The following is a 72089-nucleotide window of genomic DNA, read 5'->3' on the forward strand; positions in this document are numbered from 1 at the left end:
TCAGTTCGCTTTTTGAGTCTTTGATTGTCCTTTTGGGTTTTTAGCATTGTGTGCTTATTCATGCTGCTTTGACAAGATCTCATTTTTTTTAAACCAAGGAGACCAGATGGTGTTCCATGAACTGGTGTTTAGCGTGGCAGGAAGAGGGGTTTGGGGTGAGAGTAATGCTTAGTTACAATTCACTGAAGGATTAGTGTGTGTGTGTGTGTGTTAGAGAGAGAGAGAGAGAGAGAGAGAGAGAGAGAGAGAGAGAGTGTGCATGTTTGATGAGGGCACATCTATGTGTCGGTGTGGCTTGGCAACCCATTCATTAGGACCTAAATCACCAACTAATACCCTGTGAATTCCCTAAATGGGTTGGGTCCTCAAAGCACAAGCACACAATCTGTGGTGACTTTAGTCTGATGTTGTTAAAAGCCAGCGGACATTCACACCGAGCACACACACACACACACACACACACACACACAAGCTTCGGTATACCAAATATACCAGTATATCAAAAGTATAGTTACAAAAAGCTGGAGTTACACCTGCTGTACCACAGCCTTCTGAGGCCATTTCCACACTAAGGAGGTTCAGTCAATCAAGACACTGTTTACATGTGAAAAAAACTTCCCTCCAAGCCAATATTTTCAGAACTATATCTGGTAAGACCTTTGGCATCATTTTAGAAAAGATTTCAAACTCATACACCAGCCTATATCTATACCTATATTTTGTACAGTTGCAGTTGCTCCAGAGCATTACCAATAACTCATGTAGGATCTGGCAATAAGCTAAATTAAACACGACCAGTTCAAAGAACCTCCAATAAATGAAGTGACGCCAGACAGTCAACTCGAGTCCGCCACCACATTCACATGGTGTACTTCTCTCACTGCTACATACAGGTACATCCAGTGCACCCTTTTGATTATGCCACAGTACTTAAGCTGTCAGTGCTCTGCTTGCGTTTTCGCTGCCACTCCTGCTGCTGCACTGCTAACCTGAAAGCTGTGCCAACACTGGCTGCTGCTTCTGGTGCTCATGTAAAGTTTCAAAAGCCAGCATCCACCTGTAGGGAAAATATTATGATCTCTCCACGCTCCCTGCTGTGCAGAGCTTGGTGCCTCTTTGTGGAGAGTGAGGAGGTCAAAGCGTAGACGGCAAACATCTGTCCTGTACATATTCTACATTTACACGGTAATCTGTTCTGTTTTAGCCACTACTTACAAAAAGTGACCACTACTGTTCTGGCTAAAGAATTCCTTCCAAGCAGAAGTTATTATCATCCTGTGCAACAAAGATTGACAGCAGTGAGAATGCACACTTCTTCAAAAGCAACTAATCTGTCTCACAATAGTCGTGAAAAAAACACTGGAAGAAATTGAATAGAAATAACGACCAGGATCAAACCAAAAAACAACATTTCAGCCATCTCAGAGAGAATAGAAGACAAAAAAAATCTTTCATATAGCACTGTATTAAACCAGCAGCAATCTGTCACTGCCGGCTTGTGTAAATGGGGAAGCTCCTAAAATCTTCAGACTGGTAGTTGTCATGGAAAAAAAAAACCTCACAATTTTCTGTAGCCTTGAAGAATCCTTGACTGACACTCAATAGTTTACTTAAGAGCAGCCAGAACATTAGCTTTTGTCTGTGGCAGAAATGAGGGCAATTACCTGTGCCTCTTTATGCCCACTGCTGTCTGTAATCTTGCTTTGGAGAGGCTGAAAGGAAAATATGAAGGGTTACGTACATCTACACTCCATCAAGATATGAAGCACAAAGTTTTTTTTTTTAGTTTGGTCAAGACAGAATAATAGAAGTCTTTGTAGGAAAACTTTCCACAATCTTGAACTGTCTGAAGGAAATCTATAGGACAAGGGTGCGTGCGTTACCAGCAGCACAACAGTAAACTGATGTTTTGACATCTGTTGAAACTGTAGCATCTCTGTGTGAAAAGTTGCTTAGCTTCATTTTCAACAGTGAATTTCTGTATTGTGATTTGTTTCTAAGACTTAGCATAATAGTATCAGAGTAGTAAAAAAGTAACAGAATTGAACACAGTAATTTGGACAATGTTATTGGGCTAATGTGCACCCCGGTTGCTAAAGAATATCGTAAACAAGACCTTGGTGCAATAAAGATCATGCCACATCATCTTGTTCAAGATAACACCAGTACATAAATGTGTTATATCACAATATTGATGATGTTGCAACATGTTGATTCATGGCACTTGTATATAGAGCAGCAACACGCGCTGCCAGTCAACAGCCAGGCTGAAGGTAGTTTTATAAGCATGTTTTATCCAGTTTGACCTGCGGTGAGTTATAATTAAGAACTGATATTAATCTGGTAACTAATATCACTATTGATAGGCGTTTTCGGTTAGTTCTTAGAGCAGCTGGAGGATCCCGCCTCTTTTTACTTTTTATGTCCACACTGCAAGAACTGGGAATGATTGTGTTTGTAGAACACCATTTATCTAAGAGGAACCTTGTGTGATAGAAGTGTAACGTGATTGGTCGCACACATGAGCCAATGCAGCACCAGCGACTGCCATTTTGAGAAAATTGGTGTAAAACTTAAGTCGTGTCGTCAACAGACAGCACAGAACACAAACATCAGCTAATAAAGGAAAAATATGGAAGGAAACAGTGAAGTCCTGGCTTTAATGAGCATATATGCAATGGGGGAAATCCAACGTGATTTAGACTCATCAAAGTGTGATGTTGCCATACCAACCGCAGGCCAGCTTATGACACTTCAGCAGCCCTATTGGTGGTGCGAGTGCCAACAGAAACAAATGCCCTGGAGGGTTCTTAGTTCTCAAGAGAGCTCCCAAGAATTGTCCGAACCGAAAACGCGTAATGACTGTAATCAGAATTTTAATATCAGTATGGAGCCACAGTTGTGCCTCTGTTTGCCTCCGTCTCCAAAACATCCTGGAGCCAGTTTTCCTGCAATAACACAATATTAATTTAAGGGCATGTTGTGCAGCACAATAAGGAGAATCCAGTAGAAATGACAAAGTATCGCTTTATTTGTGTGACTAAATTCTAGTAGCATAATTATTCTTAATCAAGAATATTTTTTCACCGCATAGGAAACCTGAACAGTTCTCAGTGTGTGTGTGTGTGATCATCGTGCTCTCAGAGTGTGAATCGCTGTTGTAATACCAGAAGCACAAAACCATTAAAACATCTCAGTTTGTTGCTATTTCTGATGCTGCCTCTTAATTAGAGCTGAGTGGCAGATTTGAATTAATTTGCATTTTGAGTGAAGGAAACGAGGCTCAGAGATAAATACATGTTGACATGAGATGACATTCAGCAGAGACTCTTAAACATCACGCACAATTTACTGTCAAATGTAATTCAAGTCACATTGTGATTTTACTATATACATACACACGCGTTCATTACCGACATACATGCATGTACCCACACACATACACACTTAGAAACACCTCTGCACTGAAAGTAAGTACTGTCAGTGCTTAATGCTACAGTATTGCTCCATTAAAGCCAAACACAACATTATTGACTGTATGTAAAAGAAAATCAGTTTTAATGCAACTGTTTGTTGTTATTGCAACAATGTCTGTGGATGGATTTAAAGAGGATGTTTTATTTACATATGTTGTAAATTGCAAGTCATCGCACTACAAGCAGAGCTTCAACAGCCTCAGTAAGCATTGATTTACCAAAGTAAATGATGCCTGGACATCTATGTTAAAACCACAAAATGTGTAACCAAAATAGGTTACCCATCACCAAGGATACAGTCTCAGGGTTACATGTAGCCAAGCTTATCTCACTAGTTGACTGTAGTGTCCAATGAGTAGTTTTAATCTCTCATCACATCTCATCCAAGTTCTTCTCTGTAAATCCAAGCAAACCTGAAAATTAAGCTTTTCTCCATGTTTCTCCTCTGATCTCAGATCTGCCTTTTGCAGCACAGCAGTCAGCTCAATGATGGGTCTATGCACACGCTCAGAAAGATGCTGAGGTTTGTCTTCTGTCCAAATACGTATGTACCACAGCTCAGTCCACAATACACAAAGTGCAGCATGTTGGCTGCGTTTCAGCTATGACAAAACTGCCTATATGTGTTTAATAGCAATTTTCTAATAACTAATTACTGGATTTACTATTTTATCTGTTACACTATCTGGTATACTTTTCATGGTCTTGGTCAAATCTTAATGTTACAGCATATAAAATTTACATTTTTGGGAAAACCTCTTCCTTTCTTCACATGACACACACTTTCTGCACAAAGCCAGGTGTACAATGCTGTGAATATCCTAAAAGTCCACTTACTGAGTATAAATGAGAGGAGATCTTAGCTGCTGTCCCTGTGCTCTCTGGCATCTGATGTAAATCTACTTACTCCTTCCTGGTTGATGACTTTGACCCCATCCCATTACCCCCTGTTATCATGTGACCGACAGCAAACTAGACCTTATCAGTACCCGACCTCTCTTCTGCTCTAGCAGCTGAACGGGACAGAGTCCCTGCAGTCTTACTCCAAAATCTTGTGGAAAGCCTGAAACCAGAGGAGTGGAGTCTGTCACAGCAGCAGATTAATACCCACTGTTGTGGTGTCCACATACTTTTGGCCACATAGTGTTGTGATTTGTGAATTATCACTGCTAGGCTGGGAAGCGTCTGGACGGCAGAAAGGCTGTGTCTCATTAAAAAGTCAATTATTTGATTCATAGTCGTGGAATTGATAGATAAACGGTTTGGAGGGGGGGTGTTCAGAGTTGTGTGAAGTGATTTGTGTGTGTGTTGAGTATTTGAGTGGTAAACTACCCCAACCCCCAAACACAGGCACACATACATGATCACTGCATGTCTTTCTTTGCTGTCACCTACTACACACACACATGCACACACACTCACACACAAAGTGCTTTCTCACGCTTTTCTTTTCTCTCTGACACACACAAACACACAAAACCTTTTGCACTCTTCCCGAGGACAATAGCTGTGCAGTGAGGTGAGACTGCAAGAGGAAAAGCATTTATCCTTGCGGAGTAGTGCTGATGACCCTCCCTGCTGGCTCCCCCTTGCTCTCTCTTGCTCTCTTTCTCCCTCAGGGCGAACACAGGAAGCTTTTGTGTCGGCTGGACGGAGTCGGTGGGGGGGGGGGTGCAGGGTTAGCAGCAGGCGGACCGCTGTCACACCACACACAGCTTTTTCAGGACACAGGCTGTACTTTTGACATGTGTCTACTGACATTACCCATGATGCCACCCCTCCTCCCCCTCTCCCCTGGCTAGGGTTGTCTCCTCGCCTCACAGGGGTAATGGTGTGTGAGACAGGTCGAGAGAGGGAGAGGGAATGTGTGTGTGTGTGTGTGTGTGTGTGTGTGTGTGTGTGTGTGACAGAGAGAGAAACAGGGGAGACACAGAGAGAGAGGAAGAGCTTTTTCCTTCTGCTATTCTAGAAATTGCCAGTTTGCTATGTCAGGTTTTCTCACAAGCAGAGCAGAGATAGAATTTGTTTTACTGTTTCTATTTGTGTTTAGAATCAGTATGTCTGTATGTGTGACTTATGTTTTCTCATGTAAGCCTTATTTCTTTTCTCATCTCCTCAACATCTCTTTGATTTTCTTATTTTAAGAATTAAAGGGAAGTAATGTTCACGACTGCTTGCTAGCTGATTCTCTGGGGTTCTTGCCATGAGGTTTTTTTGTTTAGTTTAGAGCTGTTTCTACGCTTCCTGAACGGATGATTAAGACGGGAAAGATTAACATTCCTTACAACTCGAGAGCGTTCACCTTATCGCACAGCTCAAAACAGATTTATGACAGCAGGGTTGATGGTGTGATGGTTAAACTTACTGGACATGTTCAACGTAACACTACATCCAAACTTAAGTTTAATTGTACTGAACATGGACTGGAGGGCATCCATATTTGTTTTTGCTTTCAGAAAAATCTGATCATTCTGGTTGTAATTGCAGTAACTCTCACTCAAGCACTTTCATGGTGTGTGTTGGCCTCTGCTCAGGCTGTGCCTTGTCATTGACTAACTGACTATCTGACTATCACAGGCAGTAACAGCTGAGTAGTGGAGTGTCCAAATTGTCAGTATCAGTAGAATATCACATCTCTCCATTTTGCCAGTGTGTCTGCTGGGCAATTTGACTGTAGTCATATAAGATTTAGTGGTTTATAGCTCAGTGTTACACAAACGGGATGAAGGTCAACAGCTCCAAGGATGAAGGTTGATGATGGTTCTCTGCTGGAAAACAGTTGATTGGCCATATTTGGTATCAGCAGAGATCAAGGCGTTTTTCTGGACTGTTGTGGTGAAGATTTATCTGACCCCGAAGGCAAAACTCTTGATTTACTAGTTGACCAACATCTCAACCTTCACTTATGGTCTTATGTCCATGGTCACTTTTCCCTCATGTGGTATCTAGTGGGGAGTTCAGACAGGACGAAGCCCGCTGAGGTTGTTCAGGCATCTGATATTGTCAGTGTGTAACCGAGCAAGCAGCAATATGCTGAGATGAAGATATTTTCAATCATACATAACATGTATTCCTGGATAGTTCTTGTGCATAATTGTTTTTGTTACTGATTGGAAAAAAAGAAAACTGAATATACATGCCAGTTTTTTTTTTTTACAAAGCAAACCAGCGTTAATCATCAGTGACAGACTTGGCTGATTATTTGATTAGTCTCACTGACTTAATCCAGTTTTCAGAGCAGTATTATATTCAGTCCGGTGTTTTGACCGCTGCTTTGAATTCCTGTTGGTCGGAGTGTCCCTCCGCCACACTGACTGCCACACTGAATGGGCAGTTTCCCCTCGCGCCTCTCGCTTTGCATAAAGCCCATAGAAATCCCAGGAACAGGCTCACACTCATTTGCCTGTCACATTAACTTGGCACCTCACTTTCCTCCGGCCCTTTAACTACTGTGACCCACCCAAACAAATGACCTTACAAACAGCACAAAGCCCCCTGCTTCTCTGTCGGCCTTCCGGCTTCATTTCTCTTCTGCCTCTCTACGATGACCTCATCTAACGTTCACTTCCTCTTCCTTTATCTTTGTTTTTCTTAGTTAGATTCCTTCTTTACTTAACTGAAAAATAACTACTTATGTTGTATGACTAAGTTTCATTAATAGGAAGTTGCTTCAGAAACATGCCATGATAGATCCTCTATTGCCATGTCCACTTCACTGAAGGACTGGGACTCTTTGAAAGCGCCATCAGGCAGAGCCGAGTCTGTCAGCTTGACTTCAGTTGATGTTTGTTATGTAACTGCTGCTGAGTCAGGTTACAGTTGAGCTGCAAGATACATAACAACTACAAGGAAAGATGTATTTACCAACTTCTTAGTAATACTGGCTGTGATGGGTCTAATGTGTGACTGACTGACACATGTTTACAGCCCCTTTCAATCTTCCCTGACCACAAATATACAACAAATTAAACTGCCTGTGAAACCTGACATGAAATGTGATCTTCCTGGTATTCTTTATTTGTTGAACCTTATGATAGTATTTTCTTGAAATAATTTGTTAGGTTCATGAAAGATTTTTCTTGCCAACCAAAATAACCCAGTTTTTAGTGTGTGAGTTCTTTTGACATGAAAATGTTCAGTTATTGTACAACTACTTAACAAATCAATAACTGCTGGCAGTATTTATTTAAACATCATTAAACAAGTGGCTATCAAAAACTTAGACGTTAATAGACTTTGAGTGGCAGAATGTAATAGTATATTTGTATAGTGGAGCAACAACTATTGAGCTACATATATATATATGTATATATATATGTGTGTGTGTGTGTATTTACATTTTATTCTGCAGTTCTGCATTGTAGAATGATAAATAGTTGAACCTTGATCTTAATTAATCACAATTTCTTTATGATTAGTAAATAAATACCTTTGGGTTTTTGGACTGCTGGTTGGCCAAAACAAGCATCTGAAAATGTCACCGCGGGTTTTGGAATATTATGGTTTCTCCTATTTTCTGACCTTTTACAGGCCAAGCGATTAATAAAGACAACAACAATCAGCAGATCAATCAATAATGAAAATAGTCTTAAATTGCATTCGTAGTGTAGATCATCATTCTGAATATGTTTTTATAATTAATTAAATTTCTGATGAGAAATTTAGACAAGTATTCTGACCAAATACCTGATGAATGTGTTGTGCCTTGCCTTATGGCCATGTAAAAGAGCGGCCTACATGTACCTGGAAAAGCCTAACAAAGGAACAGACTGTGATATTGCCAATGTGATATTGCCAATAACTAAACTTGCTCCATCCAGTGCACAACAAATGTAAGTCCTAAGCACTGTTTAGTTCTGTTTTGGTCTCCACCAGCTCCTGTGAAACATGCCTGGCTCTTCAACTGCTAAATTCTTGACTTTGTCTTCACCAGACACCGGTTTACGTCATGTCTTTGTGATTTCGTGCCAGCAGGCACCTTAACATCCTTGTTTGCTGTAAAGAGCAGCAAATTAAATGGTGGCGCTGATGAGAGCGATGAGACTCAATCGTACCGTCTGAATAGCTGGAAAACTGCAGATTTGCAATGGATTAGTGTGTTAATATGGAAAATACTACTTCATGGAGCCTTGTCTAAGTTGCAGGGGGATAATATGGAAACCATCACATGATTATTAACGATTATTCCTCAGTATTTTTGATAACCTTTTCCTGCTGTGTTTCACCCTACTGAACAGTCTCCTTCAGAGCTTCTCTGAAGTGGCACTCTTGCCCTGTGATCCTAATTATCTCTGAGGACATCCTCGTTACAGCTCCAATTGATGGAGGAGGAAGGAAGGAAGTTTATAATCATGTTCAATTAGTGCTCCCTCACATTTTATCTGAGCCCTTCCACTGTGCTAATTACTTATTTGTACCAATTATTTGCTTTGCTGAGCTTGTTAACCCCCGTGTTCACCTTGGCAGTTAAAGCAATTGCTGTGAGAAGTGTTTCACAGTTTCCCTTTTACAGGTCCCATAAAATGAAAAAGTGTTTTTGTTTTTTCTGTTCTGTTACTTCATGTCTGTGAGCCAACCGCTCTGCTGTCTGTTTCTGTATATCACTTACTTTGTGTCACAAATTGCATTTTAACTATATCTGTGGGCTCATTACTCGACATCCTGTCTCAGTGTGATTTCAGTTTGAGCTCACCCCTCCCTCATTTCTCTCATCAAAGATGAACCTCTTTGTCCTGATATAAACATCCAAAACCTTCCCAATGACACAGACCTGTATTTGTGGTCTTATGGTCTCCACCATCGTGAGCTCTTCTCTCTGCTTCAAAACACAACATTATAAAACAACAAATAAAACGTGTTCCTCCTCTTTGTTTTTTCTGCCTCCTCAGTGAGAGTGGGTGATAGAGGAGTCGATTGACCCTCCAGTCTGAAGTCAGGATTTGTTTTGTGTGCTTTATGCATCCTGCTTTTGAACTCTAAAGGGATAGTTCACCACAAAGGGACTTCTACAGATTCAACAAAAAAGATGAACGTGTTATGAGCTCTAGAGGTGCTGGTAGGTGGATTTCGTTACCCATGGACAGAGCCAGGCCAGATGTCTTCCAGTCTGATTTGGCTGGAAGCAAATGATCAACAATTAATCGATATTGACCAGGATCAATTGACTGATAAAGTGATCAATTGAAATCTAAAGCTTCAGTCAAAGATCCTCAGTTTCTAATGGAGATGCTGAATTCCACTGTGTAGTGTGAAACAGGCCAGGAGCCAGGTCTAAATCTCACGATGTTTTCTGCTACTTTTTTTCTCCACTATTATTTCTTGTTAGTTTATACTGTGGGTCATCACAAGGTCATCACGAGCACCACCAACTAGGGGCCGTTTGGTCTCAGGGGGCCCAAAACCTCTTTTTTGGGATATGTTCATTGCGAATGACGTAAATTGAAATTTGCAAATAAGTACTACAATTGCATAAATAGTCAATTGCATCATAGTCATGAAATTTGGAGTATCCTGAAGTGAAGGGGAAAAGTAGCAAAATGTATATCAAAATATATCTTTTATATACAGTCAGTGCTGACATACCTGCTTTTCGGTGTACAGTCATGTGACTGTTTAACACAGGAAGCCTCTCCCTCTGTTTTTTACCTGAATCCTTTCAAATCCCCCTCCACTCCCTCCTGGACAAATAATTTAGGAAATTCAGTTTAAGCATTGTTCTCATCAGTCTGTGATCAAAGACCAAGGGAAAGGCTTTTACAGTAAAAGCATTGAATAATGCATAACAATATGAAAACTCAACTCACACACACACACCGTGACACACAAAGCCCTTCTCTAATTTGAGCCCCTGATCCCCTGAGTGGGCCCTTGTGTCTGGCAGAGACTGATGAAAGCTTCTCATCTTAAGGACAGGTCAGAAGATGAAGCGAGGACTGAATGCTATCAAAGGGACCTAAATGACCTCTGGGTGCTGAAGCACCAGCGCTCTCTGCCTCTACACAAGCTCCCTTTAATCTCCCACTGCTCTCCCAAAGCACTTGGTTAACCAGTGAGTGACAAAGAAAAGAGAGAGCTTCTCATTTTATATCTGCACTCTATCTTTTTTTTTTTTTTTTTAAAGAATATTGCACCCTCAAACACTCAGTTTGTCTTCAGGCTACTTGGTTCAGCCCAATCGATATGCTTATAGGAGCTGGAGGGGATACACGCAGAAGACAGATGTGGAGGGGTGTAACTGCTGACAATAAGATGGAGAAAAGGAGACATGGAAGAAGAAGATGAAACCATAAAAGTCTGTCTTGTGAGAAAAGAGAGAAAAGGCTCATCATTTTGCCCTCCATTTTGCCTCACGGCGCTATAAAAGAGAAATGAAATCAGAAGGCTGGCGGGTAGAGGAGGCCAAAACCTTTGCCTTCCCGCTGAAATGGACTGAGGAGAGAAATGGAGAGGAGAGAGGCAGAGCGCCCTGCATCACTTCCCCTTCACACCAAAACCTCTCGACTGTCAAGAGAACAAAAACACCTTGCATCAGGATGTTACAGGCCGAGCCTTTCAGAGTGGTTAGACGGCTTCACTGGAGCACAGGCAGCTTTTAGAGGAGATCAGGGGGAAATGTTTGTGGATTGAAATGTTTGTGACATGGTGAGACGTCTCACCATGTTCATCCATACACCCCATTTCCACCCAGTATTAAAGGATTTCTTCACATTGTCTTAGTCTTAGAAAAGCACTTACATGCCCATATGTGCACATGTACATATGACACGGCATGTTTATACTGGCTGTGAGGAGATCCCCTCTCAAGTTAGATCCATGGTGGTTTCAGTCGTCCACAAACTAATCCCAACATTATACCAAAAGTAATCTGAGGCCTCAGCAGTTGTCAAATTAAGTTGGTATCTTCCAAAGTTTTTAGTTCACCCATTTTGTTACTGTGCTGCTCAATGAGAAAACAGGAAAAACGGGTCATTTTGCAATAAAACGACCAAAACTCTGTGTATTCGATTTGACTGAATCCGATCATTGAAGCCTCAAACTTGAATTTCTACCCAGAATGAGGACTGCATCACCTACTCCACATTGAAATCAGTTCAGGAACGGATCTCTTCACATTCAGAGAGCACCTGTGATGTACTGTAAATTGTGTTAAGATAGACTTGAAAGAAATGCAAACCCATGCTTTAACACGTCTACCTGTAGATAAGTAATCTGGATAATGACATCTTATAATGGGCCTTTGCATTTATATTTGGTATCAGTTGTCATGAAGTGTTCAGTGAAATTGATTTGGCAAACATTTCTGATTGTGGTGCATGCTCAGTGGCAGCTGTAGTGATGCTGCAGTAGGGCTCTTATCTTTCCTACGCTGACCACCTGTGCACATGGTGGGAATCAAGGGTTACAGACGGTGAGCATCTTTTATCTCCGCTACAACTAATAGAAACGTTCCTCTCTGTGCTAGTTCAGTATCAGGTTACTTCTGGTATTTTCTGTTTTATTGACTGAGGCTATTGTTCAATCCATCCCCCTCATACATGCAGGTTCAAAGGCGTCTTTCTGGCTCAATCATTTTAATGGAATTTGATTTTGTACTTACTCTTAAATTACCTCTTCACCATCTGTCACCTAAAAGTGTTTTGAAAGAAACATAATTCTGGCAGGACTGCATAATAAGAAAACATTTTTAATGAACGTATTTGCAGATCGCTCTCTGTAATTATTGGTTTATGGCAGCCAAAGTTCTGTTCATGCGTAGTTTGGGTCAAAGCACTTGGTTACAGTCAGAGTACACAGAGAACACTGAAAAATCGACGGAGACACAGGACAGGACATGTTTACTTACTCAATATTTAATCCAAACCACTATCTTTACTTAGCCTGAACCTGCGTGTTGTAGTTTCCTAGATCAATCCTGTGATACGCAGGACGCCGTCCCTGGTAAAAAAAAGCATCACCAGTGAACATTATCGACACAGAAATTAAGTTTTCTCCAAAACAAATTTGGCAAAATCATTCAGTGATGTATAAACATAATGTCAGACATGATCACACAAGGACATCTGCATGTCCTCGAGCTGGTTCGGTTCATTTGAATGTATTTGAGGAGAGTATGTAGATGTCTGCACGCACAGCTCAGCCATATGTACAGAGCCTTTTGCCCACACAGTTAGGTGAAATGCATGGCAAAGAAATCGCCCCATATTGCATCCCTAACCACCCGCTCTCCCCCCCTCTCTCACATACACAGTCAGAAATCGCAGCCTTACAGCCAGCACCCCCACAAAAGTGAAAATGAATGCTCTCACCACCTGTGGTGGGAGCAGAACAAGAGAGTGGGAAAGGACGTGGGAGGGGAAGAAAGAGAGAAGGAAAAGACACGGGCAACTGTTCAGGGCGATGAGTCAGTAGAGCAGCATTCACAGACACTGACATTAATAGTATATATCATGAGTAATCTTATGGAAGCCTGTGCTTGACAAAATACATCACAGTAAATGCCAAAAGTTGCAATTCATGATCATATTGTGGTCACTCTTGGCGTGACATTTTATCCTCCAAACCGGTTTCACAATCATCACTGACATCAGCAAAGCCACAAATTCCCAAAGTAGTTTTTGTCTTTTTCTCAGGTGTGTGTGGGAGTGTGTGAAATCTGAGTGCGACTGAATGTGTCTCTGCTGGTTCTGTGATTCAAGTGAGGCAACAAAGTAGTCACTCTGTGTGTGTATGTGTGTGTGTGTGTGTGTGTGTGTGTGTGTGAGAGAGAGAGAGAGAGAGAGAGAGGGGTTTGGCAAACCACACAGATCTTGCGTTGTGTGTCTCATCCCTCCCACCATTACTCCTGTCAGCAGGCCTGAAACCACAAACCATCCCGTCTGGAAACAAAGCCATTAACTCACAACAACCGTCTCTGTCTCCCTCACACATTTTCCTTCAGTTCAGAGCTCCTCTCTCTGTCACACTTCACTTGGTCCCTATCAGTGTGTGTGCTGACAAATATATTAGATATCTGTGTGTCACAGCCATGACATTTAACTGTTCCCATTACTGAAATTACACCTACAGTAACGACTTGCTTTCTCCGTCAACACCTCCATTTGGTCCCTCTTTTCAAAGCTCTGAGAGTTTTTGTGAATTTACAAGATGAACATCAGACTGGATTGTTCATGAATCCAGAGACGACGACAAATGTTTACACATAAACGGGGAGTCTCTACATGGGTCTGCTACGACCTCCAGCGAGGGTCATCAGCAGGATCCTTTTTGGCAGCCTGAGAGGTGTCATCAGAAACAACACATCTCTGAGAAATGTACAGCGCAGTGAATCAGCTGCATTTCTTCACTCTTATACCTTTTCTGTAGGTTTAACAACTTACTTTGATTCAAATGTAATCGATACAAACGTTTACAACTGGAAGTTGTACTTCAACGATACAACTTCAAGGATCCCTTACATGTGTTACTTTCCTATTTCTGTATTACAGTTGTATCAGCGCTGACTTTTCACTATCTGTGTGTAAATACTACTTAAGACAGCAAATATCATTTAAATAACCAATTCCTACTTATGTTTGTCCCCACTTTAACATTTATATTTTAACCCATAAAACATTATAATAAAAGCCAATAGCTCCGCCCATGACAATCACCCGTCAGGTTGAATCCGTCCTCAGCGTCTTGACTCATAAACAGCTCAGGATGTAACAACTAAACACTGACGTCTTTAATGCTGTGTGTTTTCTTCTGTCAACAGAGATCAACATGAAATTCAGGAACACGCCCAACAACATTTGGCCTCCAACGCTGCATTGTGAACCTCACACGGAGACGAGCCAAGCGGACAAAATGAGTCCGTGGTCACACTGAGGTGAGCCAGAACGTAGCATTCAGACACACACCAGCAGCAGTAGTCTTTTAAGGCCCTCAGATATTGGTTTACTCTCTAACTCGTCTGACATGCAATAATGTTGGGAGTTTTTAAACTTCCTCTTCCTGTTTTAGTGATATGATACGTTACATAAAAACCAAGTGTTAGAGGTTCAAAGGTCACACCTCCCCATTAACCTCACAAAAACTTGACCAGATTTATAACATTATTTGAATGTGTCTTTTCTTATGCATTCGGTCAACTGCTCACTTTTCGGTGAATTATACTGTGTGAACATGAAGGACAAATGCTTATGTTTCTATTTTGTTGATAACTTTCAATATATCGGGTTTGAAACTACAGTAATCAATTTATAAAGCACACACTTTACAAATGCTTTTAAAGGAATAGCTCAACAAATTTTGTTTTATTGCACCAGACTATTTCTTGGCCGGGAGCATTGACTGACTTTCATGTTTCCAGTTGTTGCGATGTTGTTGACAGGCACCAACATCTTTTTTACTACAGAATAAACACAGGAGATAAAACTTTTTAATTAATGAGCTTTACCTTTGGACAGAGCCAGCCTAGCTTCCTCCCCTCAGTAACACTAAGATCAATACCTCCTGACATATTTAGTATATAAACATGAGTGGAATTAATCTACTCATCTAATTCGCTGCAAGAAATCAAGTTGCGCATTTCCCAAAATGTTGAACTATTCCTTTAAATGTTGTACGTGAAGTTCCCCATTAGTTGCTGAAGAATTTGAGGGTCAGTCACAAGGAAATGGGCCATTCTACAAAAACTGTTTTATTGATTTATTAACAACTGTACATTTCTTTTCAGTGCTGACAGCATTTGCTACATACTTTGGTGTGATTCGGAGGGACAGGCGCATTTCGCCCCTTTTATTTTCTTGTGGGAAATGCTGACAGGATCAGGAGCACAGTGTACAAACCAGAATTATTCACTGTTGTCTTAACGTCAACAAGAGAGACATTTGATTTACTAATTGTTGTATTTCTGTTGCCGTTCCCTCCTTCCTTATGGGCGATTACGTCTCTCTGCCTCGCCGTCATGGCCAGCCAAACATATTCCAGGAATATTGATAAGATACAAAAGGGCAGAAGGGGTCCAATAGCACTGATTGGACTGTTTGAGTTTAGTCTGTAGCCGAGAAATCAATGGTGCAATTCAACATCCATATTACGTCACGTTAGCAAAAAGCACATTGTCATCCAGTTTGTGCTTGCTGCAGTGCTTCTGTTGCCAACTGAGGTCCAAGGGTCAGGCTGAACGCTAAACATTCCCCATCTCACTTCATCTAACAAGGTAAAACAAACGGGGAGAAAGGTAGCACAGACAGAAATGTACACTTTAAAAAGGTCTTTTTATATATACGAATTAAATTTACATCCATCTCTCTTCCTGAATCATAGCGTCCCGCTCAGCCCCAAAGTGGTCCAAACCAGCCGAGGCTCCGCCTGAGTCAGCGCACTCCACATTTCCATCGTCCGGTAAGAGCAGTGTGACAAAAGGCCATTTTAAAATCTCCACAAAAAGTCCTACTTACAAGTTTTGTGTTCTTCTGATTTCTGAAAAGGTCAACCTGGAGAGTGTGCTTTAAGAAAAATCAATGAGTAAAACTGTTAAAAAGTTCTAATCTATGCTCTCCCACTCAAATATCATGGCATAAGACAGAGTGGGCCAAAAAAAAAAAATCATCACAAGTACACCCAGGACATGAAAATATATATATTTTTATAATATATATAAAATGTCTTTTATTTAATCCGATATGTACACTTTTCACAAGACGTCTGGGGAACGAGGTTCTCAGAAATGAAGCGCCGCTTCGTGGGGTTAAACCCAAATACTCTCAAAGAAAAAAAAGTAATCAGAAGTCACAAAAAAAGTGTAACCCAAAAATAAACCCTCCAAAATAAAAAGGACAGAAAAAAGTTAACTTCTTTCCAGGCCAACAACTCCATCGATTTCCACCATTTAAGTTTCCCAAATCTGTAGTTTGCGTCAGCTCGCTGTAGTCCACAGATAGATGGTCGGGGAGGCACACGTAAAAGTCATCCGATCGGGAGCCTCCCGTCTCTCTAGTAGATGACCTCGTAGACAGTGGCCTTCTTGTCTCCGGATCCTGTCACGATGTATTTGTCGTCTGCTGAGATGTCACAGCTCAGGACGGAGGACGACTCCTTCGACTGTAGAGGTTTAAAAAATTTAGTTAACAGTTTTCATTTCTTTGTGATTATCACATTGTTGTTCCAGTTGTTTGTCTTATGCAGCATGTTTAACAATGAATATAAGAAAGGTACAGATGGTTACTGTTGAATTAGCTTAAGTTCTACAGAGGCTTCACTCTTTGGATGTGGTCCAGTTGTTGTCTTACTAGATGCTTGTCACATTAGCTTGTATCGCTGACGTGAACCAGAGCTGGTGGAGCCTCTGGTGTCACTCAGAAAACATTCTGGTTTTCCATTAAGCGACAGTAACACTGTAACCCCTGACTGAGCTTAACGTTAAGAATAAACTTCTGAATCATGCATCAAAAAACTGCTGTGCTGGCCCTGATGGATTGACTTAAGTTAATTACAAAAATGCTGCACTTATCTTAATGGACTTTTACTTTACTTTATATTTAACAATAGAGCTGCAATCAAGTTATTTTCATTCATCATATTTTCAACCTCTCAGTGACATCCCAAGCAGCCAGGAGACTTTGAGGTGCGATAATAAACATAGTTAAATGAAAAAATGATGCATGATAGAAAGGATACTATCTTGTGAAATCACCTCCTTGTCTCGATTTAAGACCACTAAGGTTGTGTTGTAAACTTCACAGCGTTAAGTTGAGTTGTGTGTCTGTGTTTATTTTAGCTACCTGGAATATGCTGGCACCATAAGGAGTCCTCCATGCATTCAGCAGATTGTCCTTCCCTGTGCTCACAAACCATTTACCTGCAAACACAGAACAGACATCTTGAGAATATAACCTGAAGGTGTGTGTGTGTGTGTGTGTGTGTGTGTGTGTGTGTGTGTGTGTGTGTGTGTGTGTGTGTGTGCGCTTAGACACACACAGTCGTGTTTGTCATCTCCGTCTTTTTAGGCTTTTGATAGAGAGCATAATTACAGCATTACATCATCAGATAACACACGACTCTGCAATAACCTTATCAATGGCCCTAAAAGCCTTATTGAGGAAAATACCATTACATTAACAATCATAAAATGCACATAATAAGGAGCCTCGCACCATTTCCACTCTGATAATTATTTAAATCACCCTCTGATTAATTACCCAACTGACTAGTTGGGTAATGATTTAATTAGTGACAGCAAGAGCTCTGAAGCAGTCAGCGGCATCTGAATTAACCCGTTGTGTGTCGGCGGCGGCGGCGGTGATATGAGACTGTGCTCCAGGGGTCTTGTGAGGGGCAATTAATACTGACAGTTCAGGCAAAAAAAGAATGTGAGGCGATAGTAAAACCTAATTTGTCTGCGCCTTAAACTTGAGAGCAGCTGGTCTGCCCAACAGGCAGAATGATCTGCACTGAATGATGAGCCTAATTGTAAAATAACAGCTTCCTTGTTAATACAGCTACAAGCCTTTGTTATGCACAGTACAGAGAGACGGGAGCAACACTATTTACCACTCAAAACAAATTCTCCCAAATAAACAGCGCTCATTAAAAGTTCAGATTTAAAAAAAAAAAATGTTCTACAGCAAAAATAAACAGCGTTTTAATCTCACTGACACTCGGCAAGTGACTCAGTCACAGTATGTTTGAATCATTTCAGCATCTACAGACACTGTTTCTGTGTTCGCTGGTGCACAGAAGATGTCCCCAGCTGTAACAGCTCAGTCCAGCTGAACACTGACAGTAAAGATCTGCCCATCAGACGGGGTTCACAGATGTGTTTCTAGCAGAGCGACTGTCAAGACGATCCTGAAGTGATTGTCTGTCTCAAAATGATTTTGGCAAGATGAGAGTAACAGAAGTGGAGAGATAAGCCGCAGGACCGTAGCTACAATTTCAGAGAATCCCATCCACTTAAGAAATTACAGACTCCTCCAACTTTAAATATTCTACATTTTATACATTCATGCAACTGTTCAGTTATATTTTCTGTAAATTCGCCCTCTCGACTTTATCTACATGTTGTTTCAAAGCCTTCTCTCCATGGCCAGATTTGTATTTCCAGTGGAGAACACTAAATTCCTTTTATATTTGTCTAAAGCCTGTAAGATATTTAGTGTCACTGATACCAAAATGACACTTAAATATCTCAACAGAAGTAAGTAAGCCCATAAATAGGACATCTCTTGCCTGATGTGACCCCATCAAAATCTTAACAAATCATCCATTGACAAACATGAATATCAACAACAACTTTAATGGCTGTCTGGCGAGAAGTAGACCAAACCATCTCGAAGCCCATATTAAGGAGCCTCTTTGCTTGTTACTTACCACAGTAGGCGAACTTAAGTGAGAGGACGCAGCTTTCGTGCAGGTGCAGCTGGTACTTGTCAGGCTTGGTGTGGTGAAGCACCTCCACGTTGCTGCTCTCCATGCCCACAGCCAGCCATTCTCCAGTGGGACAGTAGCCCAGAGAGAAGATCTGCATCAAGGACACAACAACGCGGCTGGATTAGCAACGAGTGTTCATCAGTGTGTCCTCTGCGTGTGGTTGCTACATCAGGAATGTTAGTAGACGCTGTACTGCATGCATTTGAGTTATACTAGAGGTGCAACGAACCATTGATCTGGATTCATTCAACGTTAAATCTAATACCATTGATTATTTATTACAAATATATTATGTAACCTTACATTTCTTAATACCTGCATTTTATTTAAAAACTGAATGGGGGCAGCTTCCCTGAAAATAATGGCAGGTGAAACACTGTTTGCTCTTTGTGAGTTGATATAAATGTAACTGATTGTATTAAATATGACGTATGATATTGTCCCTAATCGATTGCAGGTCGATGCAGAATTGAATCAAATATCAAATCGTTGTCCAAAGACGCTAAATAATATGTATGAAATTTAGATTTTTATTCCTATTTTACACAGGTTTCTCTGTACCTGTGAGGTAAAGTCGTGTTGCTGGAGCTGCCGTCCCTCCCTCAAATCCCAGGAGCGGACAGTGTTGTCGAGCCCTCCGGTCCACAGTTTGGTCCCGTCGTGGGAGATGTCGATACAGCTGGCTCCATCTGTGTGGCCCTGGAACTGTCTGGAACACCACAAGACACCAAACATGAAGTCAGGAGCAGAGAGGGAAGCCCTCCCAACTCTAACAATGACGTTGTTGGTCAATTGTTTTATTCTTCAAACACAGGGAGCTGTGTATTCAAAGTGAGTGAGTTCACTATTTGTTGTGTGTCGATAAAAAACAGATATCCCCTCAGCCAAAGCACTGACCTAACGAGGGTCTGGTTATGGAGGTCCCACACGGCGATGTTTCCATCTGAGCAGCAGGAGAAGCAGACCTTGGCGTCGGGACTTATGGCCAGTGCGTAGCAGGCTGGAGCAGAGGAAGTGAGCTCGGCCTTTATGCGGGGTGTCTGTGAGGCCAGGTCCCAGATGGTCAGCGTGCTGGCCTCGCCACCCACTATCAGGGTGCGGCCATCAGGCAGCAGCTTGCAGGAGCGGATGTAATTGTCCCTGTTCTGGAACAGAAACAAGCATCGTCACGATCTTGATAACTGGATGTAATTTATCTGGAAATCTTTCAATATGTGAAAGATCTATGTGAATGGGATGACATGAAGTTAAGAACAAACTCATTTACAATTCTGTTGAGCAAAAGAGATCAGCTGCATACATAAGTGTATTCACATCAAGACGGTCTCTTCTTAAAACTTCACTCGTCAAAGCAAAGCTCCTCTTGAGTTTAAGACTGCTGCTGCCTCCAGTTCGTGTTATAGTGAAGATGTGGATGTCAGCTTTAACGATAGAAGTAGCAAGAGAGAGGGGGGGGGGGCTACAGCTGTTGGCCAGGCTCCAGGAGAAGGGAAGACAGAGATCAATAGGACTGTGGAAGCTCTTGGTCGAATTAAAATAGCACCCTGATGGCTTTATAAGACCCAATTGCACTCTGGACGCACCTTAAGGGTGTTGGAGGCCATATGAGTTGAACAGCATGAAGCCGCAGTATCAAAATGAGAAATGGGAGGCAGTTGGGAGGAAGTAATGAGCTGGGTAATGGCAGACAGGGTTGGCCAATCAGAACATCATTACTCAGCAGGCTTTTTTTTCTCACCAAGGATTATTTCAGCGCAGTAGTGAGACACTTTGCTGAATTATTCACATCTCTGTCTGCTGGGATCTGGGAGAAAGCTGCGGTGGGATGTGGAGTCAGGCTACATTTGATGCTCAAGACAGTCTTAATGAAGGAGACCGTTTGCAGAGAACTCATTAAACACGAGTATGTTATGTCTCCATTCTGCTTGGCTGCCTTGTTACCACTTTGAAACATCTTCAGTACGAAGACAGATCTGAAGCTCTGGAACAAACATTTCACATTTTGTTGTGCCGTGACTTGTAAAAACAGAATAATAGTTACCAGGCAGTCGAGTTGCGACACTGGACTCTTGCTGCCTGGTTGGCTGATGTCCCAGATCTTGACACAACCCTTGCCACCGGTGTAGACGTGACGTGTTGGGTTGCTGATGGTAACAGCGCACACCACTTCGCCATGGCTCAGTGTGTTGATCTGGCGAGCGTGGCGCGGGATGCCCGGGCCTATCAGTGCGTCTGGAGGGAAAGGAACGGGCTGCATCTGACCATCCGCACTAACGTGAAAAGAATAAGCTCTGCAGAGGACAGACGACGGGAAAGATGGTCAGGGTGAGCAAAGACATATTAGCTATCTGTTAATAATAAAACCCAAAACTCCAGATACTCACGGTTTTCCTCCAGAAATGGACGTGAGGCTGGCTGGTAGGCCTGGAGCTCTCATGTGAGGATGAGGATCAAACCCTGCCTGCATGATCAAAAAGAGCCACGAGTTAAGAAACAACCAGTAACCTGCAAAGATAAATTACACTAAGCTAATATTCAAATTGGAAACCACGCTCCACTTCATCTGCTGACGCCCTGAGGAACTCTTGTACCACCTTTCCAGGCAAATCCCTTTAAAAAGGCGCAGATTCAGCTTCATTGCATACAGAGAAGCTTTACACAAGGCTACATGTTGTAGCCTTGTGTAAAGCCACTTGCTAATGCTAATGAAAGCCTGGAAGATTTTCAAACACGAAGATGTGTTTGGGGGGGTGCGCCTTTTTTTTTAGCCTTTAGAATGCTAACTAACTAACATCAAAGTAAAGGAGCTGGGCCCTCTCTGTACTTTCTCATTATGTACACACAACAAGCTGCAGCCAGCCAAGCAGAAATATTCACAATGAGTTGTGGAAATATAGGATGAATGCTTAAGTTTCTCAAAGTCATTCGGCAAGTAGACTTTGCAGCCTACAGTCTTGGAGGATAATTCATACAGAGACTGGTGAGGGCTTGTTGTGTCAGACTGATGGAGGAGGAATATATGAATGAGTATATATGAAGAAGAGGAGCTACATTCATTCACTTGTGCGCAATAAGCAAACATTTGATTCATAAATTTTATACGGAAGCTAGAATAGTTACAATTGGTGAGCGTCCATAAGCGGCGGCAGCTGCAGCACTCATCTGTGGTGAAATGAGACCCGGATAGACGCCTGGGCTGGTCAGGGATCCGTTCATCTCGTGATGACCCATCATAGCAAACGGGGTGCCGTAGGAACCAGCAATGGACAGAGGAGTACGCAGGGCAGGAGCAGCTAGAGGAGGGGAAAGACCATTTTAATTCAGTTATAGGAACTGTGCAGAAGGGAGAGACAATGATTGACATTTGGAAACACTAAACTACTGTTCAGTACAATGAGTGAAGGGCTGCAACCAAAGATTATTTCAATTTTATTCTATTCCATGACAACTGGACAAGCACCTGCTAGTTTTCTCAACTATTGTTTCCCAGGTCAACTATCTCAGGATTATGTCATCATGAATCAATCTGCAGATCATATTCTTGGTGGATTGTTTGGTCTATAAAATCTTCAAAGATTTTTGCTTGAATACATTTGTGTGACTTTTATATTTGTGTCTGTATTAGGCATATGATTGTTTTCATTTCCGTTTCATCAACCAATCAACTCGTTTGACGTGCAGGTCCGCACTGTTCGTTGAGATTTCAGTAGTTCTCAGACACATTTATCTTAAGTACTTTTCTAGTGAAAACATTGAGTAGTATAATATCTTTTTGTTTGTCAATAAATGAACTGCTTCAGATTTAAATGAGTGTGACAGTGATGGTCCCTGCGTACCTAAAGCCTCCATGCCGGGTGGTTTGCCCATCGTCATAGGCCGTAGTCCTGGAGTGGTGCTGGTTCCTGGTGTTGGGGCCTCATTTCTTGGTGTAGGTGTGTTGGACTTCAGGCTCGGTGTGGACGACTTGTCGTTCTAAAAACAGAGATACTTTTTAACACTGAGTGTAACCTTGTTTTGTGCCCACTCAGTGAAAGTTCACTTACTCTCACTCTCAGCCACACACACACAAACATGAAACAGCGTCTATGCCAGAGTAAAAAAATCCCCCAGTGAGTCAAAAAAAATCCCACTGGCAGAGAAATCCAGAGTGACAATCCAAGTGGACGGCTCAAGGTAATCCAATCTAACACTGACACTTCATTACAGCCATGGTGTGTGTGTGTGCATGTGTGTGTGGGGTGGGGGCATAAACCTTCGCTTAGAAGTCAAGCTTGTTAAGAGTGGCTAGACAAGCAAGATGGTGGCTCAAACACTTCTCTCATAATTAATCCATCTTTCTTCCTTTCCAGATCGAGTTGGAGCAGTAGGGGTTTAGCCTGGTGACACACACTAATGAGCGTCAGAAAGAAGCTGGGTGTCATGGGAGGTGGAGGGAGGCAATGTGGGCTATAAATCTATCCTAATCCTCAGTGAAATGGTTTATGTAAAACTGATGCATGAGGATTGTTTTAGCCTGGTTAGTGGGAGCTTCAGTATCAGAGAACATGGGGGGTGGAGGGGGAGAAGATGAGTCGAAGCAAGAAAAGAGGGAGACAGCAGTTCCCTTGCTGCCGTGTCTCTGGGTTATTTACAGCCTCAGGCCCAGGAAGAAATGACCATTTATTGAGTAAGCCATAAAGGAGATTGAGAAGAGTGAGCCACAGGGTTTGATTTCCTGAGAGTGCATCCACCCTCTGCCCCTTCAAGCCCCTCACAGCAGCCCACTGCTAAGCCTCCTGCGTATTAGTCCTTCACACAGACACCCACTTCACTTGACAAATGCCCTTTAGTCTGTCAGCTCACCCTTCACCCCCTTCACTGTAACCTCCTTATTTCATCTCCTCTCTAGTCTTTCGGCGTGTCCTTCACACTCACGTGGGCGTGGTCCTTCGCTTTGGAGGACGGCGTGCTGCCTGAGGAGGCGACAGAGGCGGGGCTGTTGGGGGCAGCATCCTTCTTCAGGACTCTTGATTTATCCAGGCCGTTTTCCGGAGGAGAGTGAGCGGGGCTGGCTCGAGGGGTAGCTGGATCCTACGGAGTTAAATGAGACAGACAGAGAGCGAGACTGAGCAAACAGACCGGAGGAAAGCCACTGGCATGTACATGTAGGTCAAACAAACTGGGGCCTCATGTGCAAACACAGATAAATATACTCGTGCGTGCTCGTACTCTCCCTCACACACATACACACACTTTTCATTCACCTGTCACTCCCTTTTCTCTTTGTGTTCTTTGTCTTACTTTCTGCATGAATGGCAAAAGAAACACAGCAAGTAAGCACACGCTCACGGCGCACACACCCGCACACACAACCAATATTATGACAGACTTTTTTTGTAACGCTGTGAAAGGTGTTGAGGCTTCAACAGACAAATGACAAAAGAGCTGTGTTTAGTTTGTGTGCAGCGTTCACACTGTGGAATGTAGCCGAGCAGCTCAGTTCAAACGCAGTCTTACCTCATTGGAAACATCCACCACCAGGTCGTCGCTTTTGTCCCCATCACTGTCCTGAAATGAAGGAGTGACAGGCTCATTTTAGACCAGTGACCAGTACAGTACAGTTTTTTGACTTTGAGATCAAAATAAAAGCTCTCAACAGACTTTGTAACTACTTTTTACTTAAATACAGAGTCAAATATAGCATGTGTTAATTATTGGCCCTCCTTCTCTGACTTTGGAGTAATTACAGGGAAAATTGATACACAGTTCTGTTATTCAGTCAATAGATATTCAGGGGGTATCAATAAATTACAATAATTGTAAGAAACATTTCTCTTCATGTATGCTGAATTGTACTAACTGAACGCTCTCACTAACAGACTGAAGGATGCATTAGCTTAGCATTTAATTAGAACTAATTAATTGGAGGTGGAACAATTAAACACAGTTAAATTACATACTCCTTTCCAGGACAACAGGGAAATTATATTATGTAAGTGTTGGTAATGCATCATTTTATGGGTGTTTGAATTTGTTTTGCTTATACATTTTTTAGGAGTGGCCTAATATAGTAAAACTACATCTATTAGGACAGTTAGTTGATCAAAGTTAAAATACAAGCAGAAACAAGCCCAGAACCCCACTAACATCTAGAGTAGGAGGGCTGCAAACACTCACATATCTGCACACGCTGTCTTTGTCGTCCACTTTGCGTTTCTTGGAGTCGAGGCCGTAATCTGAAGAGCCGCGGTGCTTCTCACTCGATGCCCGCAGGCTGTCTGATGGCGACACTGAGTTATTCTGCCAACAACAACACGCAGCCAGACCACATCAGTCTCCAGTTCCATCTGAGTGTGCTATACCTCCGACTCTTAGCAATGCTCATTAGAGCTGACATATGGTTACTGAGAGTTTTTTGAGGATGCTGTGTGCTGCATCATGTAGAATTGCAGCGTCATCAAGTAGTATGTGAGGAAGTGAGCTTGGCTAATAGCGTAAACGTGTAAATAGTGTAGTCTTTCTCCATCTTGACATGTTATGAAGAAATAAACTGTGGCTCAAATAAATAAGCTTCTCTGTTGGTTTAAGGTGACAGAAAAAAAGAGCCGTCAGTCAAGTGAATGTTTTGGGGCTTAAACACAGCATACGACAAACCCTCAGAAACCAGAAACAACTAAATGGTGCGTTTAAGTCCAGACCTGGATCTGGAGCCTTTTCATTTGACAGAGCAGTGACAATATTGACTGTAAAGCTAGACGCACAATGCTCTTGGACTGATTTGGGATTGAAGGTGCAGAAGAGGATTCTGGGACAGCTTAGCCCTGCTGCTGCCAAGGCAATGGAGCAAGGAGGAAACAGACGGGCAGCTGAGCAAACCCAAAAACACACAAAAACGCCTCCGGAAGACAAAAGCATTAAGTGGCAAGCTAGAGTAGGCTCGACTAGAGGTGTGGAGAGCAGACTGAAGCTGGTGTGTTCATATATTTTAGATTTTAATACACACACATACACACACACACACACACACACACACACACACACACACACACACACAGTCATCCAATCCTCTTGTAGACCTTCACAGTGACCTGGTCAGAAACACGCTTGAAGCAACATTAACAATTCAAACCAAACAAAGCTTGTATTCCTGACTACTTTTACTGCCTGTGACATGCAAGTACATGCAAATAAAAACAAAAGTGACCAGGGTCTAAGCACTGTGTAACTGTAAAAACCCACATGAATGAGTACTGGAGAGTCCCTGAGTGTGTGTGTGAGCTGCAGCAGGTCAGTGACAAAACAGGAGAAAATGACGGCAAAGTTCATGAAAATCAACCAGAATAAAAAAATAAAAAAAAGAGGAAGGAAAGAAAGAGGCCATTGAGGGAACCTGGACAAGAGTGCAATGTGAAGACACAAAGAGGGTGTTGCCAGCAGAGAAAAGAGCCATGAAAGAGGCAGAGTGAGAAAATGAGAAAAAAGAGGAAGAAAGACAAGAGAGCAAAACAGGAAAGGAACTTGGCAAGCAATGAGAGCGTAGCAGTGTGGCAATGAGTTCTCCCCACTAGTGGGAATGCCCGGACAGGCTGGCACTCTCTCAGAAGCTGCAAACGGGGTTTTTGTAGTCTGGGCACTGGTGTGGTGGGGTAGCACTGCCAAACAGGCCGACAGGCAGAGAGAGAGAGAGGAGGAGGAGTGAAGGCGAGCAAACCCTGAGGCCAGCCCACACTGTCAGGCAGCTCAACAAATCCCCGCTTTCATCAGAAACAGAAAGATATGGTGAAACACGGAGAAGGAAGATGTCTGCCTTCTTTGCAGCAAATGACGGAAAGACAAAGAAGAGCAGCAGAGCAAGAAACAGCCTGAGTGACATTAAAAAAGACCTCCTGAGCTGAGGAGGGTGATGATAAAAACACTGTGGTCAGGCATTTAATGGATGCACACATCCCTGCTTCTCAGGTCAAAATATGGAAATGTGTTCGGCTACTGTTGTGGAAAAGAAAGTCACAAAGAGAGTTTTAGTCTGGCTTGGTGTGAAGATGCTGTCTGACAGACAAAAATCTCCTACAGCATTACAGCCTTTCTGTGTCTGTGACCTTTAAAGGATTGCTTAGACTCAATAACCCTGCACTTGCCTCCAACTGTGGTATCAGATGACCTGAGACAACAGGACAGGAAGGCTCTGAGTGTGAGAGTGTGTGTGTGTGTGTGTGTGTGTGTGTGTGTGTGTGTGTGTGTGTACTCTTGAAAAGAGAGGGAGGAAAGGATGGCGGGGAGATCAGGTAAGGTAGTATTGGCAGCCGCTTGTCACCATACGAGATGGGGGAAGAGTTTGGGTTCCCTTCAGACATGAGTGGGCCCATTCAGGATGGCCAGTCAATGGGAACTCAATCTGGCCGAGCAGATCCAACAGAGCGTTACGCTCCAGCTAACTGAGAGCTTTAAGCCAGTCCAATAAACAAGGACTTTAACATGAGAAGGAGGAGAGAGATAGAGACGGCAAGAGAGGAAGTAGTGGAAAGGAGTAAATGAGTAGGATAAGAAGAAGGGACGGGCAGAAAATAAAGGTGTATGAAAAAGAAAAGGAGAAAGGTAGATAAAAGGAGATGAAAAGGAGTCGGTATTGGACACATGCAACAGTGAATCCTCTGAAGTGGCGAGGGAAGAAGAGAAGGAGAGTCAAAGTCGCTTTTAATTGTGCTGAAATTAAAGGAGGTAGCTGACTACTAATCCTCGTCCAGTGATTGGAGTCATTTTCCACCTGGATTAGATGGCACTGGCTTACTTGGCCAGACTTCATTATTTGATTTCAGTCATCCCCCTGAGTACAAAAATGTGTGTGTTCTTACCACAGAGAGCATGAATTTCTATTGAACAGTGGGCTTAAGTCTATGTAAAGTACACCTAATCACCAAACACAGTGAGCCAGACACCGGCAAAGTCACAGAGGAGATGAAGAGTCAACGTACCGTGCTCGACTCGCGTTCTTTCAGAGGAATGGCCAGGGGCGAGTGAAAAGATGAGGGACCAGGAGAAAGAGAAGCAAAACACAAATTAGTACAGGTGTCGCCACCACTCAGCACTCCAATTACAATAACACAACATATTATTCAGCTAAAACACTTCTCCTAAGTATGCAACTCAATGCAATTTTGATTTCTGATTGATTTTGGAGACACTTTCTAATAAGACACTTTTTATAGAGGGTTTATAAGTTGTAACAAATGACTGTTACTGCTTAATAAATCATGTACTGATGCTTCATATATCAAGTTTAAACCACTGATCATTGAGGGGAACTTTAGGTTTCCAGGTTGAGAGAAGCTCACTCGATGTTTGTCCTCCAACAGGAGACTTTTAACTCTGTTTAACATCTTTAGATCATCACGTAGACTCTCCAACTAACTGAAAATGACTGTGAGGCATCTGAACCAAACCCTTAAATTAATTATTACTGAAGTTGTAGAAAACTCCTTTATCAATGATTTAACATTTATAATTACAGATGACTCATTAGACAGTGATCCTTAATTACTGGCATGTATCAACTGCAGAATTAATGGTTTGTTGCCTTTATTGATTAATTATCAACATATAAAACAGCAGCCTTGAATGTGAAATATTCAAACTGACCAGTAAGAGATATTTTTGACATCTTAGCAACCCAAAAGTAATTCATAGTAATGGCTTTTAACAGATCTACAAAGCATTAGTCAGTGACAGCTTTAAGAGCATAGAATGACATGTTTCTATTATAAATGTGTCTGGCTGGTAAAACCAGCTCTTGGCGGGTAAAACCACCCATCAGTACTAAAAGGCTGCAGGCAGTGTGTGCGGCAGGCTGTGCTCCTCACCTCTGTGCTCCAGGTCGTGGTGGTTCTTCTCGTCTTTTACAGGCAGGTGGGCCTGGCTGCCAAGAGCACCCAGAGCCAGCAGACCGGAGCCAGCGCCTGTCACAGGGGGGATGCCGGGCGGCTGCAGGCCTGAGGGGTGTGGGGGCAGCTGGACGGGGGGTCCGTGGGCTGCGTGAGAGAGGTGCTGAGCCTGAAGCTGCTGCTGCTGCAAACAAAACGCAGAGAGACAAGAGACAAGACAGAGGACAAGTGGGTCGGGCTGGGAAGTGAATCCATGAATGACCACATTCTACTCGTGCATTAGAGCTGGCTTTGACAACATTTAGTTCAACGCCAATCCGTTTATGCATAATAGCAGACTGACAGACTGCCAACATGCTGATCCAGCTCATTCACTGTCTGAGGGGGAAAAACAGATTCTGGTCATGGCTGTAGATGTAATGTATGAATATCATCTGGTTCACAGTGTTAGACAGCAGAACACATTCATTTCCAAAACGTGTGTCTTTTTGCTTTTATCTCCCACTCTCAAGCACTTTAGCATTGGCTATCCATTATATAAAGAACATATTGTGTCACGAGGCAAAAAAAAACAACCCTTTCTATTGTGTCACTGCTAGCTTCTAACTGACGCAGTTGTCATTTTCACACCCAGCGGTGTTGTGCACCCACAGATATGTTGATCTTAAAAAGAGGTGTGGTCACACACATTGTTATCTTGGAGAACATTGAGCCATTAACCAACAAACACCTGGGCTAAAGTCAATGGCACATTGTTTTCCTGCTATTTAAAGGGCAAATTTATTCAGGTACTAAGATGTGCCAACATAGGTTCACAACACGTGTACACACACACACACACACACACACACACACACACACACACACACACACACACACACACACACACACACACACACACACACACACACACACACACACACACACACACACACACACACACACACACACACACACACACACACACACACACACACACACACACACACACACACACTTTAAATAGCAATGCACCAGGTGCTGGAGCACCTAGCGTGTAAAGGAAATAGGAGACGACACTGACTAATTTAATTCATGTTACGCCCAGAACATACCTATGATTAATGAACAGACTAAATACAACCCCTCTGCATCTAGTGCCTTACTTTGCGCCCAGACAATGAGCTGTTTAACTTAAAAAAGCAGAGTTGGACCAAGCTCTATTCATCACTTAAACAGGGCCCTACATCTTTTTTCATGTGATGCTCCTCTCTTATAACACTGCTACACTCATTACTGTTACTTTACAAAGTGTTTATGGTTTCTTATTTATGGTATGAGACCGTTATGTGACATCTACGTTCGACTCAACATCTCCTCTGGTCGTCAAAATTGTTTTTGCTCACGCTCAAACCACTGTGCTTCAATCATAGCTGCCTAGGAAAGTTGAAAATCAATAGGTCTACACTTGAAAACCTCAAAACCTTTCAACACTTTCAAAAACCAGGCAAGCACACCCACTCCTCCAGCACAATGCTGTTAAGCACAGACACAGCGGAGAACACACATACACCTCCCAAGAGGCCATGGACGTTTGTATGAGAGAGGCAGCCAGAGAGGAGCGCGTAGATAGACAGGAGTTAAATAGCCACTCAGGCAAGAGGGAAGCAAGTGCTTTAAAACAAGGTTAAATAACACTTAGCACATCCATCAACTGCCTCTCCAAAAAAGAAAAAAACATGACTGCTATTCTGCTTCCTAGATAAAACTTCAATAACCTCATCCATACATTCATTACATGATCTAGATGGGGATATATATCTAGTGGCTTACCACATTTAAAGGTTTATTTAGCAGCTGGCCATTATTCAGTCAGCTCATTATGCCGAGCTGGACCCAATATTGCACAATGGATAGACGCAACTGAGGGGCGGCATTGTTAATCGATATTGTACCGGTGTACCGAGCAGCCTATTTGTTGTGAAAAAGGAAAAGCGAGCAAAAAGAGAGAAGGGGGCAGCCAGAACAAGAAAAGGAGGGAGAGGCAGAATCACAAAATAACAAGAGAATGAAAGAGAGAGAGGACTGAGGCAAGGACGTCCCTATTGAGTGTGCCTAATGAGGAAAAGCGTGCAGGGATCATTATCAAGAAGCCTCATTAACGAGCTATAGCTCAGGAGAGGAACGAGGAGAGACGAGGGAAGGGAGTGGTGGAGGGGGAGGGGGAAGAGGGGAAATTCAGAAAATAAATTGCTTCCAATTCAATATTCATGGATAAAGAGCTGGCTTCCTTTCACACTTATCTTTTTTCATTATGTGTAAATGCCGCCACAGCTCAGGCAACTTCCACAGGAAACGGACAATTAAAGTTAACTAGGCGAAGCTGGCTCCCTGCAGAACAGTACTGTCAGGTGGAACAAGCATCAACAGCAGCAGCACAAACCAGCTGGCAGACTGGCTTAATAAGTCTGGCAATGGTAGCCACCGTTACCTACTTATCCTGTGCTTTACAACAGCCTCTGTGGCTCATCAAGTTTTTTTTAGTTGTCGTGACAAAAACGGGCAAACACCCTCTGCTGAAGACAAACCTGACTGAGCTCAGTGTTGGAGCAGGATTGAGACATGGTAAATGTTTTTGAGGTGAGAAAATATCCAAATACACCCACATCATGCTTTGTCTCCAAAAGGCATCATCAAATCCCCTCAAGAAGACACATATCACACTGCCAGCAAGTAGTTCAAAGCACTTTGGGGGGAAAAAAAACAGGTTGTTTCTCTGTGTTGAGTAACTTCCCATAACACTGACCATGAAGGCTGGGTAGACACTATGAGGCGGCTGCTGCTGCGGGATCAAAGGAGAGAGGAAGGAGAGAATCAGCCAGAAATTATATCAGCAACAAGCAAGAAAACTGAAGAGGAAAATCAAAACTTCGATATTGATTAATCCTTTTGTTCTATCAAAAACTATAAATCCATCCCAATGTTCCGGAGTTCAAGACAATGTCTTCATATCCACAGTCCAAAACCCCAAAATATTCAGTTTACCATCAAAGGAAGCAAAGAAAACTATCTAATAGTCACATTTAGGCAGGAACACAGGGATTTCGGAGCATTGTTGCTTAAAAAAAAAAAAACTTTTAATGATCAAAATATAAATTTTCTGTCAACTACTTGACTCAACTGTAAAAAGTAATTGAAAACAACACTAAGCGTGAATAATTGTGAAGTGCCTCGTGCTGAAGAACATAAAAACACATTGAACATAATAATCATCATCCTGAAACATAACAAAACAGACATTAACTGCCTGTAGCAAACCTGTAGATGCTCACTTCATAAAAAGACCTACACATTCAAACCAGATGGAAATATAAAGTCAATATGCACACCCAAATAAAGCATTCACATTTTTACACAGACAAGACCACTGTTAGAAAATGGACCAGAGTGAGAACAACATTTACATAAGGGTTGGCGATAAGCAGCACACCACCTGTAACTGACTTGTTAAACATTATCTAAGTACAATCTTGCTGTGGATGGAAATCATGGAAATGAGGGTAGGAACATGGCAAAGAGACTCTGGCGCTTGTAAAATCAATCTCAATCGTGTCACCTCTGGCCGTAACTTATGCAAAACATCATGTTGGACAGAGGAGACTAGTTTGCATCTTTGTTTCTCATCTTTCCAGTCCCCTTAACACCATTCGGCTCAGCTGGGTTGTAGGTAACTAATTTAATGTAAACAAGACGTTATTTTAAAAAAGCATCATGATATTTTGTTTCTCAACATTTTCACCTCTAACTGTAGTTAGTTTTATAGATTTTTATAGAAATTATGATGCGTTTTAAACCCTTGTAATATATATTTTAATGAAAAAAACAGGGCTGCAACACATTTTTTTCATTTATAATTTTCAACTACTCATCAAGTCTACTTACCATCTTAAAGAAAGCTCATCCTGGTGTCTGACAGTCCACGGTGATGTCTTTATTCGACCATCAGCTAAAACTAAAGATGTTTGTGTTTTTCCTGATACGCTTTTAAGCCTTTTTGCATTAAAAATGACTTACAAGGTCATATCGATCGTTATCCAGGTCATTATCCAAATAGTTGGCAAATAATTTTCTGTAGATCAAAGTTAATAAATTAATAATTTCAGTCTCATATAAAATAGCAATATCTTATCTTAAAAGTCTCGTGTTTGAATGTTATGTGGCAACAAATCAGGTCCTGATCCCAAAGTTGAACATTATATGCTGTTTGGCATCAGATGCCTCCAGCAGGGAGGAGAGGTCGAGGAGGATGGGTGTTTGTGGGAATTTTTTTTTTTAAACCTGTTCTATCTTTACATGTTTTGTGTTCAAAGAGACTGGTAGGTACAAAATCTTTTGGAATTGGAACAGAAAAACACCGCTTCAGGCAGCATACAAGCTACAATGGCTGTAATGTTATCCTTCGAGGCTACTTCACCAGGTCAAAGTGTGTCCACTTTAAGTGCTTCTTTTTGTCACTGACAGGCTCAGATTGTTATGTGAAGTGTCTGACAGCAGGAATAGACCTGTCCAGATCTATCTCTGTTGGAAGGCTCCTTTTTGTTCAACCAGAAATAGATGCTATTGCTATTCTATCGCTGTCTCAATCTGCTAGTTTGTTTGCGTTATTGTGTGATTTTGTTTTAAAGGTTAAAGGATCCAACACAATATTTGTGTGACACACATTAACACAAACAGCTCGAGGCAGAAGTAGAACAGCCACTTCCGTGCTCTGTGAGGTAAAATCACTGTTTTTGTCAATGGAGTCTGGTAGCTTTGAATAGTGAGATACAACAGCTGGTTGTGGTTAAATAAAAAGTCAAAAATAAAAATATCAGAGTTATCCTTTAATATACTGTACATATTGCATCGCATACCAACACACAGCCCCATCTTGTGTGTGTGTCTGTGACTCAAATCTATTTTCTGATCTAACTACTGTGGGAAGCTGCCAGAGCCTGATGCTCTCTGAATATCACTCAGACTTTAATGACACCACAGCACCGCCTCACTCACACTGCAGGGACATGGAGATTGATGATCACCTGCCATGTCTTTGCCCCAATAATTAAACTCCGTTTTCCTGTGTGTGTGTGTGTGTGTGTGTGTGTGTGTGTGTGTGTGTATATGTGTGTGCTGTCTGGCCCTGCCCACCCTTAATGAGGGAAGGTCACTCCTGTTGTGGACAGTCTCACTAAGCTAGAAAAGGAAATAGGAAGTAATTACCTTGAAAACTGGGGGTTGTGCTCCTGCCTCATTTACCTTAATCGAATTTCGATATCTGCCTCTCATTAGACTTGACCCCCCACCACTGGGACTAGCTAACCGCTGACTAACCTCTGCTACAGAGGACTAATCAAAAGGGTCAGTTATCCATCTGGGTCCATGCTGGCTATTAGAAAGCAGCTCAGCTCATAGTAGTTAAATAAAACCAGATGAAAGACCAAATCACTAAAAAGAATAGTGGCTCTGGTGTGTTTTTAGGATTGTGGCTACAATTAAGGTTACAAAGGTCGGTTTCTGATTTTTTAAGTGAACTCCTTTCCTCCAATAAAGTTCAGATATCTGTAGATGCTCTCAAACATAATGAAAGTGTTTGAAATACTTTTGATACAATCAGGCTAAAAAACAGCAAGTTAAAGCCAAAAATTGTCTTACACCCTAAAAACTAACTCATTAACACTGGAGCAGACAAAAGGCTGCAAACAGCGAAAAACTACAATAGGGAACAAACTCCAGAAAATCTTATTTGCTATGTGATAGTAAACTGAACTATAGTACAGCTGAACTGATAGCACCTTTAGAAAATATTCTTGATCATTTTCTGACATTTTTTAATTGATCGCAAAGATAATGCAGAGGTTAATCAAGGAAAACAATCTTTAGCTGTAGCTCTAGCCACAGCAACAGCAGCTAATTTGGGCTATTTATATGATGTGAGTACAAGGCGAGCAGTGTGTCAAGGCTCTTAAGTCAGAATAACCACAGTTTTTCATGTTCTTCCTATTCTGCCAACATTGCTTAAACGCAGCCGCAGTCTTTCACCCTCTACATGTTACAAATGTTCAGTATCTGCTACGTCCATAATGCTGTAATCTCTGCTGCAATCACAAAGCTTGTCCCAACCTGACCACTCTAATTCCTTCTGCTATTGGGTCAGAGGTAGGGGTAAGCCTGTTGGCTGAAACCTTTTATCTAATTAAAGTGCAGCCAAAGTGAAATCTGAGAAACACCCTGATCTGATCTTAGACTGCACTGTGTTTCTGTAGATCAGATGCTCTTTGCCTGAGAAGAAAATCAGAGCAGAGCTGCAGTTAGGAACTGCACCCTGCGTGCTGACAGGTCAAGGTTAAACAACAATCAGAGAAATTACAGCAGTTAACACCGCATTGACAGCATATTGCAAACATTGTGAACTCAAATAAAAACATGATAAACCACTAGAGACAGGGGCAAGTCTGCACACGAGAAGAGGACGTGGCTTTTCTAGTTTGTATTCAGTCTGAACATTCAAATACCACAGATAGAAAGAAGGAAATGGTTGCAGATTAATACACTAAGCTACTTTTATTCCGTTTCACCCCTATTTTCCTCCTGAATCTATTGCCCTTTCCCAGGTTATGCTTGACATGCAACACTTCAGCTGAAGCGTATAAAAGGTGAAATAAACCCGTGAGCGAAATGTAGCACACTTAAATAGCCAATATGTCTGTAGTGGAGTGCCCGTCCTCCTCTATGCGTGCAGTTTTGCCCCCGGCCTCAGGTCAAATGAAGGAAGAAAAAGGGGGTATACACACAGTGAGAGGCAGATTGGGAAGTCCACGTACCCCGATGATAGCATTCAGCTCAGTCATAGTCACCTGCTTGGCTCGCTCAACAGCCTGAGCCACCTGCTGTTGGTGCTGCAGGACACATAAACACAAAGATTAGATTCCTGATGGAAAAACGTTCATTAGAAAACACTGAAAGTAGCACATATGCTGGACTCTACAGATGGTTTACCTACACGAGGCTACAAATAGGCGCTTTAGCCGGGAGGAAAATATGCTCCATAATGCACAAAAGCCATTTTATGCTGTAGATAATAAACTATACACAATAAGGGATCTTATAGAAGATTTAATATGTTAGAACTGTATGTGTGTGTGTAATGATTAATAAATGATCAATAACTTGTATTCAGAGAGTCTTACAGTCTATGAGATACCTTGTCATTCCTATACATCCCACTGACGAGATCTATCAGTTTCCTGTGTAGTCACTGAACTGAGTGAATGAAATCATCCTCAATCTTAAAATGCTACAAGCAGGGGTGACACTCACCTCTTGTGACAAGAACGGCATGATCTGAGCTAGAATTGCATTCAGACGTTTGGCAATCTCAGTCTGTGGGAGAAGAGAGAGAGAGAAAACATTAGAGTCATAGTCCTACAGGCTACTGCATGCCACAGGCAACACTATAATCAAGCAGTTAAACCACAGATAAAACAAAAAGGTGTGCGTGTGTGTGTGCACACACGCACACACACGTTTGCAGTGTCCATCTGGACAGACCCTGTATTTCTTAACTAAATTGGGACCGCCTTAGAACAAATTTACTTCCCCCTTTCTCCTGCCTCCATTAGACTCAGGCCTTATTTCATTAGGAGGCTGAAATATGCTAATACCATCTGGCTGGAGAGACCATAATGAGGTCCATACTTCATAATTACGGCCCATAGATAGGGGGTGGAGCACGCTGAAGCAGACAGGTTAACTCTCTGGCCCTATCTATCACAGGCATCTTTGGTATCGACCGCAGAGTATTAGCTGGGACAGTAAGATGATACTGCAGGGCTCGACCAACATAGAGCACTTTACAGCGCTGCATTTGGACAAATGGATATGCTGCGCTGCCCACCTACCGCACTTGAATGTCCCAAGACATTTTGCACAAACCCATTTCCTTTTTTAAAATCTGTACTTTCCACAGAGAGGGGAGGAAGAGGAGGAGGAGGAGGAGAAGAAACACAAAAGTAGAAAGCAGAATAAAGGCAGAGGGGTGGGGTGTGTGTGGCGGTGATGAATGGTGGAGTGAAATGCTCTGATTTGACACTAAGGTAATGTAGTTTGACTGAACCGGGGGAGGTGAACTAATTGATTCAGAGAGATTAGGGGTGGAGGCCCAGCAGGTGTGTGTGTGTGTGTGTGTGTGTGTGTGTGTGTTGGGGGGGTCCTTCCCAGCGTTTTATACGCTGCTGCATTCCACTCATTTTCTCCCTTAACCTTGTTTGACTGTGAAAGGGGGAGGGAGGAGAAAGGAGGAGAAAGAAAGTGGCAACGGGAGACAGGAGGTGCCAGTAGCCTTTTGCACAACCCTCGGTTTCACTCTTTATTTTGGAAGAGGGGAGGCAGGAAAAGGAGGAAAAGAGCGGAGGGGGACAGACCATTGCTGGCCTGTCAGGAATTATCTCACAAACCCCCGTCTGACCTTAGACTGTGCTTTCTCCCCCCTCCATGCTCCTCCAAACGCTTCTTCACATCCCTCCCTGCTAATCTCCACTACTCTCCTCTGTGCCCTCCCTCCTTCCTCCTCTTCCTCTCTCATCTTCCCCCTCTTCTGTTGCTGGGGCAACGCTATCTGGCACGGCTGATCGTTATGTAAATTGGGCTGGGGCCCTGACCAGAACAGCCTGTAAAATCATATTAGGCGCAGCAAAGAGGCAGGTCATTAAATTGAATTTTCGGCCTGTCGATCTGATCGGCACGGGAAATTAATGAGGGATAACTGGGAGTGGGGAGGGGAGGAGGGGAGGGGGCTGCACTGGGGGGGTTGACAGAGAGTGCGAGGGAGACAGAAAGAGAGAACGCGCTCTATGGAGACTCATAAACCATCATCATTAGCGGGGGCTGGATACAATGACACACAGTAGGATTAGAGCGTTTCAGTATCACACCGCTTCTCTGGAAATGGCTGCAAGGGGAGCAACATGGGGCTTGTAGGAAACAGCGGTATGCTGATACGCTCGGCTATTAGAGCAACAACTTTACAAACCCTCACCACAAACCAATTCGCACAGAAAGACATGCATTTGTTTTCAGTAAATCACCACTCCACTCCACATTCATGGAATTCAGGTGCACTCGGCCTTTTGTGTTGAACTGTGAAGTCCGCTGTGCTAAAAACACACCGGCTGATTCTGTAAGGAGAACTGAAGCACCAGGTGCTTTGAAAGCTGAGATCATGGCGAGTTGCATTCAGGGTCTTTTTATGGTTAAACGTTCCCGAACCCTTGGCTTCCTCTGAAATTTGCCACGGAGTATAAAATATTACTTTGGAGCCAGGAAATAAAACAATGGTACAGACTTCCTTTGCATCCATTTCTGTTTTTCTTTTTGTGGCCTAATTATTGCGATGCTTATGCCGTACATTTTGCCTGTCATATCTAAGCTACAATTTAAGAGAATGTGAGGGCAAACATGACTCACACGGAAACATACCGTTAAGATAAAATCACTGCCTTTATCGGCTACATCTTGTCCCTCCTTTTCAAATGTAGTCACTCCACTCTTTTCAGAGTTCACACATTATGAGGGCAAACGGCCACATGGCTTATTTACATGACTTTTTCACAGACATTCTGAAGGGAAAAATACTGATAACGCATCACATCCAATGACTCGCAGCACTCTTAAATGACTCCCACTTTACTTTGGAGGCACCATTTTCCACAGTGCTTTTAGTAGCAGAGACAGGCACTAGAAAGAGTTTATTGTCACTTAAAGCCACTGAAAACAGAAGCCTTTGAGCCGGCAGAAGCTTTTCACTGCAGCTCCACAATTACAGGTACTCAGGGTTGTCTAGTAGCACCAGAGCTTGGAGAGGCTCTCTCTCCATTGCATCCCTCTGTCAATGGTGCGTTGAAAGCCATTTGGCTGTTTGTCGCTCCAGGCATTAGCCCCCAAGTGGAGAGCAGAGTCTCTGACGAGGATTCAATTGGCGAGGAAAACAAGTGCCATATGATGGGGGGCAGAGGGGTGGGGGCAGAGATGGCTGTTTGGGAATTATCTTCTCAGCCAGAGCAGAGGAAGAAAGAGGCACTTAGAGGTATCTTGTTCATTACAAATGCATGAAGAATATTTTGCATGTGCATGTCATTCTATTTTGAGCTCATACACACAAAACTGAAGTGACATCCTTTTCTGCAGGGGAGCATATGGAAATAGGCTGTTTTCCAAAACATTACATCGGATTTCGTTAGAGTTCAAATCATCATGTAGACGATATTTTTTCATAGATTTAATTTTGAATTATGTAGTCTATATGTACAAACACACACAAAAGGTGTTTTCTTCCGTTTAACCACATCAACACTGACACACAAAACCATCATCAGCTGGTTGGTTGAGTACACACACACACACACACACACACACACACACACACACACAGCCAGACACTAATTGTGTAACACTGTTCTCTCAGCCCTTCTAGCCTGGCTATCAAAATAAAGTATGTCTCACAGCCTCCAATAACCTCGTCAACCTCCCTAGAGAGAGTGTGTGTGTGTGTTCTCGTAGTCAGTTTGTTTTGGCTTAGAGACAGGTCGGCCATCATCACCTTGGCAAACAATTCCAGGAATCCTGTATAAATTATTCATTTGCACAAGCTCTCTTTCTCCCTCCCTCTGCTCCTCCTTTTACCCTCCTCCACCATCCAGGAAACAGACATGTCTCTCCTTGATGAGGCACTTTCTCTATTTCACTCATTCACTCAACAAGTGAGGAAATGGATACACACAACAGACACCCAAAATGGCTACCTATGCTGCAACAAAAGCAAGCAGGCAAACATAATGGCATGATTAATTCTTGAGATTTGCTTTTTCTATTCATATTCCTTTTGCTTTCAGTTTACCAAAGATAGAACTGAAATTAAAACGTAGGCAATCATACAAGAGATAAACAGGGACCACAACAGAGAACAGAGGTAGTGAAAAACAAAGCAACCCCCACCACACCCACACCACAAAGTCAGCAGGGCATGTTGCTGAGGCAGCCTAATGAGCTGCGCTAATTAAAATCACTTATTGACAGCAAGCGAGGGTGATTACCTCCACCCTGCACTCTTTGCCATCATAAGAGACACTGTCAAAACAAATTACCCCCCGGCAGCCACACAGATCCCTTCGCTAGCAACTGTTCAGCACAGCAGCAGCATAGGGGAAAGCAGTGTGTCCGTTGGAACCTGAATTACAGAGTGTGTGCGTGTGTCTGTGTGTGTTAAGACTGGTGTTACCATTTAAGGAATATGAGTATGTATTTATATGTGCCTGTGTGTGTGTGTGTGTGTGTGTGTGTGTGTGTGTGTGTGCGCGTCAATTCCCCTGCTTCTCAATCCAGCTTTGGAGCGATAACAACACAAAGTGAGCTTATCACGTCTTTTTTCACACTGCAATAAATCTTCAACACAAGCGAAGTAATATGCACGCCTGCATCCAATAATCCCCCACCCATCCCTCCCTCCTCTCCTCCCTCCCGATAACAGGGACAGCTAAGGGCTATCTGTTTACCTCTCGCTGATGTCATCACAAACACTCGTTCACCAGGGAGGGGAGAGGGGGGGGGTCATGCATTATTCAGAGCGCTCCGTCGACTCCACCGGGCTTATTGATAAACAAAGGAGATGCACAGGAGAGGACCAGTCGATTAACCCATTTACCCTGAAGCCTCTCACTCCTTTCCTGTCGCCGTCCCGCCTCGGTTTGTCCGCTGCCACCAGCGTTCACCCACAACAACCAGCTCCACCCCCTCCCTGCATCCCCTCAACCTCCTTGTTGGTGATAAGTGACTGACAGAAAACGCTCAAGAATGGGGTGGAGGGGAGCAGGGGGTGTTAGAGGCTCCTCAATAAACAGCAAACACCTAGTTAGCACACACACCACATCAGCACATACAGACACACACACCGCATGCCTACAAAATATATAAATATATATATATATATATATATATATATACACACACGTCTACAGCTGATGAATTGTGCCGTGTGCTGCTGTTCCAACTGGGCTACCCTCCCACTGATGCCATTAACCTTCTGGATCTGAGGGCCATGAAGCCTCCACCCCACCTCTCTCCGCCTCTCTTTCTCCCTCTCCGACAGACTCCTGCTCTCATACATCATATCACACAGCTAATGACACAAGGGCCATCATTCACATCACATCGCTGGGGTGGCAGGGCAGACAGAGGAGGGGGAAGCAATGAAAAGACATAAGGGCACAAGGAGGAGGAGGAAAAGGAGAACTGAGGAGGCAAAGGTGACTGACGGGAACAGAAGGCAAGAAAGAATCAGAAAAAATGAAAATGCAAGTGTAGAAAGATAAAAGAGGGGCGTCTTGAGTTCACATTTATCTTTTTTCCCCACTTTTTAGTGAAGTGAACAACGATTATGGTGATTTCTGTTAGTACAAAAGAAAACATGGGTGTCACAGGGCTGATGAAAGGCCTCGGGTCACGTCTATAGCTAAACAGAGTGGTTTTGCAGTGTTCTTTACAGGGGTAATCCCACTTTTATAGAGGGGTGATGCCTTGCATTTAGGACTATGGGCGTAGGATCAGCAGATGTCTTTTCCTGACCACAACAAACGTTAACCAGCCAATTACAGCCAACCAGACAGCATGGACACTCGTCATCCCGTGGACACGCCTAAACACTTCAGATGAAATGCTCAAAAAGGCTCCAGACACCTCACAGGTATGAAAGAACGTATAAATGCTGAACTGTGTTTTTATTCAGCTTTTTGGGCCACAACTACCTGCCATTTTAGAATAGTACAAAATGCTCATCACATTTTCGCAGAGTCCAAAATGACTTGTTTGGTCTAAAAGCCCAAGATATTGAATTTACAACCATACAAATCTTCAAGTTTAAGAAGTTGAAGCCAGTAATTGTCTATCATTCTTTCTTGATTATTGATTTATATGACCTTCCCTCAACTACTTGCTTCAGCACCAAAAAAACATTCAGATTAAAGTGAGAACACTGATGACACCAAGACAGACAAGGACCACATAGCAACGTCAATGAAGGAAGCGCTTGTTTATCCAGAGGAATATCAGAGCACAGCTGACAGAGAGGCTCTGCCAGCTTTTAGTGTCTTGCTCAGGTTCACCTCAGCAGGGTGAGTTCTTGGTGGTATGGGGGCTTTAATCTAAGTATTTGGTCTGAGGGACAGTTTCCACAAACAATAGAACAACCAGCCTCCAAAATGCTGAAGATGACAGGCCAAAGCTCAACTGGAGGCAAACCGACAAAGAGGCCTGATGTGAAGCGTGGCCTGTATTTCTATGGCTAAGATGACTTTAACATATCTACCCCCTCTTCCTCCCCCCGTTTCCTTCATGCCTCCAGCCTACTGAATTGACTCCTTGGGTGGTGAAGAGGAAACTGCAGATATTTTTGCCCCATTCATCTGTAGAAATCTTTCCACTGCAGCATGATGCCCAGTGCTGGGTGGCAGCTGAACTAATGAGCTTTTAGCCCGGCTGGCACTGGGGACGCAGACACTGAATAGTGCAGGCATGTGTGCGCGCACATACACACACACACACACACACACACACACACACACACACACACACACACACACACACACACACACACACACACACACACACACACACACACACACACACACACACACACACACTGAGAAGGACAAACCACACAAAAACACATCCTCTCAGATTGTCTGCCAAATACTTCACTTTAATCTTATCAAACCATCTCCATCAGGCATCGTGCCCTTCGTGTTGTTTAGCCTGTCAGCAATTTCACTACAGGAAGTCAGTTTGTGTATGCCTCCTAAAGCCATTTAAGGATGAGGGTAGGAACTAAGGTCAGATTTATGTGTGTGTGTGTGTGTGTGTGTGTGTGTATTCCTCAATCACTAGGGGGGGAAAAACAGTAACGTGTTTTGGCTGTAAACACACCATCTCTGATATGGCTACATACCTGTTTGTGCATCTCAATGTTGAGCCCATAGGACATTTCATAGTACTGTAAAATAGAGGAGAAGAGAAAACATTATTATGTAATACAGTTAGCCTAAAACAATTGTTTTAAACACTTTCCGGTGAATGCATTTCTATTTGTACACTGAATCAAACTTTTTGACTTTCCTCTGCCGATGAACAGAGAATTTCTTAGTGCAACACATGCTTGTTGACCAGTATGACATTTATCTGTCCTCTCAAGCACCCAAACAACAAAAGAGACCATTTGAATACTTGTTGCAGCACACGGGTGAGCCATTAAAAAAAAACAACACACTGACATTAACCAAAGAGTTGACAACTTCATGTTTGTGCAACCACAGCCGACAGACGATTGGCTACTGTTCTCATCTACTTCTGCTGCGCACTGCCAGTCTTTGAGCTAAAAACACTGTCTAAGGCTTCAAAAACCCAGGAGAAAGCCAATACTATTATTGAAAACAACATTATCTGCTGTTGATTGCCAAAAGCTTGGGAGCCCACCAACAGATACAAAGTAAAGCATAGCAGTTTGTCTGTCTTGTTTATCAAACACACAGTAAACCGCTTCCACTTATTATAGCTACTCCCACTACCTTCTGGTTCCTCACAGGGAAAATAATATTTAACAAACGTACTGCTGCGTTTGGTTAAAGTCATTCCTTTCAAGTACAAACATGATAAGCACGCACATACACAAAGTAAGAGTGAGGTCTAAGTTACATCACTTGCCAGATAAAGATTGTTCTTTTTCTGTGCACACAATGCAGCTTTTCCTGCATTAGAGAAAAAGACCCTTTGTGTTGGGAAGTCTTTGCAGAGGCACAGATTTCTTTGTCTCCATTTGATCACCACGGAGCTCTGAACTGAATGTAATATGTTTTAATTGCAGTACTGGAACGGTTTTACATTTAACCCCTTCACAGCTCTTTGATAGAAATAAAGCGGCCATCTTAGCTCCCAAGTAAGGTTTGCGATGAAAGTGCTGAAACATGGAACAGGAATTAAAGGCCATGTTGTGTGGCTGTACAGTGATTTAAAATTATTGGCTACCAACCCGAGTCACTTGCTAATTCTCATTGTGATTTGGTCTACAAAATATACAAAATGAGGGATCTCTCCTTTTGTCTGACCAACAGTCCAAAACCCAAAGATAATTATATTTAAATTCCCACATGTGAGAATCTGGAAGCAGCAAATGTTGGGTCTAATAAGGAGTTAATATTGTTGCTGATTCGCTTTCTTTTACCTGACTAATCTTAGTAATCAATTCAGATCATATGACATCACAACATGTTGCTGATTTACTAAAGTTTCTTGTCTAGATCATTGACACAAAGCAAGTTCTTGTGCAACACATATTCAGTGTTTTGTGTAACATAATGCAAAACAGTGAAACGCATGTAGCTGATTGCACTGAACGTCAATTTTGATTATTTTAAGTGATAGTCTGCATATATTTCCCATATTTTGACACCAAAAGTGGGAAACTGTTCTCATTAATATTGTGACATTGATTCCAACGACAACCCCTTCCCCCAACCGTAGTCATCTATAGTTGGAGAAAAACACACAAAAGTCACGCTCAGACTTTCTGGTGTCTGAGAAACCCCCGGGTGTGTCAGAAGTGTCTAAATGACCCCCGTGGTTCACCCCGTGGTCACGAGAAGTAAAAAAAGAGAAAAAAATACAGGAAACCCTCTGATTCATGCAGGTCTGCACACAGCCAGCAGACCAGTCATTAATCCCCAGTGGGTCATGTTGGGTGTGTTAGGGAGGGGTGGTGGAGGGTCATAAAGAAGACCCCAGAGCCATAGAGGGGGGTCGTCACACCCTGCAATCAATAGTTGGACATTTGCCCCCTGCTAGAGTTTCAACCACCCCTTCACACACCCCCACCCTGCACCTTCTTATCCAATGAAAACACGGGCGTGAGTCAACAATACCAAGCAGAGACAAATGCTAACATGGCCTTTGCAAAACACCAGGGCTGCACCACCTGTGACTGTTCACCTGAGGCTAAAGGGAGGGTACGGCTTTAAATCACATTCACAGCTTTTTTACGACGACTGCTCTTACCATGACGTAGTGACGCTGCATCTCTGTCTTTTCATTGGCCAGCTTATCGTACTCCACTTTAAGACTAAAGGAGGAGAAGACAGAAATATGATTATGATAAGTTCGATATGCCTCACGTATATAATTTAAAGCACATTCTTGATTTGGGTGTATTACACCATGTAAAACATTCAGAGCAGACATATTTATGAGTCCAACTTCAGTGTGAATTTGGTGCATGAAGCTACAAAAATGGAACAAAACAGAGGCAGCTTCCTCTTCCTTTTCTTTCCAGGAAGCCAGTGCTGTTTACAATCGCTGGTCATTACCTGTGGTACTGGGCCTGCAGGAACTGAAATTCGTCTTTGATCCTGTCACAGGACTCTGCCACGGTGAACTTGAAGCCAGGCTGCCCTGGCTGGTGAGGTGCCTGAAAAATGCGAGGTTGGAGATACCACAGATGTAAATAACGCCGTCACAGTCCAGATAATAGTCTCATCTCTCTCTCTCTCTCTTTCCTCCTCCTCTTTCTTGGGTAAACCGTGTGGGGTTTTTTTTTTTTTTTTTTGCTCTTGATGGTTTGTCCTCACATTTCCCCTGGGCCCTGACTGGCAGAGGAACGAGCCGCTTTCAATCAACAACATGTGCAATGACAGAGGCGGGTCACTTCTTCCTCAAAGTAATGCTACACGGTAGGCAGAGGATGACGGAGGGAGGGATGAAAAAAAAAAAAAAGCATATGCAAAGTTGTGCGATTTCACTGCATGCTGCTCAAAAAGCACAATCAAGCTTTAAAAATGCAACTATAACAAACTGCACTGACTTAAGTTAAGCAAAAAGGGGGAGGAGGAGGTGGTGATGGTCTACTTTCCCGAGTCCAAGCAAAAGCTCTGATGTTGTTGCCAATAAACACGATCTCCCAGTTTCTCTCCTGCCAGACTGGAGCTCCTCAGCTGCACCGATGCACACCATAAATAGTAAGGTGTGGATCAGCAGCTCCACTCTCACCAGCTAATTAGGCTACTTTGAATGGGCGGTGCATTTGCATCATTTTACAAATAGTGACAAAGACAGCTACTTACCGGATGCCGGCCTTGTGGATACATGTCGCGTCCTTTCCACGAGGGAATTCGGTGTTTTCTCTCTTTCAGTAATCCCAGTGAAGGTGCGGTAAATCACCGCCACCCCCTCCCCAGTGTGCGCAGGATGGCGGCGGACAAAGCCCTGCTCTCGGCTGCGAGGCGCCCACTCAGACCCCGACCACTGGATGTATCACCTCGTCGCCTTTTTCTTTGTACCTAAACAAACAGAAAACGGGGCACAGCTGAGGAGCTGAATCACTTTCGCGGCAAGCGACCAAAGCACCTTGTTGTAAATCGACAGGAATTAAAGCTTTACGAACTTAACCGGACTCGTCTGCTGTCTCACAAAATGAGAATAAAATCTTTTTTTTATCCCGATCGTCCTGTATTATGTTTTTCTACCCTTTGCAAATATATCCAATTTTCTATCAAAAAATATCTAAATCTGTCGCCTCGATTTGCATAACAGAGAAAAAACCGAGAGCCAGTAAAATGTGTTTGATCCGAGGTATCAAATAAATCCCAAAGTTGCTACTTTTGATCACACCCTCGTCGACACGATGCTTTGTGTTTCTCGTAAATCTAACGACTTGTCTTCCACAAAGGGAAACAGAACACACACACACACACACACACACACATCGGGTTGTTTTGGTGGTCCGGGAAGATCAGAAAACAGGGAGCTGCTGCTTTCAAAGTCGGCTGCCATAAAGCCACACCACCACCACCACCCGTCTTGTTAGCGGCTCCCTTCATGTCGCCCTTTTTACCTTTGTCTGGACTGATTCTTCCCCTCTCTCTTCAGCACAGGTACAAAAAAAAAACAGTATCCAGACACAAAGCTTAATATCCTTGACTTGTAGCCTCCACCAACTGTTTGATGAGGGCGAAAAATGTCCGTCGTCGTTTCTATTTTTCATACACTTCTTCTTCTTCTTTGGCCCCTTGGGAGTCCTTTAAACCCCGGTGATCCCGAGGCGGAGAGCGTCTCTCCGTCCGGTCGGACGTCGGAAACCCCTCGATTGGGACGAGTTGTCGACCGCAGACAACTTCAAAGAAAGCCCGTTTTAGATCCAGTACTAGTGCGGGAATCTTCCAGTAAGTCCACAGATTATCGGCGGGTAAACGGGTTGATTTTTTTTTTTTTTTTTTTTTTAAATATGTCGGCCGTTGTGAAATATACCGCGAGCTCGCTGTCGGGTATACCCAGTTCCTCCGCCGCGCGCTGTACCACACACAGACTGCGCACTGACACGAGGACCCGACTGCCGAGAGAGGGCCCCGTTCTGACCAATCCGGCTCTCCGGAGGAGTTTAGCCAATCTGACCAATCACGGCGCCGCATCCCCACGTGGGGTGTTCACCCCAGCCGGCGTCCTGATTGGGCCCCGAGATGTGACCTCACACGTTCGCCATTTTGGATTTGAAATGACATTCGGTGCGTTCAACAGCTTGTTCAAAACAAAGGCAATAATTTATACGTCCGTGCGTTTGAGCCGCTGCTTTAGCGTGTTACATTACGGGTGCATACATGGAAGTTTCATCATTAGAAACTACGCCGCTTCAAACACATTATGCTGGTGTAAACAGGAGAATAACCCAACTAGCCAAACACTGAATCCACCACTCTAATAAAAGCATTATGCTCTGAAGATGAAATGTGCTTTAAGTATGAACAATTATAAATGCAGCTAGCTGGACCCTGAACAACAGCTTCAACTCTGAAGCGGGAAGATCACACTTTCTGCTCTCACTTCAAGGAGAGGAAGAGATGCCAAGAAAAAAAAAAAAAGAAATAAGCCCCGTTACTATGCCAAGAACAATGGGGAGCTCATAGAAATTCATTCAAGACCCGAAGTAAGCAGAGGATGTGAATACCGCTTAATCTACAGCAGAGTGTCCTTTGAGTGACTTGAATTGATCGACCTATTTCTAACGAGACCTCAAGCATCTACAAGCTTTCCTATCAGCAGCACTAGGTAGGCTACAACACGTCTGCGCGTCAGGATATCAGCCTATCGAGTGATGCGCAGCGTATCCGGCCCCACGTGGGTCCCCTCTCCCCCCTCTTCGCCGCCTTTCATCCAATGGCGTGGCAGCTGTCTTCCTGCGCGGCTTGCGATTGGCTCCGCGCTGGAAAAGCTGTCAGTCAGGAGCCGGGGTTGTCAATTAAACCCACGTTGGGTCCGGCGCTGACAAATGCCTGTGCTACTCTCCCTCCTGCCTGCGAATAGTGCCTGGAATGGCTGCTTAATTAGCTTCGAATGGCTTTTCCTTTCAGCTCAAACAATCTGTCACTACCATGTGGTAAAAAGAGCCTTGCATAAAACAAAAGCAGGGAGGAAAAAAAAGCCAGTAGGGGCTAAATATCAGTTTGATTCCTCCCCCTCTCCCCCCCTCCCTCTTCAACCCCTCCTCCATGAAAACATTTGCTGCAAAACAAAGCTTTTACCTCGCTCAAACATTGGCTCGTTTCACTCATCTGTTTCTGCCCTCATTTTCTTCAAAAATTGCATTCATTTGTTTATCTGGGTGTCCATTGAGTCATTTCACAGTTTAAATATATTCACCGTATTCCCTAAAACAAGTAGACGAGCTTTGGCTTGCCTAAAGGATGTTTATCAAATTATTGATTTATGAGCATGTTGTCAAGTGCTGGGGACAGTAGTTTAATACTTCACACTTTACTAGTAGTTTTCAAGAAAAAAAAAAGCTTTTCTCAAGATGATTTTAAAAGTGTAATGCACATATATTTCTATATATATGTATTTACAGGCATCAGCAGGGAAATTGAGAGGGAACTTAAGTCTGAACGATATGATACAAAATATATTGACAGTGACATTAGAGCAGCTAAATCAGATATTTAAGAAGAAAAAATAGAATTATTTGAGAATATTTGCAGTGCAGTGATTAAATTTCCATCTAGGAAAATGTACCTCAATTTGATTTAGTTCTTCTGTTTTTAACACAAGTATTTCTTTAAACAAAGTATTTCTAAAATGCAGACAGAACCACTCCGGCCCTTTTTGTGCACTTCAGACCCAAATTCTATTTTATGTTATCTGAAGCATAACAAAGTGCTCAAAACTCAAGAAGTATACCCAATTTTGAGCTGTAGCTAGCATGCTGTGAGCTTTAGCTGTTGCTTAGCAACAAATGTATCCCTCCTGCAGATGCTCTGACATGAGTTGGGATAATAACTCATGCACTGAGGGCATGTCAGTAAGCTACACACTCACTGGGAGACTTTTAAGAAGGTTTTTCACACAGAACGGCTCTAATGATAAATGATCTTCGTGGGTCTCGTTGTAATCATAGTAGTTTGATGGGGAACAGACTGTAAACAATCCCAGCTTCCTCCAAGAACTTCAGCAGTTCTCTTAGCTGCTGATTTGCACTGATGGACAGCAACACACTGCTGATGCAGACAAAGTGATTCTCAACACATACATTCACTTCCCTTTTCTGTCATGTTGTGGCATCAGTTGTAATTATAGCGTGAATATGTGAAGTGTCATTGTTGGTTCAAAGACCAAAATGAAGTACTGAAAACGAAGACAAAGAAGTGAAATAACAAACTGCATGAGTAACTTTGTAAAGTGGCAACATTTAGACATTCTGGGACATTCTCTTCCTTATCAGTGATGAATCCGAGCTTCTAGGATAAAAACCCTTTTCACCGCTGACACTTTAACTACTTGTTAAAGCAGGAAATGCGCAGGTGGAATTAATAACATTAATAATGGCTGAATTCGATGTAGGTGAACCAGTTCCAGGCCTCTGCTACTGTGCATGTTAACTCCTGACATGGCTTACTGGGGCACTTAAAAGGAATGAAGCCACCGTTAATATTACTATTTACGCCTGTGCTTTACCTGCTTTTGACAAGTGAAAACGTCTGCTTTGAAAAGGGTCTATTGTGGTGGGACGTGACGCAGGTAGAGTGTAAGCAGGTGAGGAATGGCATAGATGTGCAGGCTTTACAAATGAGGCTTCAGTGTGACGCAGACTTGTCGGAAAATGTGGAATTATACAAGAAACGTTGCACGATAGTTATTGTAATCCAAGTGGTGATATGGAGATATATTCCAATCTTTAATATGCTTGGTATATATTAATAAAAAAAAGTAATGATAATAAGTATGAAAAGTTCATTATTGGGTTATGGGGGGAAAAAATCTACATATCAACTAATCTTTGTGTAAAAGAAAAAAAAAAAATCCACTGAAATAATTTCCTGTCTCTCTCTCTCCGATGTCTGACCTTTGACCTTGAACACACAGTTGCCGACTACATCAGTCCTGGCTGCATGTGTAATGTGTGCATGTGTGTTCAGGTTCCAGGAGCAATTCAGCCTCTTACTTTGCATTCGACCGCGGCCCCAAAGCATCTTGGGGCTGCGATGATCGGAAAAACCCATTTTATGAATCTTCTTCAGCATAAAAGCTTTTCCTGAAAGCATCTTTACTGAGGATGCCTTTGGAAATGATTGCAGATAGTGTGAAATATGAATATGTGAAAAATGACTAAATATAACTTAACTAACTCACACAAATTAAAACGTCACTAGTTTATCCATATACAACTCTATTCATACAAGCGTGTGTTTGTCAAATTCAGCAAATCTAATAAAGAAATGACGTGCTTCATTCATGACGGGTATAGGAGCCATCACTGTCTTATTTAAAGTGTAATATGAGTTTAAATGTAACGTCTGCCTCAAGCAGCAGCGGAATCAAAGTTCACTTTCTTTAGGTGACTTCTACCTAGTGACATGAATCATAAAGTGCAGCAAGCTAAAAGCTGTCGACTGCACATTAAGCTTTGTCTTCATTCTGAAACATTTCAAGTGTCAAATCTTTCTTTGTGACGTTGGTACACTGAGTCTTAGTGATGGGTGTATTTTTAATAAATTGCATGGCTTAGAGACACTTAAATATACAGCCTACGTTTAGAAGTCCTTAACTGTGTGCACATAAACTTACTTTAGACGTTTAAGATCTTTTTGTTCAACCAGAAATAGCCATTAGTGTAAAGTCACCAGACTCCATTAACAAAAACAGTAATTTTTCATGGTACTTGCAAGTCTACCACTGTCTCAATTCGTTAGTGTGTTTGTGTTTTTGTGTGACCATGGTGTTTTAAATGGTTAGTTCAGATCCAGTTCAACATTTGTGTAACACACACTGACACAAACAAGCTAGCAGAAAACCAGCCACTCCAGTGTTCTGTGAGGTAAAATCACTGTTTTTGTCAAAGGAGTCTGGTGGATTTGAATAGCGCAGTAGAACTGCTATCACTGGTTAAACACATCTATCTATCTCTGTAGGGTTCCTTTGGGTAATGTTTGAATCACAATCTGAGCCTGTCAGTAGCAAGAACAAGTGCTTTTAGTGAACGTACTTTGATCTGTTGCAATTGCCCCAAAGAATTACATTACAGTCATTACAGCCTGTTCACTACCTGTTCTTGGGTGGCACTCATGTACCAAATCCAAAACCTTTTGTACCTACTAGTCGTTATGAACCCAAAATGTATAAAAACAGAGCCCTTGTTTTAAAATACCAGAGTGCTAGTTTGGGAAACACATGCAGAATCTGAGCGTTCGTAGAAAACGCTCATGGCTTCTACGATTATTGGGAAGCAGGGTCCAGGTCGGAGAATGGCAGCTCAGTGAATCAGTGCCTCACTTCACCTCACACGCCTTTTCGGTGTCACGTTTGTTTGTGTATTTCTGCTGCTTCCACTTTCCTCACACATTCATGAGACATGCTAGCCAGGTGTAATGGAGACTGAGCAAACTCCTGCGTATGAACATTGAGGTGTTTCTTTCCGAAATGGCCATCTTCTCTCTACACATTGTATTTTAGTATAATTAGAAGTTATTAAATGTCTACATGTTCTTAAATGTATTGAAAGCTAAGACTGAGATGCCAATGCTAAAAACCTCTTCCTCCACCTCACACACGGGATGTTGTCCTGTATAAACAGGGAGCTTGTGAGTCACTTGCTAAAGCACGACTTTAACCTACTTACTTTCACGTCCCTACACTTGAAAATGACATTGAATTGATTTTGAAGTTTGTTTCATGTTTATAAATGATGTTTTTCTTTAAATAGCTATTTCAGACTCATGCCTTTTATCTAGGCTTTCCTTCAAGCGTGACTTTCCCTGAAGTGATTTATTATGTTTTCAACTGAAACACTAAAAGCATACATCTCATGTCATTTTACTGTAAGGGCGTAAAAAAATGTATATTAGTATATTTCTCTAATGTCATCAGAGGAACCTCCATGCTGTACACACTCAGCCAAGTAAAATCAATCAACCAATCATCCACATAATGCCTTCGCAGTAGAGCTCTTAATGAACTTGTGGAAAACCCACTCTAATAGGGAAAGAATACCCACACAGACAGCAGTGCAGCTGCCGTCCATATCAGTAGAAATACATGTCGTCTTTTCTAAATGTCCACAGTTTGTACTTTCCTTCTTCCATCAAAAAAACTGATGATTACGATGATGTGATGATTGACAGACCACATAATCATATAATTTGATCTGATGCACTTTGGTAAATCACATATTAACACACAAATCCAAGACCTGCATTAACACATTGGGACACCATCCAACCCGATCAATATAGAACCTTCCCGATTCGGGTCCTGGGTCCAAATCCAAACTGCTAGAATCATCTTCTAGTCCTCATATCTCAAGCAGGCAGGTGCTGTTGATTTATGCAGAATTGTTGGTCAGTTGTGCTGATATTTGTCAGTTTGCTCTGCGCTGAGGATCCTGGGATTGGTATGTGTAGGTCCAGTGTAAGGATGTGGGTTATCTGAGAAATGGCAAACACAGCGGCGGTCTCCCCAGGCCTGTGACTCTGATTCAAGAACCACATACAAACAGACATTATCATATAGCTTCATCTCATACATCGAGGGCTGTAGACATGTCTCGCACACACACACACACACACAGAAAACACACACACAGATCCACTTTTCATCCTACTCAATAGAGAGTGGCCTAGATTAGACAGGAACAAAGGAGTGGGCTTCACCTCTGGGATGGGGGGGGGGGGCTGTCCACCCTTGTAGACCTCTGCACTGTTTATTTGCACTGGAAACCCAGACGCTGTGAAACTCCCACTCTGAGGCACTACACAAATATTGGGACTATTTGCAGAGGTGGTTTTAATTCTTTACAGAGCAATGATTGGCTCTTTTCACTCTCATCTCTGTAAGCGCCTGGCCAATGGATTCCTTCAGTTTCCTCACCCCCCCCCCCTCGGCTCACGCACCCCAAGTCACACCAGCCCCAAAGTAAATATAACTGATGTATATTTTCAATGGCTTTGGTGGCCACTGAAGACTAAAATCCCATTTATTCTGCTTATGGTATCACATTCTCTGCTCAAACAAATCCTCACTACCAAAACCACAGCCTCTATAGCGAACCAACGCTGGTCCCTGCGTCTGCTGTATACAAGGATCCTGATACTTCCTGAGGGGAGAGACCATGTTCAGTCGCCTTTTGGGGGCCTGCAGTGTGAAAACAAGAAGGGGCCGTGCAAAGCAATAAAGCCGCTCTCGAGATATTTGGCATGGTATGTGAGAGGGTTATAAATGAAGAGGGATTGTGTTCTGCTTCAAGCATTGATTAGCGCTTTTCTTCTTGTGTAAGTTGTCTCACCTTTGTGAAGTTGTTTGGTTATCAGCATCCAACAGATTAATTACTTCATCCATTCAACTGTCCGCTCTTTCAACCATCCCGGGCACTTTTCCTTGGAGGAGTGCAAAATGGGGCCTAGTGGTCTGGTCGGTGGGATGGCCGCAGCAGTATTGTGAAGCACCCACTGACTAGGGATTATTGACATGCTTTCACAAGCGAGTTCAGGCCATGAAAGGAGACATTCCTCGCCACAATGGACCCAGTGTGTGTCGCGGGGGCTGCAGACATGAATAGGACCCCTAAGTGTATCACTGTGACTCGTCAGCCTGTAATCAATGCAAACAAGATGAAAGGGCCTTATCAAAAGAGACAAACACAGACATGAGCAGTGTCTACGCAAAAATGGCAATGGCCTTTTTTGGCCAAAGTCCATGAATTTGTTTGTCCAATTGGTTTGTGTATTTACTGACTGTGTGTATGTGTGTGTGCATATATATATATATATATATATATATATATATGTGTGTGTGTGTGTGTGTGTGTGTATGCATGTATGTATGTAACAATATAACAGGTAGGATAGACCAGCAGAAAACGTGTTCCCTAATTTATAATCTGAGCTACATTTCAAATGCAGGGAGAATCTCGAGAAATTGCTGTAAAATCCCATGTCCCTAAAATCCCTCTTCAGAAAAGGGGCCCCATCCTCTGCAAAGAAAACCTGTGACAAGTAAGCTCTTTAAAAACACAGCTGTCTATCAGAGCAGTTTGTTAAGATACTGAAGGTAAACAAGAGTGAAGAAGTGAGAAAAGACAGGAGGCTCTGCAAAGTGCTGTGACAAATTTTCCTTTTGTTCCTGTCCTTTAAGAAGCTTGATGATATTAACACTCAGAGCTATGAATATATATATATATGGGTATATTAGATATTCAGATAACCATCTACCACCGGTACTGTTGAGACAAAGACGATTATTCAATCATGTAGTTAAAATATGACAAAAGCTTTGATTGATTTTTAAAATGAAATAATCATATTATTTGCATTGAGTCATTTGTTTTGCAGTTTTGTAAAAGCAGCTTACTTTTAAATGCAGGTTATAGTGTTGTATTCTCTGGACCTTTTGCCCTGGAGCATAATATTAAGCGCTCATGCAATCTGAGTGTTTGTTGTACACGCAGAGTCAATTTGAAATGAGTGCACGGTTGTTGATACCGAGAACAGGATTGAGTCTTTTTTTTTCAGGCTGCTCTGTTGAGCATTAATGAATTCAGAATGGCTCTGCCTGTGGTGCTGTCTGTGATTAATAAGCTCATTTAGTCAGCACTCATTGTGACCAGGTCTACAGGCCAGCCCAGTGTAAGGCTCTTTAGTGGGTTGGTGTTATTTTTTGTGATTACCGTCCAAGTGGCTGCTGTAAGAAGCAGGTCAACAAAGTGACCTTATCCTGTCCTTCAGCTGGAGAGTGAAAGGGAGCCCAGTGATGATGGTGAGGCCCACTTCTGCCTTTACCAAGTGAATGATAACACACCCAGGGAGGTGCCAAGTACCGCTTCTATTACTGCTACTGCCACCAATGGAAATCAGGATAGCGCCTGGTGTAGCAACCCCATCTGCTACAAATGACATTTACTCTGTTTGTACTGACAATTATAATTGCTGCCTGGATTATGTTGAAAATCAACATTTTTTTGAGTATAAATGTTTAAAATGAATAAAAGTTCTACATCTATACGCACACACACACACACACACACAAATATATGAACTGCGATTCTAGAGACTGAGGTTTGTGATTAAGTTTAAGCTACAAAAGCACTTTGGTTAAGGTTAGTGAAAGATCACTGTTTCAGTTAAATGTTAACAATCACATTGAGTCTCATGATTAAACCAGACCACACTCTTTCCCTAGTTTTAAGATTAAAGGAAAAGGTGATGTGTACTTTGGTGCTTTGAATGATTAGTTCCAACAGAGATCCAACACAGTACTTGTTTAACACATTATAACACAAACAAACGGACTGAGGCAGCAATAGATCAGCAACTCCTGTTCTCTATGAGGTAAAATTACTGTTTTTGTCAATGGAGTCTGGTGGGTTTGAATAGTGCGATACAACGGCTGTTTCTGGTCTGGCTATCTCTGTAGGGGTCCTTTCCGTAATGTTGTCAGACACTTTGAGTAACAACCTGAGCCTGTGAGGGGCAAAAAACAAGCACTTTTAGTCCATGTACTTTGATCAGGTGCAAATGCCCCAAAGGATTAGGTTGCAGCCATTACAGCCTGTTTGCAGCTGCCAGCTGAGGGGATCTACTGGACCAATTCCAAAAGTTGTCATTTCAGTCCTAAAATATGGAAAAATAGGGCCCAGGTTTAGAAATACTCAATAAAGCATTATTATTTAACTATGGATGGTTTAATAAAGCATAATCAAAATGTACATAGTTTTAAGTTTAATAATATGGTAGTCACTATGGGTGAATATTGTACTGCAAGATTGTTTATTTTGGTAGAAAACAAACAGAAACATCCAAATATGTTGTGTGCGATCTATGAATGAGAGTAAAACTGTAGCGTAGGCTGCAGCTCTTTAAAATAAATTGTTCACTGTGGCAGAGGTTTCCACTCAACTGCAGGCCTTGTTGTTCCAGGGGAAAACGTATCTACAAGTATGTGAGAGCAGCCTGACATCTTGGTGACATATCAAATGTCTTCTCCATGTAATGATCTTTTTTTCATCAGTCACTCAGCAGGCTACCAGAGAGCTGACTTCATTATGGACCAGAGCAAAATATGGTTTCCAAGGGAACAAGCCCCTACACGCAGTGCCTGAGGGCTGTAGCCAAGATGAGGTGTTTGCACTCGTGTACACTTCAGAGGGAACTGTGTAGCATTTATGCATGCTTATTGAGAGTATGCAATGGAGTGCACGGCGTCGTGTGCTGCTTTTCGTGCACATGGACCCACTCAGCCTTGTGGGAGAAATGGAATGAGGTAAATCACCTGGGAGATTGCAGCCAGGCCATCGATTTCATGGGTCATCAGATAATACCGGGGCTTACTGAGCACATGCCCTTCAGCCCTAGGCGAAGGCTATCATTTAGCCAGATCAATAGCTCTAATTACCCTGCTCCACCCGCTGCAATAAATTCAGAGCCTATCATATTGTCTTCACGGAACTGGAATGGGGAAGTACAGTATTGCTGATGTAATCACACCAAATTTACAATGCTGTTGAACTTTTAGAGGTACAGATTCCTTTAGCTTCACATTCACACTCAATTGTAATTTCTCCATCAAGCAGACCAACACTACCTTCATATTTTCCGTCAGGGAAAGGTTGGAGTTTTTTTTTATCACTAGTGAGGCATCTATCCAGCCTGCTGTTCTGGTTTCATATATGGCCAGCACTGCATTAGCCAGGGCAGTACCAGCATAACGTCTGCAAACCTAAGCAAGTTTGCAGAAAATGGAAACTGATTATGAACTGTTAATTTAACAAGACAGACATCTTTCTAGTTAAGCTAATCTTAACACACACAACAAAGTGTCATGATACAGGAAAATAACACATAAGACAGACTAGATAATGACTATAAAGCAAAATAAGAGTTCCTGCCACTGTCCTGTCTACACTAGAATACCAGACTTTTGAATAATTGTCAAAATGTGAAATGTGTGAGGTGATTCAGAGGTTTGGAATAAGGCTGAGACTGTAACAGTGCTGTGTATGGTTATCAAAGGTCCCATATTCAAGTCCACACATGTTTGGAGGTCCTGCTAGAAAAGGTTTAGTTGACTTAATGTCCAAAAAACACATTCTTTTTCTCATAGCAGACATGGCTGCAGCAGCTGTTTTCAGCCTCTGTCTGAACGCTCCGATTTAGAAGAACAGAACAAGCTGCTGCTTCGCTCTTGCCTTCCACATCTTCATGTTATCAGACGCTGACATTAGTGAGGAAAAAACAATGGCGGACAGCGAAGTGGATTCAGGAGGTTTTCAGTGGACAGTCGGCCTGCTGAAGGAGGTCACATGATCACCAGATCCCCCTTATCTAAACAGACTTACCAAATCTAAACAGAGTATTTTCACACACATTTACTGAAAGATGGAGCAGGAGAAACAGAGAGAGGATGGTCTTTCCTCGGAGTCGGAGGGTCCCTGAAGACACCAGGGGCACATACTGATGTTCAGAAGACATTAGAAAGTGCATTTTGCATGTTATGGGGCCTTTAACGTGAGAACCAGAGCTAGCAGCTAAACACACCCATTGAGTACGAACCACAGGGTGTTTTCTAGAGTGCTAGCGATCAAAGCGAAGTGCAGTTTTGAAGATGTTGCGTGTCTTAGAACAGAAAGTAACTGTGAGATAAATACACCGAAACTGCAGACTGTCAGTTACAAACGTGGTTTTTGTTTAGTGAGACATTTCACCGGATTTGAAACAAATAAGCGTAAAAGGAAGTATGGGACTTTGTGATACAGTTTCACCTTCACTCACTGGTCTAGTTAGATTTCCTCTTAGCACCACTTCTGCTTGATGTGTGTCATTAAGCGAGCACACACACGCATACAGGCAAACAACATCTCGTGTTAATATCTTCAACCCATCCACTTAAAAGTAATGCTGCAGTCAGTGTTATGCCCTCTCTCCCTCACCTCTAACACGCTGAGTGCTGCCATCCTGCTATCAGGTTTCTCCACACTCGTAGCTCTGCAGGAGCCCACTTATCACTGAGGCTGGCACGCTGCCCACTGCCCATCACCTTTCTGTCTTTCAGTCTCTCTCACGCTCAGACAAAAGAGAACAGCTCTGTTGTTCCTGTGGCAGTAACTTAAATGGTGCATTTTAATACATGCGATATGGCAAAAAAAACTTTACCATAATCATTTTTTTTTTATATCGGCATTAATCACAATGTAAACAAAGCTACTATTTTGTTGCTGTAAAGTTCCTCTAATTTTAAAATTCCCTATTAGTAGATTAGGAGTTTCATGAGCAGCATATGGAGACTCTATTTAATTAAACTGTACAGATATGAAAGCAACTTTGAGAGCAAAAACAATAGCAGGTAGTTAGCTAACAAACAACTCTGCTCTGCCTCTTTTGGGAAGGACTGATATACGTTTTATTTTGGCATAGCTTCATCCCAGTGATGTGATTTGTTGTTAAGTTTATATCATTTATATTACCAAGCCAGAGATTTCTCACACAAATCGAATATGAATTTGCAGATACATGTGAGCATGACTTTGTGTGTGTTAGAGTTAGACCTCTGGAAAGTCGGCTACTCTGAGGTGTCATCACTCTCATGTCTTGAGAGAAAGACATACAATGAATACGTTTTCAATTCACTCTGGACTTCCTCTTGTCACAACAAATGTGTGTATTTGTTTTTACCCACAGTCATGTCTGTGTGTGCAGATGTATGTGTGTGTCTGTTCATCAAAGGTCTATCAAACTGTGCTGGCCTCATGCTGGCAGGCCATTGCAATGCCGGCGCATATCCAAACGCATCCGAACATGCCCAGCAGCTGGCCTCAGGGCCAGTGTAGCTGTTTAACCCATAACAGTGACTGATTAGAATACCAGTGGCGAGAACTGAACCCAGAGCAGTTGTTGACAAGGGATATTAAGCAAAGTGGGGAGTCCAGCCGCAGGGATTTTATGATGCCACCAGGGAAACATGTGCTGGCCCACACAGCGGCTCTCTTTAACACCATAGCATCCAAACAGCTGATAACTCTATCCGAGAAACTAGAGGAGGGTTACAGGGCTTCACCCCACAGCCCTGCTAGTAGAAACTGAAAACCAAATGATGAGGCTCCATGACAGAGCTGAAGAGAGTGGATAACACTCTTCCCTGGTATTGTTTCTTCTTGATTGTTTTCTTGGCTGGTTTTCATCTTTCCTCTGTTAACTCCCACCACAAACTGCAGCACTGTGAAGTGTTTTGGATACAAGTGCCAAACCAAAACTGCACATTTTATATTGCTGCTGTAACTGCTGCTAACCTACCAAAATTCCTCTGTGTTAAAGTGAGGAAACACTTAAAAGCACATTTATTCATTTGTTTTCACTTTCTCCATCACTGCAAGCCGAGTCGCCCAGTGAACTGACACATGTCCACTGACCCATTTAGAAGTTAAGGGAAGTGATATAAGAAATGAATCACTGTTCATAATATAGCAGTTCAACTCTTTATTAACTCTACTACTAACAAAAATAATTGTGAAACGGCTGTTAAGCCTCTCCAAGCAACCTAATGTAGATCGTGTCCAATAGCGTTTTGAATTTTGAAGGAACGGTTTGGCATTCTGGTAAATATGCTTGTGCAACCGCTCATGGGACCTGGCAATGAGAAGAACAGCAAAGATGAAGGTTCTTCATGATGATCATCATCATCTGTCATTACTGATCATTACGCACGGCTCTGGTTATTTATAGTGCCCACACCATAATTTTATTATATGTACCACATGTAAATCACCATCTGATATCTCGATCATCACTATTACAAGTACGAAGGACAATCAGTGATGATGATGATGATGATGAAAACAGACGAATTAAAACTGGAAGGAAAACTGCTGTTACATTAAAAATACCAGTTCATGTGAGGGAAACAGAGAATGTGTGGTTTTTGAGCATAACCATCCGTATACACCTGCACCCTGACGAGAAGACACCAGACAGTCACTGCATCCAGCTAAGAAGAATAGTTACACCACAACTTGTTTTCACACTTCATTTTTAGTGATTACACAAACAAGATAAACCATGTTAATTGTTGAACTTCAGAGGTGCTGGTAGGTGGATTTGGTTACTTTTGGACAGAGCCAGGCTAAGTGTTTCCCTCTATTTTCAGTCTCTATGCTAAGCTAAGCTTATTGCCTGCTGGCTCTAGCTCTATACTTTACAGGCAGATATGAGAGTGATCAAACTTCTTATTTAAATCTCAGCGAGAAGGCAAAGAAACCCATTTCACAAAATGTCCAACGATTCATTTAATGCAACTACAGCCCTTTAGCATTTGCTGATATTGAATCATTTTAACACAAAGAAATACACAAAACAATACCTTCTGCTAAAATTGGCTTCGATTTACTGCTAATCTGCAACAGCAAATGTTCTGAAAAAAACACAATAACACCCCCAAAGATTTAAATTTTGTAAACATAAGAAACATTTTCACTGACTGTATCCCCATAAGTAACAGCGTCTTCAGTTTGTTTTCCCTACAATATCCACTGATGACAGCTAACTTTTGGTTATGCTGAAGTAATGAAAGGCACTTGTTTGAGGTTATGAAAGATCTCAGTCTTGGTTGAATACTGAAAACACAAGGCAGGAAGAGATTTTTTTTTTTTTAAATATTGAATTACAATCACAATCTGTCCATAACCTCAATCAAAGAGTATCAGTAGCCTAAACCACATGTGGGTAGCAGAACGTGAACCCTGGCCTCAAGTGTAAAAGACTTGTGCTGTGTAAGAACCAGAAACTAGACACTAGAGCGTAATACTTTCTGGACTGGAAAAACGTTGCCAGTAAACCTAATCCAGGGCAGTAATCAAGTGTAAGGCAAAAAATATTAAGTAGTATATAAAAGTACATTTCAGGTTTGTACGAAAAAAAACAGCCTCTGGTTCTTCTATCACTTTCTGTTTTTTTCTGAAGTTGTGAAGTACTGTATCTAACAGAGCAGAAACACCATAAAAAAATCCTAAAATGTGAAGTGCACTAAAGTATTAATGAGGTTTTGGTCTTTGGGGAAATTTAATGTAATTCATTTTGTCATTGACAGAGAGCTATTAGCACCTTCCAACACTCCCCCAGAGATTCATGCTCCATGTTTGATTGTGTTTCGCTGCTCTACAAAGTGCCACCTCAGTGTAATGAGTTGTTCATAATTTGTCACCACTCTGCCTCTTTCAACAAAATAACCTTTTGTTCTGCTTAGCCGTCCACCTCACTGCACTCTCCCAGGAAAGGCTTTTAGGGACATCTACTTCAGAGAGGAAGAGCAGCACGATGTGTGGAAAAGAAACGTGGCAGACGACATGTCTCTTGCTTGCATTATTCATGCAGAAAAATGCATTTAGCTTCGGCCTTTTCAAAGCTAATATTATGTTAATAGGGAGAAGGAATCGTGCGAGATTTAGTGCACTTCATGAAAGGTAGAATCTGCGCCCTGCAACATTAAAAACACGGCTGTTAATGCACCTTGCTGCCTTCTTCGCTCCTGTATGCATCAGTTTGATGGTAATGGTCCATCTAGGTCGATCTGAAGTCAAGGGTGCTGCACCGAGGCACCCACACTCTGCTCTTATGAGCAACAACAGCAATGCTAATTCAGGAACGGCCTTTAATGCATAATGGCTAGATTTGCCACAATAAAATGCAACAATACTGCAACAACAATATAAAGTCATTTTTCCGACTGTTTTGCATGTGATATATCAATTTATATAACAGCTTTTTACTTCTTACTTTCGGTGTCTTAAGCTAGCTTAGGCTTTATGTGCTAATGTTTTGAGATATGAGCAATGAAGGTGAAAGAGGATTAGTTTGTGCTGCTCAAAACATTTAAAAATTACATTTGAAAAACACAGCTTTACTGTTTTTCTCAGAGTTTGGCGGTCTGTAGCCACACCGAGGACACAAACGATTCTAACTGGTCAATTACGGCGTCCTATGTCTGTTATTTCTGTATAGTAGACGTTGCTATGGATGCACGTCTGATAACGGAAGCAATAAAATCCTTTTTAAATCAATAAAATCATGTGAAGTCAGTATTGTGTGTTAAGTTGATGGTTTATTTAATGTAATAAGCGTGATAATGTAAAGCAAGCTACAGTAATTATGGCAAACAGAGCTTATAAAGACACCCACTAGTTCCAGAGACTTTGTGCACATGTAAATGTTTACTACATGAACTTAAAAACTGCAAATTAGAGCCTGATTGTTTAGTCATGGTAAAGCGACAAAAAGAAAGCTACGCAGGTAGCTTTAGAAGATTACACCCAAAGGTGAAATATAACTTAACTGACTAAGCTGTCGTTCTATCAATTCCTGGAAGGATACCATGTAAAATAAGCTGCTCATACTCACATTACAACCATTCGTACAGATTCACTACTCAGCATCACTGCATTTACCCAGCTCCACATGTCCATAGAGAACTTCTGAAGTTTACAGCAGTGCAGTGGAAAATCCAGGTGAACCAGAAATATATGTTTACTTTACTATAGGCTCCCAATGAATGTATGAATTGATTGAAGCCATGCTAATTACATGATCTCACTACAATCACTGACTTATGCACTCCATTTAAACCTACTTAAACCCCTTTCACACAGGAAGTGTTATTACTCGTTCACTTCTCATGTTCAAAAGCAAACAGATGGGGGCACAGCCTTCTGCGACACCACTCACTCCCTTTGGAACAACTTCCCTGCCAACATCAGTACATCTGTCGGAGAAGTAATCCAAGACTTAAGACACATTTATTCAGTGAAATCTCCCCTTCACCTCCAGTCTAATTTGCCCAAAGCCACTTAACCACGTTTCCCTACACACATCAGCAGCAATTTTGGGGTTTAGTGTCTTGCTCAAGACCACTTCAACATGTAGTCAAAAAGGGCAGGGGATTAAACAATCAACCATGTAGGATGGTTAAAGGCCAACCGATTCTACCACTTGAGCCTGATGCCAGCCAAATATTGTGAGACTTTCTAATGTGCATGTCTAAAATGGAATCGCCAACATCTGAAACAATTTCTACTAGTTAATACATTATTTTAGTAAGACAGAATAAGATACAATACAGTAAGATAAATAAGCAATAGAGATACACAGATTCGATATGATATAGGCAGTCGATATTGACCTTAGTTGGCCCGTGTATCAGCCATCAGATGACTGATCCATGTTTTCTGAGTTTTTTTATTGCTGTCAGTACAAAATTGTGTTCCCGGTATCAGGTACATTCATTCAGTCATAGTTGTTAGAACCACAGAAATCCCTGGCCTTTATGTCTGGTAACAACCTTAGATAAAAAGGATTTTAATGCATTCCATTGATGTATACAACTTTTAAAATTGAGGAAAAAAAGAGTACTGCTATGAGACAAATATTCAGTTTTGGCAGATAACCTTGATTAAGATATCAGAATTAGTATCAGGAGAGCAACTGCAATTGTTGTGTCCTTATTCAGCAATCCGTAAGGTTTTTCTAGCAGATTTTGCTTTATTAAATTAATACAGTTTTAAATCTCTCAAGGCACTGCAACTTACGAAAACACATGCAAATAAACAGAACACAAGCAAATTAAAGGATAAGATTGTTATTCTGTGTGTCTGATGTCATTATGCAAAGGATCCCTACAGAAATCAGTCTCTATTCATATAGCGCCAATTCATAACAAACATTATCTCAAGACACCTTTCATAAAGAGCAGGTCTAGACCGCACTTTTTAATTAAGAGAGACCCAACGATTCAAGAATTCAAAATTAAGAATACAGGAAAATCCCCACATGAGCAAGAAACAAGCAGCAATGGAAACGAATTAAATGTTTGTATAAAAAATTATAAGGTGAGAAAAGCAAATTGATACTAGTAGCTCTTACATCCATGGACACTTCTTTAAAGTGGATTATGTCTTGGTGCACCATTATTAGCTTGATATCTGACAAATAAAAGATATGCACACTGGCATGTTGTAGGGGTATAAAGAGTCGAGTAGGTGATAAAGAAATATAATCACATGTGACTAAAATGCATCATCACATTTGTGTCTGTATATATGTGTTTGCCATCAATGCATTTATTCTAATTATCCGCCATGGAAGCATGTTGAGAGGATACATAATGGCTCCTTGCCTACAAATACACGACAGCATAACCTGAACACATCCTCTCAGTGGACATATGCTCCACCACTATACTGTATTCACTTGTAACTAAATGAATATGCAAAAGAGTGCTTTTACTTCAATCAGGAGCACAGAGCTGTCAAGTAGAGAAGATTGTTGCTAGAGGGGCCTCGCCAAAATTACAATTAAGCTGTCACAGCCAGAGTCAAGAACACCCTCTTGAAGCCTTTCTCTCATTAATTGGGATTTGGGGAGTACCTGGGTCTCCTTGGTAGCGAGGTTCAAGTGGTTGTTAGTGAATGACAGAGCAACTCCTTGAGCCGTTCAATCTTCCAGGCCTGAGAAGATGAGATTGTTACAAAACGTGATCAACAGCCTCTCAGGGGTCACGATGTGGAGCTTTAGCAGGCACAGGAGTATGTACTTTGGTTCATGCTCTTTGTAGCATCACTCACAAATATGTTTTAGACACTGAGTGAAGAGCCTCTCAAACAACAGACAGTTCTCTCACTCAAAGAGCTGCACAGAGAGCATAACCTCATCCATGGTCAGGCTGTTTAAGTGGCTTTGGCAGCTGATGTGTATATACTGTGCAGACAACAAGCTATTCTAGCATTTACAATATGAGCACTGCTGAAGTATATAAAGTCCTTATAAATACTGAATAACAGGAGTACAGCTACTAATACAGCCGTGCTAGTGCCCCTATGAGGCTAAATGCTAACATTTGATAATTAGCACTAAACACTAAGTACATCTGAGGCTGATGAGAAAGTCATTAACTTTGCAGGAGTAAAACTAATTTTGAACACATTTTCATTTTGACCTGATGCTGGTGCTAGAGGAAAAGTCAGGGGGTCACCAAAGTCATTAGGATTCATCCTCTGGGGCCCATGAATGTCTGTGCAGATGGTAACCCATTTAATAGTTGTTGAAATATTTCAACCTCCCAACAGACCATGGTTGCCATCCCTGAAGCAATGCTGGTAGCATGGCTAAAAATGGATAATAAGGATCCACATAAAAAACACTTTTATATTTATACAGACATTTACCAAAGGTCACAGTTTAAGACTGAATAGAGTTGCAGTTAGAGAGGAAAGATTTGGCCTTGCTGCCAAGCTGTTTTATGCAGTGAGATAGCAGTTACAATAGCCTGGGTCAGAGAGGTAACAACAATTAAATCTGTACTAAACCACATTGTCTGCCTTAAAGTCATTTAGATGTGCTCCCAAAGATAGCAGTTAATGAGATTAAAGACCTGTGATCATGCTGAGAGTAGCCAGATGAAGTAGGCGGATGGAGCTGAAGACAGGCTGTACTGGCTCTGAACGAGAAGAGAATCAGCAGTGTAGGGGAACGATTTAATATCAGTGATCCCTCCGAATTCAAGTGCTCTATTATGGTCATATTAGAAAATCATGGTGAGATGTCACAATTAGTCATACAATATTATGCTAAGATTTGTCAAGGGCATTTATATGGGAGATCTATTATATAAGGTTATGTGTATAAATATGAGGAGAATTACTGTGTTTTCTTTAAAAATGGAATCCAGTGTGGTTTAGATTTATATTTTTAAAAACCTAAAACCGTTCATGGACACAAAGCTACATTAGATGACATGGAAACCCATTTTTATCAGGGTAACGCTGTGTTCTTTCATCAGGACGAGAAAAGGCCTGAAAGTCCTGATATAAAACAACAACAAAGTTTTAACACTGACAACAGTATCGGACTGTCCTCCCAAGGTGACAGCAAAACAATGTTACGTGTTCAGATATTACAAAATGAAATGTAATCTGTGACTGTTCTATGGGTCCTGTGAACAAGTAGCAGTAAAACAGTAATATGCTTTATCTATTCACTACTCACTCACTGGTGCTGAAGTAGTTGCAGGCAGCCATATTGGAAAATAGGTAGCCCTAAAAACACTCTGTTGTTTCTGATGTTTGAGTTGTGTTATCAATACAAGTTAAGATCTATCTATTTTTTCAAAGGCCTGTCTGACACTATAGAACTTTCTCTTTGTGGTTGTATGTGGCTGCCATTTAAACACTAAGGACAGAATACAGGAAAACACACACTAGCAAAGGTCACACTAACAATGCTAATATGCTATAATGTTTTAGGTATATTGTTTATCATGTTCATCCTCTTAATTAGCATCTTATTTGCGTGGTAACATTTACTAATTATCACTTTACGGCCATAAAGATGATCATTTTAGTTTATAATGAGTCACCAGCGATCACTGATGGTAAATTATGGCCAATACATTCTAAACATCAGTACATTAACATTAACTTTGTCATTGTGAGCAAGTAGCTTAAACAGCTATTTATCGCTGTCACTCTACATTTGAACATACTAAATAAATTGGTAACAGCTGTTAGAGGTCAAAGGTTTTGTCTACCATTTCCAAAGAGGGGTTGGACTGGATGTGGTTTGATGGTTTTAATCATTTTGATTCAATCAGGATCTCAGACACAATCCTCCTCAAAACATCATTCCACATCCACGTGGTTTTTTGTGGCTTAACCTAACCATAATTTAAGAGTAGCAGACGGATAAATTCATCAGTGGATTAACTGATGTGTTGATTGACAGAAAAATTCATCAGCAACAATTTTAGTAATCAATTAATCCATACAGTAATTTTTCTATTAAATGAATCAATTTGAAGCCATTCCCCCGGGCTCTGGGACGTTGTAATGGGCTTTTTTAAAATATTCTCTGTCACTAATTAACTAATTAATCAACAATGTATTGAGTATATGAATTGACAATGGAAATAAGTTAGTTGCAGCCCTACTTCAGCATGAAAATATAAATAAATATTTACATGTCCAGATGACACCTTATAAGTTTAAGGAAACCTGGAGCTGGAGAGGAGAGCTGGAACATAACATGGACCACAGATATTTATTATGTCAGAGCTGCTGTTGAGCCGTCGTCAAGGGACCCAAACCTCCCAGATGTACCCCTGTGAGTGAAGGTATAGTAGCAGTAGTAGGCTGATGCCGATCCATCCCACATCTGCCTGTAGAGCAAAAAACAAAAGGCTATCTGCCTCTGGAGGCATTCCAGTGATACATTTCTAAGTGCCAGTTCCACAACCTTGCTGAAAAAAAGAAAAATCACCCCACTTTGGCTTCTCGATGTTCCTCTACTTATTCTTGCCACACAGAGATAAAACCAAAAGACCCTCCAGGCACAAGACTTCACACAAACCCTTCAATACTTGGCAACTGTCACAGGGGGCCTAGTTAAAAATACCCAAGCTTCTTCACTAGCATGTACTGTAAGAACAGCTTCTCGTTGAGTGGAAAGCGCAAACTGATTGGACGACAGAATGAGTAAATACAATAACACTCCAAAGAGCAAGTAATCAATAATAAATGGGATTCTGTGTCTCAGCCTGGAGAGGAAGAGGCCACTTTCCTAAAATCTTCACTCATACCCACAAAACCTCGCAACAGTCAAAAGATGTGCATTAGGATTCTGCTTGGATCAACAGAGGATGAATACTCTACCAATTCATTCATTATCCAGTACCGCTTATCCTTAAGAGGACACTGGGCAAGAGGCAGAGTACACCCTGGACTGGTCGCCAGTCAATCACAAAGCCAACACACAGACAACCATTCACGCTCACACTCACACTTACAGGCAATTTAGAGTCACCAGTTAACCTAACCTGCATGTCTTTGGACTGTGGGAGGAAGCCGGAGTACCCACACAGAAAGGCCCCAGGCAGCCCACAGGTTCCAACCCACAACCTTCTCACTGTGCGGCTCCCACTCTACTAGTCCCTGATTGATAAAGTAGTGCAACGGTGCTTCCCTGTTTCCACTTTAACACCATTTCACATCCAGCATTTCAGTTTAATTATCTGAATTAGTATTATAACACCTCAGCTTGCTGAGTGCCGCAGTGGTAAACATCTTGATGTGATCTGGGCCTGACACACTCTGAGAGTGATTAAGCAAATCAACATGAATTAATGAAACTAATAAATCACTGCGTGTGATGGCAATTTTCTTGCTTGTCTGTGCTGATAAAGATCTCAAACACACTTTGCCTACAATGCTTTAATTATGTGCTCGTGCCATGAGATTTCTGTAAAACAACCACACTACAACGGTGCCACACACCAAACAAACAAAAGCAATAACGATGAAAAGAAACCTGGGAACAAACTTGGATTTAGTCCTCTGGTTAATGAGATCAATTTACTGCATATGAAGATTCACTCAACAGATATCATGCTGTGTTCCCAAACCTTGTCTTTTATTCATCCAACTTCTTGCATTTCAATTAAACTTCTGGAGCATCGTCAGTGTGCAAAAAAACATCAAGAACCTTTCAAGTCTGGTTCTCAGCCAGCAATGACCATCTGTGCTCCACATTTTGAGCAAAGGTTGAAAAAGCCGTGAGTATCAAGGAGATTTTCCTCTTGTGCCTCAAGCAGCCAACACATAAAAGGATTGGATGAAGAAGTGCAGGCACAATCTGGATATTATTCAGAAGATAGTTCCATTAAAAGCAGCAGCTGACAAGGCGAACAAGCCAGTCTCCTCACTGTCTCAGTTAACCGCAGTCCAGCTTTTCAAAACAGCACTGACAGGCTGGGTTTGAGCATAATTGGACAAGCAACTGATTACATTTACAGCTGAGTGACAACGCACCGGGAGAGGAAATGAAGTCATGAAAGTTTACCCTGTGCAATTTGGTAAATCATTACTCTGAAATGGGACTAAGATCACATTTGCTGGCACGGTGCTGAGTGAGCCAGGCCAAACATCACATTTGGGAAATATAAACTTAAATCTACAATACAAGGAATTCATATTAGCGAGTGCGGCTGGATTTCGTCAAATGATTGTGCAGTTTATGGACAATTTATGAGACAGAAAGCCCCATGCAATGATGAGAAAACAATCTCAGCATGGTAGAAATGCTTAGGTTTTAGGCTCCTGAGAGCTGAGGCAGTGCAGGTTGCTAACTTCCCCTCAGATGTCCTCACCAATACTATAATTTGGTTTCCTTTGAGGGCTATAGTACTTAGCCCCGTTGCCAAGGCTGAGTGAGCAGCTTCCCCGCTGGACATCTTAATGAGATCTGCACAGGTGTCACCATAGTTTCACAGCTGCCTGCAGGCTCCGACATAAAAAGACAATGCACAAAAGTGAAAAATAATATCCGCACAAATATTTCACCACAGTAGACTGAATCCTGCTTGAATTCAAGAAACAACAAAGGCTTAAGGAATGCATCCCCTCTCATTCTCTCTTTTCTCTATATGTCTCCAGAATAGTTGAGACCCCGCCGAGATTACCTCTCAGTATCAACACAACTGAGAGTCTACAGCCATGCTAGCAGCTTTGTAAAGCTGTGTCAAGGAGCAGAGCTAAATGCTAATGTCAGCATGTTAACATACCGATGCTTAGCTGGTATAATACTTATACTATATTTGCCTTCTTACTTTAGCGTCTTTAGCATAAGATTATAACATCTGTTAATTAGCAGTATACATAAAGAACAACTTCACAATTACCATACTAGAGCTAATACCTGTACCCTTGAAGCGATACCAATACCAATGGAGTACCTAATTCAATAACTTTTTGCGACACATATTTTCAGACGACTTGACTCGACTTCGCCGCACACCATAATCATAGACTGCATGGGCTGCAGCCGCACCAGCAGTGGGGTACTCACACTAATTGTGGGCCAATCTGTGTTAAAAAGGAAATGATTACTCTTGTCGAGTCTTCAAGAATAATGATGTGAGACCAATTCATGCCATTTCAAAGGACAAGCTATTCACTCCTTGTAAATAGCTGAAGCTGATCTCTAACAAATGAAGATGTAGCAGGATATGGTCGCAAAGACATCAATTGGTGAATCAAAAGCCTCATCGCTGCCACAAAGTGAGTATTCAGCTCGATGCCAGTCTGCTCTCTGTGTGTTTCACATGAATGAATTCTTTAAAAGCAAACAAATCTTATGCTCCTCCACATTATGCCTATTCTTGACTTTCAAGGTCAGTTGTTGATATTTATTTAAATAAGATCACTAATGCTCTGTCATTTTACCATCTCCAGCTTTCATCCTTTACTGAAATGTCATAGAAATGAGTATGAGTACAGATGTTAATTAATCTGGACCACATTTAAATGCAAAGACAAAAGTAAAGCGCTAATATATTAACCACGAAAACACATTGGACACAATTCTAATACATTACACTTTTATAATACAACACAATTTTCACACAAGCTGCAAAAGTATTTTTCTTTAATGCTACACAATGTACCCGACATGCACACACTCGCCTGAGGAAGAGGTGACTTAACATAACAGGACATTTGCTTTCTGGACATATTTTGGGTTTAGACAAGAAGGTATTGTGCACAATCTGACTTACTAGCATAGCTACAACACAATATAATTACACAATGAAATGTTACATGTATGCTGTGCTTGTATTTGTCAATATTCTACTGTGGCCAAAGCTAAAAAAACATATCTTCATTCAGATGACTGATAGGCCGAGTGTAAACTAAAATAATATTAATAATTATAAAATAACAGAGTATAAGATTAGAATAACATTTCGGTAAATCATTAGCAATGCCAGACCTACAAAAAACCATACAGAGAAATCTGTAGTATCTCAGTCTGTATGAATTATTTACCATTTACCTGCAGCCAGCAGAACTAACAGTAAAAGTTACAACTGCAGTGTTGTATGAATGGGTTGTCGCCATGACGCATAACATAAAGGTGCTATCACGTTTCATATCCCCTTGGATACACAAAGACTGTGGTCTGAAATACTTGTTTTAGTCTGCATAAAAAGAGAAGCTCTCATCACTTCCACTGCACAAGTTCATCTTGAGTCAGCACTGGAAAGCATGGAAAGGCTGCAAGCTGTTTACCTCTGAGGAAATCAAATGAGCAGAGACTTCCAATTAAGCCAATACCCATGGATCAGGGGGAAGTTGACTCAGTTTGTTTTGTTTTGCCTTGACTGGCACGCTCAGCCCCCCCCCCCTCCATGCAGAAGAGTGTGTGTCACAGCACTTTTTCCTGATGAGTCCAATGTGATCTGTCACTCTCTCTGTCATTCACTCTCTCTCTCTCTCTCTCTCTCTATCCCCCTGGACCCCTTTCATCACTCGTCCGAGTGAGAGAGTGGCGTGACAGTGATGTGATGGGGCTACACAGACTGTCAAGATGGATTGCTACCCTGGGAGATTTGCAAACACACACACACACACACACACACACATACACACAATGGATGTGTGACACACAAACGTACAGACACAGTCACACATGCGTGCATTCACCCATATTCATACACACAATCGCACACATGCATGACCATACAATCACAGACTGTGCTGCGCACACACACACACACAAACACACACACGGTCCAGTGAACTTCTGGGCCTGTCAGCCAAAGGTCGCTCAATCTGACAAAGTGTTCCAGTTGGAAACAGGCCCAGGGAGGCATCATGGCTTCACTGCCTCCACTACATTATGAAACATACACACACACACACTGACACATTTTTTCTGAAACACAAATTAAG

General features: G+C 42.0%; 1 protein-coding gene across 3 annotated transcripts; it reads right to left on the bottom strand.

The window, feature by feature from the left end:
- Positions 1-15135: 15135 nt before the first annotated feature.
- tle3b (TLE family member 3, transcriptional corepressor b) lies at positions 15136-47140 on the bottom strand. Of its 3 annotated transcripts, XM_070835096.1 has the most exons (22): positions 46689-47140; positions 45919-46134; positions 45166-45266; positions 44858-44921; positions 42759-42803; positions 36083-36145; positions 35557-35661; positions 31530-31565; positions 28724-28928; positions 27839-27855; positions 25047-25169; positions 24387-24437; positions 23805-23960; positions 22727-22862; positions 22011-22183; positions 21275-21351; positions 20932-21181; positions 19788-20035; positions 19452-19599; positions 18831-18981; positions 17243-17319; positions 15136-16562 (listed from the first exon to the last, which is right to left on the bottom strand). In XM_070835096.1, exons 2-22 carry the CDS (start codon positions 45940-45942, stop codon positions 16455-16457), a joined length of 2358 nt encoding a protein of 785 aa, XP_070691197.1. In that variant the 5' UTR covers positions 45943-46134; positions 46689-47140; the 3' UTR covers positions 15136-16454. The 3 variants fall into 3 exon arrangements, with proteins under 3 accessions (XP_070691197.1, XP_070691360.1, XP_070691278.1); XM_070835259.1 differs by lacking the exon at positions 31530-31565 and having other exon boundaries at positions 35587-35661; XM_070835177.1 differs by lacking the exon at positions 31530-31565.
- Between the last annotated feature and the right edge of the window lie 24949 nt (positions 47141-72089).

The sequence above is a fragment of the Pempheris klunzingeri genome, chromosome 1 (genome assembly GCF_042242105.1).
Source record: "Pempheris klunzingeri isolate RE-2024b chromosome 1, fPemKlu1.hap1, whole genome shotgun sequence".
In the NCBI taxonomy this organism is placed as follows: Eukaryota; Metazoa; Chordata; class Actinopteri; order Acropomatiformes; family Pempheridae; genus Pempheris; species Pempheris klunzingeri.

Coding starts and splice junctions, on each gene's coding strand:
- tle3b (XM_070835096.1), bottom strand. CDS start 45,942: ATGTATCCACAAGGCCGGCATCCG. Junction 45,267..45,918: donor ATCCACAAGGCCGGCATCCG/GTAAGTAGCTGT, acceptor CGCATTTTTCAG/GCACCTCACCAGCCAGGGCA. Junction 28,929..31,529: donor GTGTCTACCCAGCCTTCATG/GTCAGTGTTATG, acceptor TTTTGTTTGCAG/CAGCAGCAGCTTCAGGCTCA.